General features: G+C 43.6%; 2 protein-coding genes across 4 annotated transcripts; both read right to left on the reverse strand.

Moving 5' to 3' along the window:
• Positions 1-6,205: 6,205 nt before the first annotated feature.
• gapvd1 (GTPase activating protein and VPS9 domains 1) lies at positions 6,206-32,803 on the reverse strand. Of its 3 annotated transcripts, none has more exons than XM_080532518.1 (27): positions 32,700-32,803; positions 27,686-27,900; positions 26,929-27,196; positions 26,211-26,786; positions 25,934-26,017; positions 25,494-25,628; positions 24,824-25,013; positions 22,984-23,138; positions 22,713-22,842; positions 22,308-22,433; positions 21,929-22,102; positions 20,151-20,288; positions 17,738-17,872; positions 16,265-16,375; positions 15,864-15,938; positions 14,739-15,085; positions 14,518-14,605; positions 12,844-12,915; positions 12,580-12,705; positions 12,254-12,377; positions 12,010-12,122; positions 11,443-11,602; positions 10,952-11,139; positions 10,508-10,721; positions 10,223-10,295; positions 9,871-10,068; positions 6,206-9,510 (listed from the first exon to the last, which is right to left on the reverse strand). In XM_080532518.1, the coding sequence occupies exons 2-27, from the start codon at positions 27,868-27,870 to the stop codon at positions 9,370-9,372; spliced, it is 4,326 nt and encodes a 1,441-aa protein (XP_080388644.1). In that variant the 5' UTR covers positions 27,871-27,900; positions 32,700-32,803; the 3' UTR covers positions 6,206-9,369. The 3 variants fall into 3 exon arrangements, with proteins under 3 accessions (XP_080388644.1, XP_080388645.1, XP_080388643.1); XM_080532519.1 differs by having other exon boundaries at positions 12,604-12,705; positions 22,984-23,141; XM_080532517.1 differs by having other exon boundaries at positions 22,984-23,141.
• A 26,507-nt stretch (positions 32,804-59,310) lies between these two features.
• unm_hu7912 (un-named hu7912) lies at positions 59,311-62,538 on the reverse strand (the record flags this gene model as incomplete). Its single annotated transcript, XM_080530869.1, has 1 exon — positions 59,311-62,538. One exon carries the CDS (start codon positions 62,536-62,538, stop codon positions 59,311-59,313), a length of 3,228 nt encoding a protein of 1,075 aa, XP_080386995.1.
• Between the last annotated feature and the right edge of the window lie 9,551 nt (positions 62,539-72,089).

Raw genomic sequence — 72,089 nt, forward strand, 5'->3', positions numbered from 1 at the left:
AGAGAGAGGGGGAGAGAAAACTAGGGCATCTTAAAAGGTATACGAATAGGAAGCTACTATATGACTCTGGATTTTGCAGGCACCAAAAAAGTAGTGATAGTTAAATTTAGACTTTAGTAGGCCTCGGAGAGGGACCTCTATATTATTTAGTGACATTTGGCTGAGGTTCACCGCCACAATTTTTATTTTATTTCCATTCCCCATCTATGTTTCAGTCTTCGCATACTAGGAATTTACGGCGACCATGCAGCCCTAAATTGATAGCAAACCCAAAGACATATCTTCCAACAAGTATTTACTAAACGGCATATAAGGTTACACTGTGGCTTATTTAGATAAGTGTCTTACTTAACATACTTTCTGCCACTAAATTACTGTTGCCCACTCAGGAATAATTATATTGCCATACCCTTCAGGATCATAAGCTTAATAGGATGGGTACAGTAGTTAACTCTCAACAGCTCTCAGCTGCCTCTCTCTCTCTGCTGCTGAAAGAAATCTCACCTCCCCATAGCCTCCTATTGCCCCCTGGATGCCTTGTAACCTGAATACTAGAAGGCTGGCCTGCAGTTCATGCAGATCCCTAACAGTGTTTGGCTTCTCTCTGAACCCTGCACAGACATGGCTAGTAAAACTTTAATACATGTGTGTAGTACCATGTCTATGAGAGAGAGAGAGAGAGAGAGAGAGAGAGAGAGAGAGAGAGAGAGAGAGAGAGAGAGAGAGAGAGAGAGAGAGAGAGAGAGAGAGAGAGAGAGAGAGGGAGGGAGAGGGGCGGGGTAATATACACTGTGACATGTTGCAATGTTACTGTATTTTTGTATTTCTGTTATTGTATCATATTATTCATTCATACATTTAGAGCTATTGACTGTGTCAATGTCTGAGTATCCACATAATATGTGCATAGAAGTGGAGTGCAGCTTTCAAATAGATGAGATATGAAGTTTGAAATGCAATTAGAGATCACTTAATATAATGTTTATCAAGATCTTGATAACGCCACAACAGGGTTATTTTTCCAGATATGCCTGAGAGGCAGAGTGATCTGAGGATACACTTATCTTCACAGGCTCTCTCCAATGACAGAACGCTCGATCCCTCCTGAAATGTGGATTGAACTCTTACAAGATGAAGACATGACATGACATCTTCAGCTCACTTGATGTCAATGATAGGACAGCTCACTTCGAGGATCGGGCATGTTGCCAGCCAGCTCTCCCTGGGTCCTGAGAGCCAGTGGCTGTCACAGAACAGAGGCCAGTGACACAGAAGACGTCCAGGGACACCCATCACCTGTTGCAGAACCAATGCAGGTCACACAAGGACAGAGCCATTGCAGAGTCAGTCCACCTCAGTGTGTGTGGGTGAGATGTTCATCTCACCAATTTGATGCTCCCAGTCAAGTCTATGCCCCAGTTCAGAGCTGATCCCTGATATCGTCCCTGACACAGATCAACATAATCAGCATCACAATCACATGCTTCATCTATGCTCACTATGAGGGCCAGACATTCATACTACAGTCATATTGGATCATATACAGTATATTTGCAGCTGATACGTATTTGAAGAAATCAGTGAGTTGAGAGTAGTCTGTGGTTGTCAGTCTGTGGATGCCAAAAAGTATCACTTTGAATTGGTTTATTAAAAAAAACATGATGATGAGAATACGTATCATTACGAAAGACTTAGGCCATACAGGTGCATACAGTATGTCACCTGTGCGTATATCTCACCTAAAAGTAAGTAGTCCTATGATTCCATTTTGTAGATTGATGTGATTTTGTTCTTCAGTCAGCACACATGGAGGAAGGAATAAAGGTAACATGTCCATGTGTGTCATTGTGAGCAAATTTAGGGATTTATCAAATAAATTAACAAGACTGGCTTTCTCAATATATATTATTAACAAACAGTAGGTCTACATACAAAAAAAAAGATTTTAAAAAGCAACATTGGCTTTATTTTTAAAAGCATCAGAGAGACATGAATAGTACAGTTATAGTGAAGACATTGTGGCCTTGCTCCCCAGGGGACCTTTCATTACATTCCAGAATAGAAGTCTCTCTAACAATGCTGCTTAATTGCCAAGGCAAAGGGAAATACAATAATACTAATGGCTGATGGTTGCCGTTAATCGGCATGCTATAATAAACTATTACGGCGAAATGAGGGATTTTTGCACCTGTACTTGTCAAGGTACTGAAGTGCACCAGGTAATTGCTTTGTTGATTGTTTCCATTCACATATGACGGCTAAGTGCATCTAATTCTTGTTATATTTCCATTTGCATGGTTCAATTTGATGTCACCACCCACACTTCCACCCGTAGATGATTAGACATGCATAGAGAATTGTTCTTTTCTAATGATATAAGTGCAATTTGACAAAGGTACGGTTACCACAGAAGCACTGTAATTGATACCTATGTCTACTTATTACTATTTGTTTTGAACAATAAGGGAACACAACATTTAATATCCTATATTCTATTTCAGAGCTAAAGCAGTATTATTTAGTGGTGAGAGTGAAATTATTTCGAGGCCTAAATGTAATACTTATATATCTGCCTTTTTCTCATAAGGATCTCAGTCTAACAAACAAAGGGGATCTGAAACCACATCAATTGCACTGTTCAGTCAAATATAAATAATTTTTCCAATCATGTTGGATGGGCGCAAGTATAATAAGATGAACATTTATAATATGTTGTATCAATATCGGAATAGGGCCTCTCATTAGTTAGTAGAATTGAAATGCATGAGAATTGACATGAGAGAGGGAGCTGTTTTGAGCTATCGTAGTATACTATTGGGAGATTATGTTTCCTAGTCTCTGTAGTTTGGGTTGGAATCATCAGAGAGGGCTGAGTTCCATTATGTACGTCTCTTATCACCGCAGGCAGAGAGACTTTGTATCCTCCTGAGTTTTAATCTGCTCGTCTCCCAGCATCCTCGGGGCTATTTCATTTAGGTTTTAATATGTGTATTTGACATTTTGTTCATTTAGCCTCCCACTTTAATTTAATTGACGTGTTGCTGCCTTGTGTTGTTTGTTTTCTCCTCAGTGAAGAGATTTCTTACAATCGCCTGCCTACTTCTCATAGTGGGTCCATCGCTTATTCAACTTCTCATCACGAGATCTCCATGGAGTGGCTGGATGGACCGTTATAAGAAGAGGAGAGGGAGGGGAAATCATGCATATGGAGCTTTGAACATCATTACTACATGTATATTGACCCTTGGCCTTGAACGAACACACACACACACACACACACGCACGCACATGCACACACACACGCACGAACACACACATGCACACACGCACATAATAGTATTTGATTAAGTATTTAGGCTTAGTAGTGATAATAATGTGTTCAATGTTTCACAAAGACCTTCGTTATGAAAGAATAATAACTGTCGACCACTGTAAAAAAAAAAAAAAAGTGTTGCCTATGCAAATATGTATTGATTTTGTCAATCCAGACAGTTATTTGAATATACTGCTCCATGATGGTAATGTGCATTCATTCGAAAATAGCTTTGACTGTGCCGATTTGCGTGAGAGTGCCACGCTAATGGTTCGAACTGCCCAAATTAATGGGGACGCACACCTTTCATTATTACTATTAGATTAGGTGGCGCCGATTGATGGATTCACTTGTGGCCAAACTAAAAGCATTACCGCGGTTCGCATTAATTTGGTTTAAGAGCAAATACAGGTCTTAATGTTATGGACACTTGCTAAGTAGCCTTTTGTCTTTGTCAGTCGTCCATTAATTCTAATGATAAGTTTACTTTTACCCTCAGGGACTTTGGCACAATCTTGAAAAGACCTAAAACAATCAAACTTGAAGGACTGATATGAACATGTACGAGGAAGCCTTGCGGCACGTCATGGGCCGACCTCGAATTCATAATAATAATAACAATTATGATTATGATTATTATTATTATTATTATTATTATTATTATTATTATTATTATGATAATAACAATAACTATGATATTAATACTAATAATAACCATAATAATAACAATAATCTTAGCATTCATAATGTAGCCTAATCATAATGATAAGCATTGCAGTATTTCGTGTATACAAATTATAGCAAATGAGAAAGAAGAAAACGAAACCAAAATCCTGTTTCCATAGACTTTTAATGCAATAACGGTTCACACGTCCCTGGTGTTCTTTGTCGAAGCTCAACTCAGGAGACCGTCGTCGGGAATGGTGCGTCTGCCATCTGCAGGAGGACGACGGCACACAAGCTGTGTGACCCAACACACATACTGTACCATAACACATACTGTACCATAACACATACTGTACCACAACACATACTGTACCACAACACATACTGTACCATAACACATACTGTACCATAACACATACTGTACCATAACACCTACTGGACCATAACACATACTGTACCATAACACATACTGTACCACAACACATACTGTACCATAACACATACTGTACCACAACACATACTGTACCATAACACATACTGTACCACAACACATACTGTACCATAACACATACTGTACCACAACACATACTGTACCATAACACATACTGTACCACAACACATACTGTACCATAACACATACTGTACCACAACACATACTGTACCATAACACATACTGTACCACAACACATACTGTACCATAACACATACTGTACCACAACACATACTGTACCATAACACATACTGTACCACAACACATACTGTACCATAACACATACTGTACCATAACACATACTGTACCATAACACTACTGTACCATAACACATACTGTACCATGCAGTCCACATGAATACTGTACCCCACCGTCGGCGTCACCTAATAGTAAGTGCATTTCTTGAGACATGAGCATACAACGTGTCTACGTGGAAGTCGGGTCTGCCTCTCTTGAGAATCTGAGTTCACTTTATTAAAGGCATCTTTTGCGATAGTGGGTGAAACAAGAGCTTTCTGAGTTCATCAATGGTAGGCCTACGTCAGAAATACATGACCAACATAATCCAGTTAACCAAACCCTTTTGAATAATCCAAGGGAATTTAAAGCACGGATGCCAGACTACAGTATGTCCTGTTGGCTGTCATGTGTTGCATTTAGGACCAATATAGCTTATACTAGGGCCTACCCACAATGTTTACAGTGTACACACACCTGTAATACAGAGTACTATTCATGAGGTCATAATAATGAAGGAGAGCAATGGTCCTCCATCCCTAGAGTCAGGAAGTGTTTGGTGCAGACCAGTGTGTGAAGTCATGCACAAGCCCCGCTGGACTGATCATCTGTTATTCCAGTGCCATCTGGGCCAGGCCTCAGGGCTGTTTATATCCTCATGCAACAATCTGACATCAATATGAAACACAGTTGCGTCAGAGGCTCAGTCCACATTTTCTCCACTTGATTCCTCAACCAAGACATACATGTTATTTCTATGAAATGTACAGTGTGAATTGGGAAGGATGTTGCCAGGTTTAATAATGACATGTATGTAATGCAGGATATGATTAAGAATAAAGTACAGTAGGGTGGATTGTACTATTTTGGGAAACAAAGACTTCCTCCACGTCTCTTAGATCAACCAAGATCATAAACAAAAGATCTCATCTTCAAACCAGGCCAATTTAGCCACTGGCTTAATAATACAACTAATTAACTTCACAGACAAAATTTGAATTTAAATTAACAATCGGGAGATATCATCAGGAGATGCAAGGCACCCCACCAAGCAGTTTTTGGATGAAAAAGATTACTTCTAGAAAAGCAATGGGTGAAGTGAGGAGAGCGTGTATATGGGGGGGGGGATCTCCAATTACAAATCCGCCATACACTTGTCAGCAGTAATTAAATGTTTGATGGGAGGTTGCTATTTGTGTCGCTGAGATAGGATGATCTTGCTCTGTTGCCCTATTAACAATTATGTCCATGCATAAATTTGGTCAACATGTATCTTCTGTAATGCAGCACAATCCTCTGAATTTCACTGAACTGAAATCTGAACAGTTACTAAAGTGCAATATCTCCCTGCATGAGAAGCAATAAAACAATTAACAGTGTTAAAATTACTGTGTACACACCCCTAAACCCACACATACCTGTCAATGCACAAAGAATACGACACACAAAGAACAAGACACAGGGAGTCACAGAGAAACTTCTGTTCTTTTATTGTTTTAAAGAATTATATAATACATTAATCACATTAAAGACAGAACGCCTTCCCCCGCATATGTCGTAATTGTGCAAGCTTACAAATGTAAAATTGATTATTTTCTGCTCCTTCTGCCAACCCTGTTTAGGAAGCAGAGTACAGGGAGGATTGTAAAGCTTTTAAGAGCAGATTTCCACAGTCAATCTCCTTTAGTCCAACATTTCAGCAACTGTCCACTAGTTTGCATACAATCGATGCTAAATCAAACTATAGTACAGATTTCATCTCACTGTTATGGTGTATTCTCCCACTGTGTATGAACAGTATGACTCAGGTCAGACACTATTGTCAATGTAGTCAGTCCTATCTGTCACTGATATGTAAGGGAACATTAAAACACAAGCCAGGTCCAGATTGTTTCATCACATTTGGTTGGCATATAACTCTAAAGTGACATCACACAAACACATATAGATATAATCTGCATTTTGTGATCTATCAGTACATGGGTTTGTTTTCACACTGGTTAGACAGCAGTATCATCTATCTTGCAGAGGTGTATTCAAAAACAGAATATACTGTACATACATATTCATCCCAAACAGGGAGCAGGATGGGGAAATAACGCTTGAACATTTCACAATTTTCGAAATTGCTTATAAATATGAGTGTCCTTATGACTGATGTTCACAGACAAAGTGTAACAGTCAGACCTTAAGCTTAACTACCCATATAATTATCTCAATTACAGCATCCTTTTAATGTCAGAGGCTTTAGTTAAAATTTGTGAAAGTAATTTCTTAAAACTAGGACAGTAGAACCATTTGAAATGTTCTACATGTCAAACTAAGGGAGAGAACGTCAGTAACTTTGTACAAAAAAGTAATTGAGCTCTGTACTTTATGACAGAGACAAAAAGTCATGACATCAGGGACACCAACTCAAGAAAACCCAGAATCATTCATTTCAACTCTTATAACTGGCCTGAGTTAAAACTAACCCTAAAGGTGTTGTATTGGTTTTCATCAGAGAGGACGAACCTGCTTTTGAGTAGTCGTAAGTAGTAAGTAGTCCAATCAATGACATCATGCAAGAGGCAGCAGGTCAACCTCACACACATACTGGTTACACAGTCCAATCTCTCACACACAATGTACAAACCTCTCAACGCTAGAGACCACTTTATCACACTGCCTTTCCACAATGGTCAGTAACATGTCAGATAGTGCTGATTATTTGCTATTTTGTCTTTTGTGTTGTGCTGTCTATTTGTGTAATGTGAAAAGTAGTGCGTGATCACAAAAAACATCCACTTGGCACATTAGTGCACAAACAGAGGGAGGGGTGAAGTGATCCTGCTTCTTCTTATAGCTGCAACATAAACAGAAGATGAGTTTTGGTGACTTTGGCTGTAAGCGATTAGAAACATGCTTGATCTGTCAGTGGCAGTATATTATGAAACTGGAATATCCCTGAAACGGGAATATCCCTGCAATCTAAAATGAAAAAAGAAAGAAATACAAGTGAGTCCCTTTCTTGAACGTGCGAGGAGGTAGAGAGAGCTAATCCAATCACTAGTCTTCCTATGCTGATACTTTTACATGCAGTATCACAGTGTGAACTACAGAATATTTATCTTAGTTCCTTTGCAAATTCTGTACTACCTTGTTATAGCAATCATTGCTTTTGACCAGTCTAAGAGATGACAAAACATGAAAACAGTTCATTAAGGGGCTTTAATCAGGATCCATTGGGGACACTGATGCTAAAGAAGTCCCTTGTACAGCGAGTACCTGAACCGCTATTGTGTTGCCAATCAAAGTGAAAATGTGGTGCACAAAACTGAACTGTCAGGCGTATTGGTTTTAACTCTGAGGTAGGAGTTTGAATATTGATGGGGAGAATGATAATAGGGAGACAATAGAAGTGCATTAAAAAGGAATTTAAAAAAACAAAAACAACCAGTGGAGATTGTAAAGCCTGTTCTGAGGTCACTCTCAAACAGAGGTTCTCTATGAGACATGCCGTGTGGCTCAATGGTAATATTGGGGGGGGGGGGGGTAATAATGCCTGTGCTTCCTGCAAAACCCAGCGCAGAACCATCATTCTCAAGAAAACACAGAAATAACAGAATTACACAAAGTGCCTCTCCTCAAGGCACTAATTTCAGTATTTCCCAAAAATACCAACACTACTGATTCTGTCCAGGAGATGATCAGTGGTGACCCTGTATCTCAGCTGCAGCTAACCTACATTAACTCCTGTGGGTTCTTTACCCTCTTAAATCCATTTTAATCTCTCGATCCACTTTCCCCTCTTACACTTACCTAAAATCTCCTAAATGGGCATGACATGTGATTTCATTCATAAAATAAAATAAACAAAGCATTAAATAGAATGAAAGAAATAAATAAATTTTATTTCATATAAATATAATGTGGGCCCTTATTTCCAAATTGCCACTGAGAGAGAAGTATTTAGGAAAGGATGAACCGAATAATGACAACATTAGTTTACATTTAACAATAAAAAAAACTGCCCTACTATTGATGTGCTAGCATTAAGAATAGCAAATATTAGCATGATTATGGTGGATGATCAAGGATCTGATACACAGTCAGTATCTATTGAGTTGTGTGATTACCCAGATTACAATGCATCAGAAGATAACGTATGTTCAAGGGGAGAGACTGCACAAATAAACTAAGAAGCCCTTTCCCACTTTGGAAGTCCCCTTCTGCAAAATGTACAATGTGATCTCAAGGAAGCATGGTCCCTTTTTAATCAGATTAGACATTTTCATAAATTTAACGTTATAATGATAACTTTCGATATAAAATTTCAAATACAGACCCAACACCTCACCATGACTAAAGAGACAAAGAAATGAAAGGAAAAAAAATGCAAATTAATTTGCGTTCAAAGTTAACATCTGCCTCGTTTTTTTTTTCTTTTCTTTTCTTTTCTTTTTTTAAGGCCTTTTCTCCATGGTAAAAACCTGGATTTGTCCACATAATCATATATACTTTGTAATCTTTCATTGTCTCTGACTCTATGTACAGCTATACAAACAGAGAGCAGGGTGTGGGCCTGGTTCTGTGGGCTGTGCAGAGGGAGCAGTTGGTGGGGAAGTTTCCCAGTCTCCCGGCTCCTTCCCCGCGGTCTGCCCATACAGGTGGCTGTTCTGCTTCACTTGCGATCGTCGATGGTCTTAATGAATTCCACTGCCGCGGTGAACTGCATCCACCAATAGCACTCCTCCCCACTCAGCCGGCTGGCGTAGAAATTATTGATGTACTGAATGGTGGACAGCAGGCAGGGCGGGTTTGCCTGGAGGGGGGGAGAGGCGGGGGTGGGCCCACATTAACCACAGAGAGAGCCGCACGCAAGGCCATGTATAATACATACCGTATGTAAATATGTCCATACAGGTTATCATCAGACAGCAAGATCTACTACTACTACTACTTCTACTACTATGCTTTTACTATTCTGCCATGTAGGAGAGAAAGGATTATCAGAATGTGTGCTGAAGATATTTTTGTATCATTGAAATAACATTCCACAAACTTGTCAGCTCAGATGTATATATATGAAACCCTGGCAGCTACTGTAAAATCAAATGTTTTTTGTAAAATTGCAGATACAGTATGGTTTAGGAAGAGATGTCCATTCTTGGTGGATGCTCACCTTTATGAGGACAAAGACAAGCACAGGGACAAAGTCGTCAGCTCCGGGGACAGAGTCCTCGTTCGCCAGACTCAGCAGGTTCATGATGGTGGAGCACATGCGTAGTATACACTGGACCTTGTCTCGGGGAGTCTTGTAGGCGCTGATGGTCCTGATCTCTGACTGCGCAGACGGCCAAGGAGCCTCCTTCAGATAAACCTGCAGACACACCAAGCCACACCAGTTACACTTCGGGCATTGTACAACTACTAGATGGACATCTCCTAGGGCTTCTCGTATAATGTTATTTTCATGAATCTGATGGGACTATAAAAGGGAAAAGAGCTTCTAAGGAGACTAAATGAATGATTACCTCGGGGACTTGAAGAGCTCTGTGGTTGGCTGTGACAACTTTCGAAAGACGCTGGATATGTTCCTGAAGGAGCCTAGATGAGAAGTGAACATAGATTTAGTGAGTAACAGATGAACTTGAAACAACCCACATCAATCCAGTGTTTGGCTTATTTCAATCTGTAAGGGCTTGCTGGAGGAAGGGGCGGCTGAGGAAACCCCGGTCGTTTCTGGGTGAGGCGGGCGGCAGCCGCAACAGGACTGCTGTTCGTGTGACCCGGGGGTGACGGCGGTCACGGTTACTCACTGGTCTCTCATGCTGTCCCCGTCCTGGTTGGGGTAGAAGGCCAGTTTGAAGATGCGGTTCATGACGCTGCGCTCGATGGCCATCTGGGCGTCCTGCAGCTGGTCTTCGCTGGCGTACTGCCAGATGGCATCGTGGGCCATCGCCCCGTACAGGTAACGCAGGAAGTCCTCCACCGCCGCCGTCTTGTCGTCAGACGCGGTGCACCCCTGGAAGGCTGGGGGGGGCAGAGGAACAGACATGAGGACTGACACAGGGACTGACACAGGGCACCGACGCTTGTTTCATAGATGTTACAGATCACAGACTCAACACTGACAAATGGGATATTGGTTAGAGTTCCAGTGTGTATTTAGAATGGTGTCCAAAAGGACCAATCAGAGAACACACACGGCGATGTCATCAGTGGATCACTCAATAGATAAGCAGCAATACTGTAATGGATACCTATGATGAAGTCCAGCATCTTGGCCTCCATGTGCTCCAGTAGGAGGCGAACACACACGGTGGTGAAGTAGCGGTTGGCCACCTCCTTGTCTCTCAGCACCCTCTGCAGCAGCCGCTCCAGGTGGGCCTGTGACGTCTGCAGGCCCTGCCGACACCTGGTCAGATACGCGATGTACGGTGCCCGCTTTCTACCAGGGGGAGGGTGGGTGAGAGGACACACACACACACGCACATGTAGGCATTATGAATTGTGGTCAAGTTGTGTTCAGTGTCACTGATCCAAAAGGGTCATTGGACTTGGTTTGAGATATTACCACTCAGATGAAGCACTGATGTAGAGCAACAAACAGTGTTTGATTTTAATCCTGTCAAATGTATTTTTTATTCTCTCTCTCTCTGTGTCTGTCTCCCTCTCTCTCTCTCTCTCCATCCACAACTACCTATAATCCTCTGACCTCTCCCACTCTCTCTCTCTCTCTATCCACAGCTACCTGTAATCCTCTGCGATGACGGCCAGCAGCTTCCTGCAGGTGCGAGCGTCGAAGCGGCTGACGCAGCGCGTGGTCTCCTGGATCTGGGCCATCTGGTTCTTATCCTGCAGGTTGATGGCCTCCGCCAGCTGGACCTTCAGGAAGCAGACGATCTCATTGTCTGGGAAGGAGACGGGAGACGGCGGTCAGACGCCCTGGCCCCCCTCGCAGGGAGAGGGGACACTGCTGTAATCGGATCAGCCTGCCGCCCTGACAGGTGGACGTGACAGATGACTACAGAGATGGGGTGTTATGGATTTAAATCTAACCATCTCCGAGAATGTCACTTTCTATTCTGTGTGGCCGTGTCCTGCTGGTAACAACGTAATGGGGCTTGCACCTACAGCAGCGACCCTGCCAGGAATGAAGCAGTGTGCACAGGGCTGAAATCATCATTGTTGTTAAAGACATATCCCGGGAGTGATGACCTGTATTCAGCGCGATAAATGAACCATGTTAATCCTGCATGGTAATATCAGGGCTAGGACACATACTGCGATGCACATACAGCAGTCTGGTGTATGGTACCTTCAAAGTCTGTGTGGTCAGGCAGCCCGTTGCGCGTGGTGGCATGGACCATGAGAGGGAAAGCGACAGAGTCTGCCAAGCACAAGGCCAGTCTCAACTTCTTCTTTGCGTCACTGAAAAACAGAAAATAAAAAAAATGTTTAAAAAAATTACGCTATTTAAAGAAGTTTAAAAGGTTGCTATAAAAATATATTGTTGATGGTTTATGATGTATTGCAGTTTTGTGAGGGGAAGGTAGACTGACCTGAATGAGAACTTGGAGTCGTGAGGCGGGGCTGACTGGCTAGCAGAGTCGGGCAGGTCGTCGTTGGAGATGTTCTGCAGTGCCTCGTCTCTAGGTGAGTCGTGTACACTCTCCTCCCCACACTCTGTGTACATTCACATACAGAACCATGAAGCAGCAGAAACATACATTATAATGCATTGTACTTTGGCGTGTGTTGTAGTTATAGTAGTGAGAGAGAGAGAGAGAGAGAGAGAGAGAGAGAGAGAGAGAGAGAGAGAGAGAGAGAGAGAGAGAGAGCGAGAGAGAGAGAGAGAGAGAGAGAGCACAGGTGACTAACAACAGACCTCCTGTGGTCTCATAGGCTGCACCTGTGGCTCCCTCACTGGGACTGGTCCTCTTGATGTTCCTGTACTTGTCCAGGATGTCTTCTGCAGCCTGGGCCTGGGAGTTCTGTCTGGGCAGAGGGTCATCTGACACACACACACAAACACACAGACAGACACAGTCAGGACACATGTGGATTAAACCCACTATGAGGGGGGGGACAAGCCCACATTTTCTCCCTGATTCAGCAAATCTGAGCGCAATAACAATAAATCAGGACAGACCTTGTGGGACGCGCTCAGGGCCCATATCGTCTTTCTCCTGCTTGTCCCTTTTCCGGAAGGCTGCTATCGGAGCTGTGGAGGAGAGGGCGTAATGAGTGAGCTGAGAGAAGTAAGGCTACGCGTATCATGAGTCACTTCGTGACAGCGGACCACAAATGTGTTGTGTTTTTTTATTTTGCAAATATGGGTCTCTTTAATCCTTTTTTTTTTTTTTTTTTTACAATGATTAACATTTCAATGAAGGGTGCATGGCATCAGATCACTAAACGAAATGAAAGAGATTTCTCAGTGCTTGTGCAAAGAAAAGAACTGGTAAATAAAACTTGACAGCAAATGCCAGACCACAATGGAAAAAGAATATCACTTATACATATACACATGACAGAAAACATATATAAGTGTGTATATCCGTGCAAATAAGCAGGTGAAGCTCGTCTTATCAACACAGGAACATTACCAGGACTAAACAAGGGTCTGAGATTTCACTAGGATGGGCATAGTCCCTACGGACATGTCATTTACACACAGGAACAGAAAGGGGAGGAGGGGTTGGCTACATTATAATTGGTTGATATTCCGTGCTGCCAACGAACATTGACTCCCAATGTCGTATCGCTGTGTGTGAGTGTGTGTGTGTGTGGGGGGGGGGGGGGGAAAGAGAAGATAAATGGTGACAAACAGAAACAAATGCATGGATGAGGCGCTGGGACATAAAAGTCAGGCTACACCAGGATGTCACATCACAGCTCTATCTATCACAAAGGGGCCACGTCTACGGTACAAGCGTTCATGGCCTACAGCACTCAGCCACTGCCTTCAGCGCCACAGCTCAATGTGGAATGACAGTGTGGAAGTGTTACCTGGGACTTCACTCTCGGCCGTCCAATACAGCACTGTGTGAGGAACACAACAGACAGGGGGTTGGCCTTTCACACTCAGTCTGCCACTCTGGAGGGGGCGCCTAGGCCACACATCACCATTCAGAGCGGCAGGGGCAAACACAACGGGCTTTATTATGTGGTTATGTGGACGTCACGGCTCTCTGCCCCACTCTGTGTGCATGTCTCCGTTTATTAATACCACTTTAATGTTTACTAAAGGAACATCATTATCTAAAAGAGTAATAAGCAGTCATCTCTTGTAGGCTCAAGCTCATTATTTTCCAGACAGATGTATGAGAGATGGTTTTCGAGTTGAACTGCAACAAGAGATGTGTAATCTATCAGTGGTGATGACAGAGAGGTCTATCTAATGGCCATTAGGCAGTGGGTGACAGGACTGCTGGGAGGGCTACAACCACACAATCTACACAGCTAAAGCCCCTCGGATGACTGATTAGTTTTAGGAACTAAAAATAAATCTTCCACAAGTGAGAAGTGAGAAAAGGCCGTCCATTTGCTCGGGGTGTAACTTTCGACAACAAGGAGAGATTTCACACTAGAACATCGGCGACGGTGTGGAGATCATCGTTCTCTTTTTTCCTCACATGACAAATTGTTTCAAGTACGCGTCTTAAGTTTACATTAGAGAACATTGAGAAATTGAAAGTAAGAGTACATGGTAACCGTGCCGTTCTCAAACAACGGTCACCCATTTCAATCCACTACAAAGCATTTGCGACATGACAAAAGAGGATGTGCCAACGTAACAGCGAGAGAGAAAAGGGGTAGTTACCTTTGGGGATGGCGGACACAAAGCGTTTCTTCCACCACGGTCTGTTACGATCAGACTTCTCATCATCACTGTCTTTCCTCTCCTCAACCTTTGGACAACAGGTGATCAAGTATGTGTTAGGCTCCATACTGACATGGTGTAAATAATCACTGTTTGTTGGTGTGTTTTTGACTTTAGGATAACTGGGCATGGAGAGCTGGGCGACACACGTCGATGCTTACCTCTCCTTTCAGAGAGTCCTTGCTGGGGGAGGAGGACGGGCCCGTGGAGAAGAGGCCGGCAGGGTCACGCTCTTCCACTGCAGCCCGCCGGTTAAGGCCGGGGTCGCTGGTGGGCCGGCGGCCGGGGCACACAATGTCAGAGCTGCGGCTCCGCACCAGCCTGTCTGGGTAGGAGTGGCGCTGCTTCTGGTGCTCCAGCTCAGCCTGGGCCAGGCAGTGGGGCGTGAAGAGGGAGTGGCGCGGCTCCTGCCCCAGGGCGCAGGCCTCGGGGATGGGAGGGTCAGGGGGAGGGTGAAGGGGTCTGGCATAGTGCACTTTGGGCCTCACGATGGTACCAGTGGAGGAGCCTGCGGTAACAAAAAGGCATGTTAACCCTAACCCTAACCCATGGGCTAGACTGGCTTCAGAACTTAAAACAGGCAGTATATAACATATAGGTTTATATGGATTACCTCAACAATTATCTCATCATAAGTGACAAACACACTAAATTCTCCACACTCTCGCACAAGAACAGCAGTAAAATACTGAGGAAGTGTGTGTGGGGGGGGGGGTGCTAGAGAATGCGGCTGGTGGGAGACGAGCCATAGGTGTAGGTAGGCCACCTGTTCCAAGGGTAGATTCTCTCTCCTGAAAGGCTTCCAATGGCAGCCTGGCGCCATGAGCACAGTGGGACCAGAGGACTGTGCCAAAGAGCCTGGGGTGAGGTCTCTCAACCTGTCATCCCCTCACCTTGCCACACAGACACACAGCCCTGCCACTGCCATAGCTCTCTCTCCCTCTCCCCATCACTGGTCACAGTAACTCTGAGCAACGGCCCACACATTTACCCAACCCAGCGCAGAAAGAATGAGAGCCCCAAATGCAAAGGGAAATACGATAAACCTAAACGAGCTAATTGAAATGACATTCTCACGCAGCCGATGTTACCGCCGCGCTAATGTTTTGTCCAGTAATTGGGGCGGGACTCGGGGCGAGGGGCACAGGCGCCTCTTTTGGTTCATTTCTCAGAGCTCAAGCTGTTCTGTGAGTCCACGCCATTAGACGGGACTTAATGACGCTCGTTTCCCCGTCTGATTGGACGCTCGCACAAAGACCCCGGCGCGTTTTGCGAGCAGAAATTACCTTCACAGGACAGGGGATCGAACATGGCCAGCAGGGAGTCTGCCTGCGAGGCAGGGGAGGTCAAGTGGTGCGCTCCTGAAACATCGAGAGAGAGAGAAAACGGCGTTAAAAAATCCACTTTCTGATACACACGGTCATGTAACTGAAAAGGTTATTCTGTTCTTCACTTTATATGAGAGAGCCGTCACGTATTTGTTGTATTTGATCTAAAAAACTAATAAGTGGAAAACAACAACAAAAACTTTTTTGACATGGTCAGCAGTGTCTTAGTGGGAGTGGAGGGGTGGTGGCGGTGGTGGCAGCTGGAGAGGTGACAGGGATTGATAGGTTTTGCTGCTGTGGAATGAAGCTTTAAACAGGCCAGGGGGGGATAAGTGACATGACTCTCCCCTCTCTCCTACCGTGGGCTGACTCCTCCCCATCTGGACTGGTCACAGAGTCCTTCCCTCCAAAGTCCGAGCTGCACTCCGAACGTAGGTCCTCGGTCTTGTTGGGGATGTCTTCTGACGTCGCTGCGAAAAAACACACCGAAATCTCTGCTCACATAAAAGAGATGACAATTCAGATACGGAGTGGTTGGTTGGTTGGTTGGAGTGGTTCGGTTTTGGACGATTTTAGAATGGTTTAGACTACGTGAGCTTCCATTCTGTCCTAAGCAGCCTGAGTGTGTGTACAATGCTGAGAGGGTGAGTGTGTGACTGTTCTAAGCAGCCCGGGCGTGTGTACAATGCTGAGAGGGTGAGTGTGTGACTGTTCTAAGCAGCCCGGGCGTGTGTACAATGCTGAGAGGGTGAGTGTGTGACTGTTCTAAGCAGCCCGGGCGTGTGTACAATGCTGAGAGGGTGAGTGTGTGACTGTTCTAAGCAGCCCGGGCGTGTGTACAATGCTGAGAGGGTGAGTGTGTGACTGTTCTAAGCAGCCCGGGCGTGTGTACAATGCTGAGAGGGTGAGTGTGTGACTGTTCTAAGCAGCCCGGGCGTGTGTACAATGCTGAGAGGGTGAGTGTGTGACTGTTCTAAGCAGCCCGGGCGTGTGTACAATGCTGAGAGGGTGAGTGTGTGACTGTTCTAAGCAGCCCGGGCGTGTGTACAATGCTGAGAGGGTGAGTGTGTGACTGTTCTAAGCAGCCCGGGCGTGTGTACAATGCTGAGAGGGTGAGTGTGTGACTGTTCTAAGCAGCCCGGGCGTGTGTACAATGCTGAGAGGGTGAGTGTGTGACTGTTCTAAGCAGCCTGGGCGTGTGTACAATGCTGAGAGGGTGAGTGTGTGACTGTTCGAAGCAGCCTGGGCGTGTGTACAATGCTGAGAGGGTGAGTGTGTGACTGTTCTAAGCAGTCTGAGCGTGTGTACAATGTTGAGAGGGTATGCTGAATGGTCCCTCTCAGCGACGCACCCACTGGGAGCTCTAAATTGGTCGCGGGGGCTCCCATGGGTGAGGAGAGACGTGCACACACCAACAGTAAGAGTGATAATCAGACGGAGACTATCCATCGGCCCGAGCCCTCAGGGACATATTCCTATGAGCTCAACCATGGGCACTGGCCCAGGCCTCTTAATCTGGGATGCTACGTCAAGCATGTCAACACAGCCTGTTCACCTGAGCTCACAGTAAAGAGGGCTAGTGTTAACCCCCGTGTCCTAGCCAAAACCTCCAACTGACCCCGTTGTCTTGGCTATCGAACAAAACCAACAGTAGCGTCCGACTGGTCTCCAGCTAGCAAGGACAAACCCCAATATGGCTCCACACTAAGCTTAGAATGGGCTTGACGTAATGCTTTTATCTTTGTATGTGTGTCGGTGTAGTAAGCTGACAGGTGATGGGGGGGGGGTCCTCTATCCGGTCTCTGAGGGGGGGAGAGAGAGAGGCAGTGTACCTGAGACCACGCTGAGTCCTGGGGTGCTGGGCCGGGAACTGACTTCTCTGACCTCTGTGTCATCTGAGGTGCTGCCTACCCCCGAGCAGCTCTCCAACTCCTGCAGACGTTCCTCCTGCTTCAGGTCTGGAGCTTCTGGTGGGAGCGCCAGGGCAAAAGACACACACACACACACACACACACACACACACACACACAAACACACACAATTACAAACAGAAAGAGAACAATGAGCTTTCTGCTTGAGCTCACATAAGACATGTGCCCCCAGAAGTGGCCTGTGAAAGCAAATGTACACCCAGCACCATGTTGCACGTTGGGCCTCTGACTATCGTCCCACTTCTGAGGGAGGACAAAGGCGCCGCTAAGTAAGACTCAGAGGCATGAAGGCAGACAAAGCCCACATATAAGTGACTATAGAAACCAGTAGACGCCAGTCCAGGCCGTTCTGCTGCTGCCCGACGGAGCCATTCAGTTTAACCCAGAGGCTCAATACTAACGGCAGTACTCATTTGCATGCTCGTTAGTAATAATGTGGTAGTGAAGTGCTCTTTGGAGTGTAGTTTTCTGCTGCCTAGCCATGAAACAAGCGCTCCACTCCAGGCAGGCATCAGATAGCCTTATTACAGAGCAGAACTGGGGCAGCAAATGGAACAGAAAGCAATCAAGACACTCATGCATGTCATTTTAACACTGCACACATATTGCAATGGTGTACTACTTCAATTAACAGAGGGTGGTGGCTTTTCCAAGGGACACTTGTTATGCTGCCATTAGAGCCCTCTATTGATATTCATGAAACACAGATTTTCAAGGGGATTTTAACCACACAATCAAACATTAGGGAGTTTTGGCATATGGTTCATTCCATGTCAAATCAACATGCCATGACACCCACCACTTCAGGTTGTTCAGACATTTTTTTCTGTAGTTAGCAAAACAAACGATAAGTGGCGTAGCACAATAAGGTGCATGCCATATCATGGTCCCTGGGTTGATTTCATCCATCGACATATCTTGTCATCCCCACTTTTCCTTACCCATTCTTCCTGTCAATCTCTACTGTCTCCCAATAAAGCAGAAATGCCCCCCAAAACATATATTTTAGTAGTATATTATATATATCTCTTATGAAGTATTCCTGTAACATTATTTTGGAGAAATATTACTTTCATCTCTAATAACGAAACAAATAAATAGACAAATTGATTGTACCCAAATTGTCCATTTTCATTTTCTGGTATTCATGAAATACCCATTCAATAGAATGTAAACCACAAATCCGATTTGGACCGAAGTCCTACCCGATAAAGATTAAGACATTGGGGAATCCAAAACTATAGCCAAAAGTCAAAGCCCATGAGCTCTCCAAAGCTGTTCATTTGGAGATATTATCAGCCAGTATGTAATATCAGTTCTCTATGGCTGAAAAGTATTATGAAGCAGAGATTTTTCCATAGCTTCCACTTTTCAAACATAGAGAACTGATATTGCATACTGGCCGATAAAATCTTAAATTGAACGGGTTTGGAGGGCTCATGGGGTGACTTTTGGCTATAGTTTTGGAGATGGTGGGTGTCGAAATCCTCTTTTGTCCATTGATTTGACAAATGCCCATATGCTATACCCATCATCAATGGCAATACCTTCTTATTTTAACTAAAGATCAGACGTCTCCTATGTGTTTCATATACAATAACGTGAAAGTTTGATAGTGTCGCAATGGGACCACACTCAGTGTGTAGAACTTCTTAGCTCAACATCTGCATCACTATCTGCAACGTGCTGTAAAGCATACCGATTTTTCTAAAGGATTTTGCCAGCTAAAAGGTTGACATGTAAATAGACTGAAGACAGCTGCTGTCCTTGTGCATTTCCTCAACACTGCTCCTCCACCACAGGTGGAAACACACCTGGAGCTTCCTCTAGGGGAAACCCAGAACTGCCTTTTACTGGCACGGGCAGATCTGCCCTGAAAGACAGGCAAGTGCACACAAACACAATGACAGATGCACCCACATCCTTGAAAGGGAAGCAAGAGCTGCCACACCTGGCATGTCCACCCCCACACACACAGACAGATATGCATGCACACTCACACGCACACACACGCACACACACACACACACGCACACACACACACACACACACACACACACACACACACACACACACACACACACACACACACACACACACACACACACACACACACACACACACACACACACACATAGTGGAGAGAATGCCAAGTAGACACAGTACATGCAGCCAGACAATACCCCACAAAGCAAATGACATCTACATAAAACTGTATGGAGTAGGTGTGCAGCCAAGAGACCCAACTAGCAAGAAACAAGAGACTCAATTTAGCCCCACACACCTCCAGAGCTCTAAACCCGTGTGAACCCACCTGAGTCGCTGGGCAGGACCTCCACACTCCAGGCCTCACTGGTGGTCTCTGAGATGGTGGATCCGTAGGGGTCAAGCAGAACCGAGCCGGTGCCGGGCAAACACAGCAGGCTGCCCAGCATGTTCTCCACAGCCGCCCCTGAGCACAGCACACAGAGAGAGAGAGAAGAGAGAGAGTTAGAGAGCCCGAGGTCACGGGCATTTCACGCTGGGCCCACAGGCACACAGACGACTGTGCCAAAGGTCGAAGGTTAATGGTAATATCTCACCCCACCCCAGCCTCCTGAGCCATGACTTTGAGCTGTTGATTAAGCCGGGCATTACTCACAACCAAATTACCCCTCACCCACCCTCCCACAAAGCCCTCCACACGACGTCCCTCCATTTCCATTTGGGATGCTGCGGGTTAACAAGGCGGAAGAATGCGGAGGAGGGGAAGAGAGCAAGCAGGTGTGAGTGGGAGTATGGTGGCCGAGGTGCAGATCAGGAGTCGACCCGTGGTACCCGCACCCCCAGGTATGCAGCGTTTCCACTTCACAGCACACACGCGCACACACACACACACACACACACACACACACACACACACACACACACACACACACACACCATGGGTATGCGTGCGTGCCAGCGCCCAGGCAACAGTCTGCGGGTGCAGGCGGGGGTAGGGCTCTCTCTGGCGGCAGGAGAGCTCTACCCTGCTGTCCATGTTTACAGTCTTCGAGGTAGAGGCGCAGAGCACTTGTCTTTCAGGTAGATGATTAAATGAGTGGCACAACAAGAAGTGAAACAATTAGAATTTCTGCCTCATTATCATGGTAATCTTATCAGTGGGATAATGAGGTATTAATGGATATTTAATGTGCATCTCATAACCCAATCCCTTGGAGAAAACACATAAGGAAATCGCTGTAAATTCACTTAATGATGGAAAAGTCCCCCAACGCCATATTCCGAAGAATGAAAAATGGTGGATGCAAATGAGAAGGAACCAAGGTCAATAAGACTGCAGGGACTGAGTGAATGTCAGAGAGAGAGTGAGACAGAGTGAGTGAGCAACCAAGAGAGAGAGGGAAGGAGAGAGAGAGATGGAAAAGGGGAGGAAAAAGGCAGAGGGAAGGAAGCTTGCACTGAACCAGATGAACGAGTCTGATTATTATGTCTAAAAGAACACTGGAAAATAAGAACATTGAAAAAATAACATTGATAAAAAAACTAAATGGCTCCAGACAAGTGCATGTTGCCTGAGTTTGTACTGCATCTATTTGAGTAATACACGAGTTTAAAATTCCTTACTAACACAACTACATTACACTAGATGACAAAAAGATGTCTCTCCAATATCAGATTTTGTAAAGCATTGATAATAGGCCGAATCCTGTTATGCATTACACAGACTCTTCTAAACATCCGGCATTGGTGTCTAAAGGTATATGATTTGATGTAGGCCATCAGAACAATTACTGTATGTCCATGGTAATTATAAGCAACCATTTGGGTTTTTTATGTAGAGAATCTACTCAAAATGTACTCAAGGATGAACCAAAACCTAAAAATAAAGTGTAAAGTAATGACTGAATAATGTATACTCAATCAGTGATGTATGACTTCATAACCTTGCCAACGGGCAATGCCTATAGTGTCTGGCGGAAGTATTTACGAGGGATCTCCCCATGCTGTTCCAGCCACACACCACAAGGGGGCAGCATTATGCCAATGTTCCCTGACCTGTGTGGTCATCGAATGCAGTTGGATGCTCCTGGCCACTGGACATCCTACCTGCCATTTCCTGCAGCCGATCCTCGTCCATGTTGGGATCAAAGTCGCTGCCCAGCACGTCTGTGCTCCATGTCTCGCTCACAGTCTCAGAGATGTCACGGTCGTCCGTCAGACCCATCATGTCTCGGATCTCAAACTTACGCAGTTTGTCATCTAGGTTGTCTTGTGTGGTGGCTGGATGGGACAGAGACATTGACAATGTTAGCATTGTTGAACTGAATTCATCATGAAGCTGATATAGTTGACAATAATATTTCACAACACCCCCTCTCTCTCTCTCTCTCTCTTTCTTCACAACATTTCCATAGCACCCACCGACACACACACCCACACACACACACACACCCCCACTCACCCACACACCCACACACCCACACACCATGTTCATGCTCCAGCAGCTGTAGAGCCTCCACCCCGTTGCTCCCTGAAGGCCCAGCTCCCAGCTCAGACACAGACTCTCCCTCCAGGTCCAGGGATGACACAGAGTTTGACCGGTTGGACGGACCTGTTCAAGGAAATCAGATGTTTTCTATTTTCTAGGGTTTTCTAAACACCATCTGTAACTAATAATGTACGCAGATCCTCTTTTTGTGGTAGGCCTACATTCTAGACAGTGATATACAAGAAAGGAGAATAATTCATAAATATGAAACTGAAACTGTGTTTAATTTCTACATTCATAATCAAAAAACTATTGAAAACCTTTAGGCTGAGAGTACCATGTACTTCTGTAGTGGCCACTGTGACTGAGTGTGACCTACAGGGCTGTTAGGAGAACACCCACCCTCTGATATGCCCTCCAGGTTGTCACTGCAGAGGGAGAAGCGCAGGGTTTTGTCTGGTTTGCCATGAAGCTTGGTGTCATCTGCCGGAGCGTCCCCTTGTGCCCCGTCGGCCAGCTGCATGGTCAACACCTGGAAGAACAGCGCTGGTTACAGCCTCGGAAACTCTGAACGGTTCATACCGCAACCTTACAGCATGTTCTCACTATTTGTGTGTCAGTGATGATGGACGTGTGATACAATATAGGTTGCTGAAGAGAGAGAGGCCATTACCTCATTCTCTGACATCATGCCAGGGATGGTCATGGGGCTGGTTCCAAGTGAGATCACCAGCACCTCTTCTGGCATCACCTCCTGCAGGGACTCTTGGGAGCTGGCCTCTATCTCCCCCTCCTGGGCGATGTTGGGACGGCTGCGACTGCGGGAAGCTGCTAGAGGAGCAGGGGAATCAAGGCCAGAACAGCCGTTACTCTCTCACACCAATAGTTATATGAATGTGCTGCAGCAGACTGGGATCAGCTTCAACGATTGCAATAAAAGCACAAAATACATACTAAATTGCAATCATATAGTGCACAAGCTCACTTGGCCATATTCACAAAACTGCTGAATACAGAGCGCTCTCCTTATTGGGTTTTTCATTTCTGTTTCCACAGATTAGCGACAATTACGACAAGCCAAACAATCGATGTTTTACACTGTGAAATAGGTAGCCTTTTCCCTTGGATTTTTAGAGATGAAAGATTGGACTATCCTAAACCGTTCTCTGTATGACCCAACAGACTATGCAGCGCTAGATTCTGCTCAAAGGTAATCTGTGCAGTGTGATGCAGGTGAATGAGGACACTGGTGTGTTTATATCCAAGGTGTTTCACAGAGCACAAGTGCATGCCAGATGTAGTGAAGTACACTCCACATCACAAGCCGTGCATGATGGCATGCAATCCATTCTAATGACTGATCGGGTGGATTTCCACTGTACGCCAACCTGTTCTTACATTATGCTCCAAGCGCTTACGATGCAATAATGTAAGCTCCTACGGTTAATTTGATTGAAGCGACACAAGACAAAAGTCTGCGTCTTCATTGCTTTCATTTGACAGAAGAAGTCCATTTCTAACAGTATTTGTCATCAGAGTGAAAATGAACCACAGACAGACTTAGAAATGAGTAGAGCGATAAAAATAAAAAAAAGAATATAATAAAGGAAAGGCATGCCAGCCTACAGCAAAGCAGGCATGACTAGCGAAAGCATATTGAGGAGAGTATCACAGCGAGCACTGGTGAGAACACTGCAGCTGGGCACATGGCTTATACTGTATGTGCATGGCTGTACATGACTGGGAGACACAAACACACGTTTTAATTCTGTACAGCCTAATGGGGCCAACAAGCTACCCACCAAAAGGGGTAACTAATGGAATGTGAGCAGATAGGGCGGTGGTAGTGGAGTCCCAGGACGTTATGGCTGCTATTTGTTGTCCTGGTCATTGGCAGCAAAGGAGGAAAGGAGGAAGAAGTGAAAGAGAGAATACAGAGCATGCCTCGAAAAGAAAGTGTATAATAAGCCAGACTTAAAAGGTTCACATCATGGCCTAAAAGGTTCACATCTAAGAAGCCATCGAGGTAGTTTGTATTTAATTGAGGAGGTGTTGCCAACCTATTCATCTTCAAACAGCAAATTAGGGTCTACATCTCTCCATCCATACCAATTAAAGGGAGTTCATTTATATTTGGCGATTTAATTGGTTGTCATTTCTGTAATAGAGCCCCAATCCAGGAGCTGCTAATTACCTCCATAACAGGCAGAGAACCTCATTAGCAGCTTACATAACAATGGATTTCTTTTTTTTGTAGCCATGACTACAACTCAACTTATTTATTCATCAGTTAGAATGAAACAATGTGAAGCTTGTATATACATTTAGTCTGGTTTATACTTTCAAACTGGAACAGAAGAATACACTTTTGGAAAGACTAAATAAGATGGGAGTAACAGAGAGCTGAACCATTAGCATATCATTAATCTGTAATTCTGTCTGAGAGCCAGTGTTGCTCAGAGGTGGTGGCTGCAGGTGTAGAGTAACAACAGCCCCAGGCTGGGAGATGGTACCTAGGTTCCTGTTCTTCTTGTTGGCGGGGGTGGTGGCTGGGGAGAGCTGCGGCGTGTTGGAGGGGGTGAGCTCCAGACTGTTGCTCTTCACCGGGCGGGACTGTGGGACGTTGGCCAGCAGGGTCTCTAAGGCCATGTGGTCCTCCTCTCGGAGGTGGTCCCCTGCCGTCACACTGCGCACAAAGTCCACCTGAGGAAGGAATGAGAGGGAGAAGGACAGCTTCCATTACATAACATGCCTCCCTTAATTAGGAATCCAATTATGAAATGTCGAATAATGTATGTATCGCCATGTTACGAGAGCAGTATGCAGAGACAACTGTCTAGAGGGCTCTTAATAATCATAAAACTAAAACGTTGTGCTTAGACTTCCCAGTGTGCAAAATAAAGCAATATCAACAGTGGGTGATGGACGATAAAGAGGTACAACATGATAGGGGAAACCTTTGCATTGGACAGTATTTACAACATGAAGTGAACATGCTTAAATGCACGAGTCTGGCACGTACCGTTGTGCTAAACATCTCACTCAACCAGACAGGAGTGTGTGAAATGACTCCCTTCCTGGTCTGACAAGTTTGGGCTTGTCAGGTAAATTTTCTGTAACAGGAATCTCAACTGTTGCCTGCCTAAAATGTGGGTGTAGCCTATATAGATCCTCACATCTTACCAGGGCGAGCAGCTGATTATGTGTCATGTAGACCACAGTCCTGCTGAGGCCTTCTAATAGGTTCATGGAAGACTGGGGCGGGGTCTCCACAGCTCTCCCTCCAATTACAACATCCAGGAAAGCAGCTACACAACTCTGAGGTGAAAGAACCAGACTGTCAACTTCAATATAAGGCAAGAGGCACAACATATATTAGAATGTAATTACGTTATTAAGTCAAGCCAATAGAAAAAACTGGTTTTGGAATGTACTGCAATATACTTTACTGTACGTGAGGTGAGAGATCATGTACAGCTCTGTTTAATCATTTCTTTATTCTAGTCAAACATTACATTCTTTTTAGTTTTAGTTTTACCAATGTAAACGTATGTTTCCCTTGCCAACAAAGCCCTTTAAATTGAATTGAATCAAAACTGAATGGAAAATTGAATTGATCTTACCTTATCAAACTTTGACAAACTGCTTTTCCGCCTGGGGTCTCCATCATCATCAGCCATTGCTAACTGCTGCAAAAGCTGTCCAACCTACAAAGACAATGACAACGTGCAATTACATTATCTGACAAAAGGAAGGTTAGTTAACATTATATCTAGTCTGCAAACGTACAGTCTGTACTGATACACATCAGATTGTATAGGTAAAAACAGGCCTCCATTGTGCATGCATGTCCATCCACAGGAGTATGAAAGCATGCGATGATGCTCGTCTCTCACTAACCTGCATGAGATTGAAGCGGGCCACCTCGTTGATGGGGGCGTCGGAGATGATGCCGTACTGCTCGGGGTTGACTATGGCTGGGCAGATGAAACAGGTGAGCAGCAGGTCTGTGCACATGGTGCGCACCTCGCCCACCTCCAGACGCTCCACGCACGACAGCGTCTTGTACATCTGGCACATGATCCAGCGCAGGCTGTGGGGGAAGCAGTAGGTGTTCTGCTTCAAGTAGCCGATGAACTTGTTGACCAGGGTGACCAGCTTGGCCTCGTTGGCCTCCACGACAGCCTGCACCTTCTGCCTGTAGGCGTCGGAGCCCTTCTCCCCGAACAGGCGCTCCTGCTGGGCCGGCGTGAAACGCTCCGTCACCTTGGCCGGGTCCGTCTCCAGGTGGTCCTCGTCCTCCACCAGCAGCTGCATGATGGGCTCGTGGAGGGTGGCGGTGAGGAAGAGCTTGGCCGAGTACAGCCCCTCGGAGAAGAGCTTGAAGAGGATGCTGAAGGCACAGGTGCCCCGCCGCAGGAGCCTCCGTGGGTTGTCACTCTCCTTCAGCTCAAACTCGACCAAGTAACGAAGGACCTGGAATGGAGAGAATGGTAGCATTGAATCAGTGGTACACATAACATGTGTAGATAGATTATGGCATTATTATAGCATGTGGCTACTGCCATTAGTGTAATTATGAGCGTGTGTATCATCTGAAGTGGCAAGGGCTCCTCACCTGCAGCAGATAGCTCTCGTCCTCTTGCATTATGCAGTTGCCATAGAGGGAGGTGAAGACCGTGTGAATGATCCCCTGTGTGTGCTCCTGGTTCAGCCTCTCTCCGGCCACCAGGCAGGACGCCACCAGTCGGGGGTTCTCCCTCACCCTGCTCAGGAACTCCCCGTAGATGCTCTCCTGGAAGCCTAGAGTCTTGTAGCCGTCCATAAACTGGGTGTCCTCCAGCACTTTGGCATGCTGGCAGCATTCGGCCGGGGAGGCCTCCGCACTGTAGAACAGGGAGAATTCATTATTACAAGAGCGTAAGGCTCCATAAAGCACTTGCCGGAATTGACCCACCGAGAGGCATAAACTCCAGCCGGAGAGGTCTGTTGATTAGTCGTTGGGGTGACACGTAATTGTATGACATGCTTGCCGACAGTTCTCCTCTGATCTCTTGCAATTTCCCTTTTGGCCCACTAATCTAAATTGTACTCCACTGGCTCTGGCATGGAACCCTGTTTGTCTTTGGCAGGACTTTCCACAAACAAGATTATCACATCAGGCAAATAGGCCAGTTTAAATACTGCACAATGTTACTTTTGGACCTCTCCCCTCCTGTTACAACAGTTACTACAGACACTCTAGGGGGGTCACAGACTGCTGTGCTGAGTGTTCAATTCAAGACAGGTGTTTTATTACAGCCTAACACTAAAACCCATAGACCGATTTAGGTCGGTCGAATGCACTGGAGTCACGGTGATGAAGGGTCTCACACCTGGTGAGTATGAGGCGGTCGAGGTTGATTCTCTGCTGTTTGGCGATCCAGGCGGCGCGGTACAGCCTCTCTGCGGTCTTCAGCACGTCCCCATTGAGCCGCTGGATCAGCTGCTTCTCAGAAGCCACATACAGGCGCTCCTGCTTCAGGTGGTGGGCCAGAGTGTGGATGTCTGGCTTCACCATCTTCACCAGCCCAAGCAGAGAGGCAAAGGACTGTAGGATGGGGGAGACAGGAATATCAGTAAGACATGGATAGTTGACATGGTTCAGGAAAATGCGAGCTGATTGACATTGGAACAGAGCAGAGCAGCGGAGTGTAGATTTCTAAGCTAGATCCTACACGGTTGAAATGGTTCAGAAAGGAATACGGAGGGAGTGTAGGAAGACCGTTTCCTGTGAAGGCCTAGCAGAATCCTAGCTCACACGCTGAAAGGGGAAGTGAGTATCAGTATTCAGGGACACTAGATCCACTGGCTCTGTAATGGACTGGGATTGACAGCATAGAGAGAGAATGGAAGCCTGACGCCATCTTCAGCTGCAGGCCCTATAGCCCCACACATAGCAGCATTTAAATAATTGCAAGCCCCCCTCTCCCACCCAAACGTCTGATAGCATTATTCACAGCAAGGGAGAATATGCAAATCACATTAGTCTCCCTTTCCTTTCCCACACACACACAGACAGACACAGACAGACAAACACACACAAACACAGACACATACAACGGAAATGCATGACATTTAAATTATTTCCTGGAAAATTCTATAATATAACATTCTATAACAAAAGGCTCTTTATGGTAGGCTGCTACCACAGAAAAGGGACTAGATTGTAGGAATGGGAGGCCTGTGAGAGCGACCCCGAGAACCCTGCTTTAGTGAGCTTGGCTGACAGAGGGCGCACAGCCTGCTAGCTAACATACAACCGGAACAGGTTGATACTACAAAGCATAATTCACATGAGGTTTGAGATAAGTGTGTGGTCATTTATTTTCTTAACTAGGCCTAGATCCTTACAGATAAAGCAATTGTATCGTCATGGGTAATAAGTAACTGTCAGCGACACACTTTTACTGTACTGGGTTTACTGCCATCTACAAAAGTGCTCATGTCTTAGCTTTTATAAAAATACAATTAAAAAGTGTTCATGTCTTGTCCATAGAAACAACAATACACCAAGGTGAGACTTTTAGCAATGGCTAGGGTATACTATTCAACAGCTAGGCCAAATTGATACATGAAAGTATACCAGCCCATTTGCATGCATGCACCCACATGTTCTTGAAACAGGGAAACACATTCCTCACAGGCTGGATGTGAAAGGGTGATGTGAAAAGGGTATGTGAAAGGGTGTCCAAAATAGAGATCAGGCCACTCAAGTATACCTGGTGGTGAGTAAGAAATAGAAAAGGAAGGAGAACTCTAAAGCGGAAGAAAAACCAATAGAGGGTGGGGGGGGTAAAGCATAGTGTGAGAGTAATTAGAGAGACTGAGTAGAATTGCATCCAGACATGACTGAATCCTCATGTCTCCCATGGCCCATGTCGACCTGACGTAAGCAATAACATAAAAAATAGCTACAGATTTGCTACAAATCACGCATTGTATCGTGGACTTGGAGCTACTGAATTATAGCACAGCCCACAGTCTAAAGCAGCTGCTTTTTATAGACATTCAGAAAGGAATCACTTTCTAAAAGCACTGGGATCTCTGTGACTAAGTCCTCTTTTTACTTCCCCTCCACATGAGATCAAACACCATGCAGGCCATCTATTGAGTATAGCAGAATCTGTATGCCTTTCCAATACCGGACTATTATGTGTCACCTGAAGTCATTGCCTCCAAGGAGCTTGTTCCGAGTGAGGTGGTACAAATCCCACCACATGGGGGTCTGAGAAATTATTCATCGCCTAGGCCTAGGTGTGTGACAGTGGCACAGGTGTTGAGCGTTGGGCAGTAGTCTCTTTCATTTGTGAGTTCCCCATCAGTGTTAGGTGTCACATCACCTCACCATCCTAAAACTGTGCAATGCCTCCTCCATGACCCTCCTCTAATGTGTCTGACATAACACTCTGAATAACTGAGGTATCTGATCTCAGCGTTGGCAAATTAAAAACAGGAAATACTGCTCTCTCTTCTACAAGCAGAGGCATAATGTAGGTGAAATCAGGGCAGATGTGTGGACAATGACCCATGAGGACCAAAAGGTGAAATTCATCACAGCATATCAAATTGTGTGTCATATGAAAGCAAAGAGTCTATTTGGGGGGAATTTACATCAGAAATACGTTTCTCAACCATCTTCCAGCATAAGAATATGGATAAGCAAAGGTCCGGTCAAATATAATGTAGCCTAAAGCATCTCAAAATGATTTCAAAGTGTTTTGAAAAACATGAAACCTCATTAACATTAAGTCTAGACCCCGATCATCTAATATCAGCACTAATATTAATAACCTAGCAACTGAACAATGCAACCTAGCAATTCAATAAGACACCGGACGAACAGATTGTGGAAAGTTCAACTCCTTCTAATCTTTTTATCCATATAAAACTGCCAAAACGTATGAAACGAACAAGCCCTTGTCATCATTGTTGTCGTCAATGGAAGACTCCCATTGGCTCAATCCGTAATTAATGGATAGCAGTTTGGTGTTGCCAGTGCCCATCTCTGAGACAAAAACACTGAAAACCACAAATGTCATTGATTTAAATCCCATTAAATAAAGAGTTTCAAGGGCAGATTTATGTTTTTTTAATCACTTTCCCTTGTTAATGTTATAACTTATAGGCTAAGTAGATGAATAAATACATTGTATAGATTTGAATATTTCTACCTTTGTTTCCCTGATTTAGCTATATCATCACCTACATAATGACATTTAAATCTAGAAATTATGCATTTCTGTAGGGGACCAGAAAATCATATAGGCCTAGCTAACACAACACACTCTTTCTGCAGACATACTGTAGGCTATGGGCGTACTAAATCTGAATTTGGAGCAGATATGTGGGAAAACATGGTTAGATTAAAAACCCAGGGATAGTGTGGGTGTAATTCTGTTGTCACACTTTGAATTTGCACAGTTCTTAAAGTAGGCTAAATGTGTTTTGTTTTTTTTTCACTGGGAATTAGCCTAGTCATTGTGGATAGTTGTATAGTTTGTTAAACTTCACCATCAAGAGATCTTTTCGGTCTACATTTGAAAGTGAAAACTCTAGTTCCAGCAACATTCGTGAAAGCAACATTTAGGCTAGACCAACAAGTAAGCATACAGAAAGAAGACTTTCATACGCCTTGCTACATCAGTATTCAGCTCCAAGTGTTATTTCATTAAATATGGGCCAAACACTGGCAGGAAGATCACCTCTGACAGTGTATCCGCATCCTCTGGAGTGATCAACTTCCTAATTCCTGACCTTGCCAAAACAGAGTGTTTAACATTGCCTCCAAATAAGAGGTAGAGGCAGATGTCTCTTACTTCCCTGTCACAAAACAGTATTCAGAAAGAGAAGATGAGCATACCTTCAGTAATCAAAATAAAAACACAGGTTTGTGCCTGTGTCCATCCCATTATTATGTAACTCTAACCCTAATTTAGAAAAGCAACATAAAACATTAGTGTTTTTTTTGTTAATTTGTAACATTGACATTGTGTAATCCATTAACCCAAGTACAAAGTTCCTGAAGACCATACATCAAACAAGACAAGTACTGTATGGCATGGACTGGATTAAAAGGGTGAGGGTTGGCTGAGAGAACTCGTGTGGGGCTCTACTCGACACTTAATTGAGGTATCAAGTGGGAAAGGAAAAGAGATAATCCTGGCCCAGTGGCCCTGCCAGCCATGCAGCTGTCTGAAGAGAGATCCCAGGACTTGGCATGGTGAGGAGCCCGGGGTGGGTGAGGAGACCGGGGTGGGTGAGCCTGCAGCTGCCCTTCACCAGCCAGTCCCTTACTCGCCCCGCAGCCCCTGAGCAGAACTCAACCATTTGTAAACATTCACCAACGAATGATCTGTAGTTGACATCTCAAGCGGCTAACTTAAGCTGGCTTCTTCTTTGTTCTACTGTTTTGCAACAAAAAAAAAAGACCAATCGTACCTGGCCAAGTTCGAGTGATATAATACTACAGCTGGCAAAACTCAACAGCCATACGATATCCAGGCCCTCTACTCTGCTGCAACAGTGGACATCTTGCGGATTTCGACTACTTAGCTAGCTAGCTGGCTAACTAACGTGTAAACATCTATGTACATCGTTAGCTACAGGCTAACTAACGTGTAAACATCTATGTATAACGTTAGCTACAGGATGACTGGCTAACTAACGTGTAAACATCTATGTATAACGTTAGCTACAGGATGGCTAGCGTGTAAACATCTATGTATAACGTTAGCTACAGGATGGCTAACTAACGTGTAAACATCTATGTATAACGTTAGCTACAGGATGGCTAGCGTGTAAACATCTATGTATAACGTTAGCTACAGGATGGCTAACTAACGTGTAAACATCTATGTATAACGTTAGCTACAGGATGACAAGCTAACTAACGTGTAAACATCTATGTATATCGTTAGCTACAGGATGACTGGCTAACTAACGTGTAAACATCTATGTATATCGTTAGCTACAGGATGGCTAACTAACGTGTAAACATCTATGTATATCGTTAGCTACAGGATGCTGGTGGACATAACAATCAGAAGCTATCTAGCTCATCTAGCCTAGCTATCTAGTTGGCCAAGTGACCCTAACGACACTGCCATTAGTTAGCCAACGTTGCTGACAATAACACCGGGGATCCAGCTAGTAGTCAGCTAGGCCAAGACAGCTGTGGCGCAGAGTGCCAGTCCAGAGCGAAGCTAGCAAGCTAATGTAGCAACAATCAGAAACCAAAGCAAACATCCAGAAGTAGCCGACGTCTGCTAGCTTAGATAGCTCGATGTGAAGGCCAGTGACGAAACATGCTAAACATATCTTAACAGTATGACAAATGCGTTGACTTACCAAACAAGTCGTTTATAGTCTACCGTTTTTTCCTGTTTTGTTTTTATATTCACTGTAATCATGCAAATATGTCAGCGAGCAAGTTGACTGGTTGGATCACTTTGGTCTACTCAACACCGTCCTCTCTGACAGCCTCGCTAGCAGCCCGCTACTGTCATCCGCTGTCATCACGAGGAGACGGACCTCGCACGCATGCGCACTGTCTGCTGGTGGAGACTCATGGCTGTTGTAGTCATGTATTGTCAAATGAGCAAACAGCAAAGTCACTATTGGTGCTTTTCCACTACAGGGCGGCTGGCCTGCTTCTTTGGCGCTTTTCCATTTGTCGGCCCGGCTCGGCTCGGGTCGGGTCGGCTCGGGTCGGCTCGGTTCTTTAGCTACCCTTCGCGAGCAGGAACAATAGGGCCGAAGGGTACCTTTTTGCCAGGCTGCGTGTGACGTGTGACGCTGCACACTGTTAATTGGTCAATGGAAATCGTCATCCCATGTTCATAGATTTCTTCGCTAACCGCCATCTTTAAATACCACAACAGATTTCGCTCTTGGAAAAATGTCACTTACTGTTTCTGTAATATCTTATTAATAAAGATTAGAAAAATTATGCTAACCATCGTATTATCTTAGTTTAATGTCATTTCAATGCATCACAGAACTTTTATTTACAACAAGCATAACAAAAAAATCGCTATTATGGCGATGTCCTGTGCCTATGCTGTTCCTCAGTCCAGCGGCAGTCAAATGCCGGTAGATTCGCGTCTTGCTCCCTTTAACACATGTCAGCGTTTCGTCGCCTAGTTGCGAGATCTAAACTACTAGAACTGAAAGCGGCAGGTAACAGGCACGCAACATCCATATGCTATATATATAAATAAATATATTTGACTACCAGCAAGACACCGGAGCACTCGTATCTATAACCATCGCAGAGATTGTATGAGCCCTGCGTCAGTCAGCCTTTCCGTAGAAATACATCGCTCCGTTCAATGGAGGAAGCATGATACTCGCGAGTTCATCTCGCTTTTCCCCCGTTGATGTATTAAACAATCTAAGCAATCTAATCAGAGCAGTTGTTATTATGTAATGATGGATGTGCCATTTTTGATGGAGAGCAGTGAGCAGATGACTGGATGTGAGCATGTATTTGACTAATGCCGATAGATTCGCGTCTTACAGCAAACTATCGTAATTCATGAACTATATGCCCAATCTAAAAAATTAAAACTGTTTCTGAAAGCAGAGAAGTTGCACTTTTTGAACAGTTGAACTTTTTTAGGCTTATTACGGTAGCCTAGTTCACCAACAAAAAAAGCACAGTGCTCAACGTGTCAGGAGAAATAAAAATACACTGTAAAAAATATCCGTGAATAATACGGTGGAAAACTGTTAAATCGCAACAGTAAAACACCGTAAAATGAAAAACAGTATATCACAGTTACAATTACAGGGAATTACTGTAATGATAGATAAGAGGATGAATATTATTTTTTACAGCAAAACAATCTAAAAAGGACATTCTTTTGTTGTTAAAAATATAAATTTGTGGTATAAATAACAGTTAAAGACCATTATATGGCAAACAACAATTTACCGTAAAAATTGCATTACCAAGCTGTTTAAAGTATGTTTTTGCTGATGTCAAGGATATAATTAACGGTAAAACACAGTTGAACGGTAAACCAATATATACCTTCATTTTTACAGGAACAAGCAGTTAAAAATATATATATATATTTCCCCTTATTTTTACAGCAACAATTTGTAAAAACGTACATTCTTTTGTTGTTAATGATATACACTTGCCATATAAATAATGGTTAAAGACCATTATAAGGAAAACCACAATTTACCATACAAATTACATTACCAAGCTGTTTAAAATATTGTTTTTGCTTATGTCAAGTGTAGAATTAACGGTAAAACACAGTTCAATGGTAAACTAAAATATACCTTAATTTTTACAGGAACAAACAGTTAGAAAAACATTACCAAGCTTTTTAAAATATTGTTTTTGCTGATATCAAGTGTAGAATTAACGGTAAAACAGTAGAATGGTAAACCAAAATATACCTTAATTTTTACAGCAACAATCTGTAAAATGAACGCAGGTGAATGAGGTTTGTATTAACGCCCTGGGATAGCGGCTCAATTATAGCGGCTGAATTAAGCCAAGTGCCATAATATAGGGTAGGCGTTTGTCTGGAAGCGGGAGAGGGCAGAGAAGGGTGGCTTCTCTGTAAGTTGCATTTGTAACGTTTGATCATGACAACTGGAATATATTATATATTATGGTCTGGCGAGAACGTTCGTTGCGCGGAAATTGACTGATTGGGTGAAATGTATATTTTTTTGCCGTTCTGTCGGGCGTTTGACTGACCATTTATATGCAACGTTTGCAGGAAAAGTGCTACACAAATAAAAAGTTATTATTATAGGCAACTATGGGCGTCAAAAGGGGTGGGACAAGACGCTCGTTACCGTGCGCAACATTTTAGAGTTGATTGTGATTCATAAATGGAAGCAGGCGTGGGACTTGCAAATGCCACTGGCGTGCGCACCGTTTTATTAATCCGAATGTTGGTGTGCGTAATGTTCTTGCTTTGCGTAGGTGCGCAAGCCGTTTACGCCAGTTATACGCAAAGCTTTATAAATGAGGCTGGTCCCATAGGCTACATGAAGTCAACAATGAGCTCAGGAACACAACACTGAGAAATATGTAGAGAAAGATAGACAGTTTAATGTATACATCTTCCACTGTATCCAAAATATCCCAAATATAATGCTTAATGATATAATGCTTAATATGTCCGGGAGCCATGGGGTTGAACCAGCTTTTCAGCTGTTTCTTGTTGCATCAGCCATGACTGCAGCATCCTCACTCAAATGAGAGCTTTTTTTTTCCGGGGTGGTCTCTGTGGAATATTATTCCGGCGTTTCATGACCAGGTTCATAAACAATGATACCTTCCTCCTGAGGAGAGCTGCTGGCTGCTCGCTGACGGGAACCTGAAGGGTGAAGGGAACCTGCTGGCTGAAGGGAACCTCCCTGATGACCTGGTTGGTGGAGGGAACCTCCCTGATTGGCTGGTTGGTGGAGGGAACCTCCCTGATGATCTGGTTGGTGGAGGGAACCTCCCTGATGATCTGGTTGGTGGACGGGACCTCCCTGATTGGCTGGTTGGTGGAGGGAACCTCCCTGATGACATGGTTGGTGGACGGGACCTCCCTGATGATCTGGTTGGTGGACGGGACCTCCCTGATTGGCTGGTTGGTGGAGGGAACCTCCCTGATGACATGGTTGGCGGAGGGAACCTCCCTGATTGGCTGGTTGGTGGAGGGAACCTCCTTGATGACATGTTTGGTGGAGGGTACCTCCCTGATTGGCTGGTTCGTGGAGGGAATCTCCCTGATTGGCTGACCGGCTGCATAGTAGGACTGGACCACCAGGCGGGGGAAGTCAGACAGTTTGACCTCCAGACACTTCCTCCTCAGGCTCATGTCCAGCCTGGGCTCTTGCTGCTCCTGCAAAGCCCTCTGGGAAGGGTTAGTGTCACCAGTACTAGCCGGCTGGGGCAGGATGACCGTTCTCAGGTTAGGCTTTGTGTTCAGGTTGGGGTTAACCTGTGGTCTGCTCTTGTCCCTCAGCCGGCTGTCCCACAGAGAGAACACCACAGAGCCGGTCACATGGCCCATGACCCTGCTGTCTCCCGTGGCCAGCGAGGGCACCAGAAGAGGTGTCAGGTCTCCCACGTACCTGGTGACCCGCTGGGGGAAGCCCCAGAGACGATGGCTGAGTTTGCCTCGGACGTGCGACTCCAACTTCTCTCTGGTCTCCTGAGAGATGAAGGGGACGGAGGCGCCCCGCAGGAACATCATGATGGGCTTGCCCTCCGTTACCTTGGTGACAGGCTGGCACGGAGATTTGGCCCGTGGGCAGGAGGCACTCGTGCCGGACTCCAGGGGGCGTCTGGGGCGGCACTGGGCCTCCGGGGGTCCACGCCTCCACTGCGCGACCAGCCCGCCCGGTCTGGGGGTAGGGCTCTGGTTGAGAGTGGCGTGGGTAGTACTCTGCTCGGGGCTCTGGTTGAGAGTGGCGTGGGGGTTAGTGGTCAGGTCTTGTTTGTGCTGGTTGTGATGGAGGTCCGGGTCAGAGTCTTGAAAATCCAGAGACAGCAGGAGGTCACGGGTCGTGTTCTCAGAGGAACTGTGACAGGCACTGGAGTCTTGCTGGCAGGCAGAACTTTTTGACTGGAAGAAGTCTGGCACGCCTGGACACCTGTCCCCCCCCCCTCTTCTGTTCCTATGGCGACACGTTCTACAGGGCCTCTGAGAGCAGCAGCTGGACGACTGAGCCGAGGAGGAGGGCCAATTGGAGCAGGAGGCGGAGTCAGAGGAGGAGTCAGAGCCCAGGTGAGTATCCAGCTTAAACTCCAGGATGTCCAGCATCTTCTCCAATCGCTTTTTTTTTATTTGGTCTGTGAACTCCTTCGACAGCTTTCTGCAGGAGGACAACAAACAGGGCTCTCATTCTGGCTAACACAGCAGGCATTTAGGCTGTTCATGTTATCATCAAACCACTTTAGTTTAACAAAGAATTATGACAAATCCTAATTAATGGAACTTACATTGTTTGGTCAATTGTTGGTGTCGAGATTTCCTCCTGTTCAAATACAAAATGGGAATGTAAGTATTAGCCTTTTAAATACACAAGCCCTAGCACACAGCCCTAAGACACAGCCCTGACACACAGCATTAAAACACACAGCCCTGACACACAACCCTAATCATAACACACAGCACTAGCCCAACGGTGCTTTACGCTAATTCATATTAATATTGACGCGCAGTTTACCTCGCTTGCCGGGAGCGCGGTGCCACCTTTCCCCCGGTTAATCATCCAGCTCAGGAGCCAGAGCAAGGAGAGGATACACACCATGAGCTGCAATCCAATGACCGCATCGAAACCAAGCTCCAAACTTGGGACCAACCTTGGAACCGAGCTTGGAACCGAGCTTGCAGACGACTGCAAGGGCACGCGGAAGCGCACGAATGTGGTTGAAGTGGCTGACATGTTAACGGTCCGGTAACATCGCCGTGGCTGATAAGTAAGCGCAACAGTAAGCGCAGTCTGTCGCAATATGTGTACTCTCTGATAGATACAGCGTTTCTGAATGTTGTTGATGATTGTTATTGGCTATATATCAAAGTATGATGACGTTATGTTATTATGACGTCATGGCGTCACCAGGACAACACTGTCTGTACTGATAAAATGTATTGTTGATTGTTGCAGCTGTTGCTAGGTCCGAGAAAATCGATTTTAATAGCGTTGTTAATTTGTTGTTGGCACCGCCAACTCCTGCTTGAGCTGTAGCCTCAAGTAGAATTTTGTGTTGAATTTGGATTTTTACAAAAAACTTGTAATATTAGTTTCATTGAAATACTTAAACAGTTATTGTGTAATTTGTTTATTGCAAACAGCTGATAAATAGTTCGCCAATAAACCTAATGTGCAATGGGGGTTGAATAATTTTGATTGCAACTGTACAAGACAGGTTGCTAGTCTCGATTCATTGGTTGTGAGCTGTGTGCTTTAGAGACGAGGAACAACCGCAGAACAAACATTTATAAATACTTTTATTAAGAATTCAGCAAGCCAAACATTCCACATAACTTATGTTAAACTAATGTTTGCTAACTATTTATTTTACAAAAATATTACATACCAGTCCAATAACATTTTAACAACGTATGCTCTTCAATGGTAACGCATGTAAGGAAGGAGACAAAGGATATTTACTTGGAATGAACCAACATTTTGGCACACAGTGCGCTTGAAGTGTTCCATCAATCTTAATCAAGGTTATACAAAGCAAAACTGACAGCAACAATTATTTGTGTAAAACACAATAGCAAGTACAATAGATTTACGTACAACAACAACAACAACATACAGGGTTTAACTTTAACTATATCACATCGATAATATCAGACTATACCTGACCTCTTCCCCCTCACTGGTTCCCTCTCAGCCTTACACCTAGTCTATAGGGCTTGGGGGACAGAGTAACTCCAAACACAGGAGTGTAGTCAGGTTCCCCTGCGTCCTCAGGCCAGACAAACTGGAAGCGTGGCAGAAGCGTCACCATAATCAAGAAAAGCTCCATGCGAGCTCGTCCTTCCCCAAGACACATACGAGGCCCTGAAACATTAACAACAACAACAAGAAAAAAAGCTCAATCAGCCATTTATTTCCATCATCAACATTTCGAGACGTTAGAATTATAAGGTTCTATCTCCATTTTTGGTCAAAATTTAGTTTTTTACATAATCTGATCCATTAGGTGTTTATTAATGCCTGTGTGGTGTTGTTTTTAAAATGTTGACCTTTTTTAGTTAGTAATTAATAAATTACAAAGGTTCCATCTCACAAAACATAATGGAATGTAAAAACTTTGACGCTCAATCTCTGAACTACCCTAAACGGAGATGGAACCTTATAATTCTAAGGTCACGATTTATCTATAGCGATGTACTTTTGTTTTGCGCTATATACCTGCAGAGAAGGGCAGGAAGGCCTCAGGCTTCTCAAACTCTCCCTGCTCATTCAGGAAGTTGGAAGGGTTGAACTCATGGGGGAACTTCCACTGACCCTCCTCGTGCAGCGCAGAAGTGAGGTTGGGAATGATGAGAGTGCCCTGGATAGAGAAATTAACAGAGAAATAAGAAGATGGAACAACAAAGTGGATTTGTTGAAGAGAGAAGACGAGAGAAAAAGAGAGAGATGAGGGGGTACAGAGGGAGATATGAATACAGTGTACAGATGAGACTAATGATTAAGCATCACTGATATATTTATCCTTGATTCTTCTTACCTTTGGGATGCTGTAGCCCATCACCTGAGTGTCTCTGGTGGTGCTGTGGAACACACTGAGGGGGACAGTACTGGCAATCCGCTGGGACTCATCACTGCCTGCATGTAGGGCATATTGTGCCCTTCCAGAACCAAGTCAATCTCCTGCTGACACCTCTCTGAGAGGATTAAAGGGTATGGGAAACAATTAGGTGTTTTACATCTGTGTAGTATAGATGCTATAATCTAATCACATTGTATTTCTACTGTATATATTGTCAAATGTTACATTATACTAATTATAATGGAGTGACACATTATTCCCAAAATCTATAGATCTAGAGAATAGAGCCAATAAATGAATTTGAAGGCATATACTATATATATGTATATATGAATGAATGAATGAATGGTCTTTATTGTCATTGCTATAGTACAGGTACCAAACAACGAAATTTAGGAGGGGTGGCTCCCCTGGTGTTAGGAAAGAAAAAAAAGGGGAAAAAAACACAAGAAGAGAAGGAGCTGGTTTACATAAATAAAGGCTATGTACACTATCCACTATACTATACTGTACAGATAGACGACTAGGGTTGTCATATTGCACATAGTGTTATTGCACATTCATTTAAAGTGTCGCAGTTTGCAGGCTTGAAATGTACATATTTGTGCCTCAGCACTACACCTGATTTTTTCAGTCCAGCAGCTGCCATCAATCCGTCCAGACTGTCCAGGGCCCAGAACCTAGGTCTTTGCTGTGTTCAGGGCCTGGATGGCCCTGGGGTAGAAGCTGTTCTTCAGTCTGTTTGTCCTTGCGGCCATGGTCCTGTACCGCCTTTTCTAGGGCAGCCGGGTAAAGTGTACGTACCCAGGGTGGGTTGGGTCTCTGGAGATCTTGGAGGCCTTCCTGAGACAGCGTGTGTTGTACAGCTCTTCCAGAGAGGGGAGGGGGGCGCCGGTGATATATGCCATATAGTAAGCAGATAAAGTTTAAAGACAGACCCTGAATCTCTGGATGGGTCATAAGGTAGAGGAAGGCAGTGAGCAGTGTGTTTGAGGTGGTGTCTGTTCCTGCAAAGTGCAGGTCCAGAACATACATGATGAGCTGGTCCTCTGAAAAAGACGATCCATCGTCTCCTCTCTAAAAGGGAGAACACAGCAGTGTTAGTGTTGATTTAATGTTGAGGTTTTATCTTCTGCCAATCCACCTATCGGTCACTCTTTAATAATAATAATAATGCATTTTATTTATAGGCGCCTTTCAGAGCACTCAAGGACACCTTACAAAACATGATTTAAAAACAAGCAACAGATTCCAACAGGTTCAAACAGTGATTCAAACAAACAAAACAAAAGACAAAAGAACAACCACCAGTTGTATCCAGCGGATATCTTGTGGGAGAGAGTTCCAGAGACGGGGGCAGAGTGACTGAACGCTCAAGACCCCATAGTGGTCAGGCGGGCAGAAGGTATAATGAGTTGAAAGGCAGCGGAGGAACGGAGAGTGCGAGAGCGAGTGAATCTGGGCTTTAACACATGTCAGCATTGATCTAAACTAGTCTACTAGAACTGAAAGCGACAAGTAACAGGCACTTAACGTTACATGTTGTAAGGCTGATCTGTGCACGATAGTGCTGCATTTTGACATAATTCTTATCGCATTTCCCCCCACTGATCTGTATAGCGGGGGGAATCTTATGACACGTACCTCCTCCTACAGTCCCGGGTCTTTCCTGTATAGTGGAAAACGTCTCGTACCCAGAACTGTTCAAAAGCGTGCTGAGGCGAGCCGTGCCGTGCCGACCCGGGCAATGTAGTGGAAAAGCGCCATATTTTGCCAAAGTGGTGCGGAGGGATTTAATGAATCTCTTTGAGAACAGACAATACTTTTTGAAAAAAAGATGAACTGTTTCTTTAGTCAGAATTGTCATAAATTAGTAGACATTTATGAAGAACTATGTGTATAGGCTTATAACCACTATCTTAAAGCCACCTTTACAATGTTTATAATACTCCAGGGAGATTGGTTTTCTTATTTCTGGTTTCATTCTCATCCCTTTAATTTTCTTCTTCAGTACGTCTTTGATAAGATCATGGATAAATGGGTGGACACAAGCGAGGTATTCACTTTTAACTGTCTAAAGCAGTAGTGACATGTGTATGTTGTGTTCATTCATACTGTGAGAGCATTTATGTTAATCCAATCTTTGCTTGTTCAGCGCTATGAGCTGAGTGTTTTCCAAGACAGACCCTCTCATATTTACAAATAGTTTTCACGTTTTGTTGATAATTTTCAGAGCAAGCCAATTCCACCACCTCCTCCTATGGCTCCACCAACAACGGCTATTCCAAGAACAAAGACCCCGAAGATAGTGTAGAATATGTAGTGAGTAATGACAGAAGCTCACTACACTGCTACATGGCAAAAAAAGTAGTTAACTACTGACAACGCTATCACGATTTGAATTTAGTTTAACTACCACCAAGCTACAGCAAAATGTAGTGAAACTAATAGTTGAGCAACACATTGTGGAACTATTCCCTATTCATGATGCATCAGCCAATCATGACTGTGATGATGATGATGATGATGATGATGATGATGATGTGATCTTGTTTTCCCTCCTAACAGCATGTCCAGGTGGTCAGTATCCCACCCTGCTCTACCCCTGTGTGAGGACTTTGACAACTCCAAGCCAGGGACCTGGACCAGTGCTGGGCTCAATGGACCTGGACTCCTGAACTCAGATGGCACCCAACCCAAACCCATTGCCTATTGGGGATTAGTATTGATTTCAACTATTAGTGTCCTCTCTTTACTCTACTACAAATCTGATGTGCTGATGATCTGAGAAAAATGTATACTGTACCTGTCAGTGCCCCCTTATGAGTGTCACATTAGGCTTGTTAGCAGACTTCTTGACAGGATAACTTCTTATACTGCCTTAACCATTCATAACTGTGTGTTGATCTCCTTTTAACACACCCTATGATGCTATTTCCTTTGGACCACATATCAATGATGACACCCAGCTCAGTGCCATTCCCATTGGAGAGTCAGTATTCATTTGAATAATAGGTTTTCTCTCTTCTCTTCTACAAGCCTGATAGGCTGGTGATCTAATGCATCTCCATGTAATGCTGGAAATCAGATTCCTATTAATGTTATGCTGGTCAATGCCCCGTCCTCTTATGAATCTGACAATAGTTTGGCAGCAGGCCTCTTGACATCATTCTACGACCCTAAAGCCCCTGCAGACTTCAAATTATTTAAGTTTCTGCTGAATTACAGTATGGTCATAGGTTAGCTATGGCTGTTTTGACAGTGGTGTTTTGTTCTTTCCTATGTAGCTCCTGAGGAATATAAGGAACTCGAGGAGAGGTTCGTCTGTGGTCCTCTGGGAGCAATGCAAAGCAAAGGTCAATGGTGGTTGAGGTCGTGAATTGGAATCACAGGGAATTAATCTTGATTCAGTGCTATCACCCCTCATCACAATACTATTACATGGTAAATTACAGATTTCAATATGTCTTCTCCTTCATTCATCCTCAGCTTCCTCGCTGACGTCACAGCCCTTCCTACTGAGGTGTGTCTCTCTTCCTACTGAGGTGTCTCTCTCTTCCTACTGAGGTGTCTCTCTCTTCCTACTGAGGTGTCTCTCTTCCTACTGAGGTGTCTCTCTCTTCCTACTGAGGTGAGTCTCTCTTCCTACTGAGGTGTCTCTCTTCCTACTGAGGTGTCTCTCTTCCTACTGAGGTGTCTCTCTCTTCCTACTGAGGTGTCTCTCTCTTCCTACTGAGGTGTCTCTCTTCCTACTGAGGTGTCTCTCTCTTCCTACTGCAGGTGTCTCTCTTCCTACTGAGGTGTCTCTCTCTTCCTGCTGAGGTGTTTAAAGTATGTTTTTGCTGATGTCAAGGATATAATTAACGGTAAAACACAGTTGAACGGTAAACCAATATATACCTTCATTTTTACAGGAACAAGCAGTTAAAAATATATATATATATTTCCCCTTATTTTTACAGCAACAATTTGTAAAACGTACATTCTTTTGTTGTTAATGATATACACTTGCCGTATAAATAATGGTTAAAGACCATTATAAGGAAAACCACAATTTACCATACAAATTACATTACCAAGCTGTTTAAAATATTGTTTTTGCTTATGTCAAGTGTAGAATTAACGGTAAAACACAGTTCAATGGTAAACTAAAAGATACCTTAATTTTTACAGGAACAAACAGTTAGAAAAACATTACCAAGCGTTTTAAAATATTGTTTTTGCTGATATCAAGTGTAGAATTAACGGTAAAACAGTAGAATGGTAAACCAAAATATACCTTAATTTTTACAGCAACAATCTGTAAAATGAACGCAGGTGAATGAGGTTTGTATTAACGCCCTGTGATAGCGGCTCAATTATAGCGGCTGAATTAAGCCAAGTGCCATAATATAGGGTAGGCGTTTGTCTGGAAGCGGGAGAGGGCAGAGAAGGGTGGCTTCTCTGTAAGTTGCATTTGTAACGTTTGATCATGACAACTGGAATATATTATATATTATGGTCTGGCGAGAACGTTCGTTGCGCGGAAATTGACTGATTGGGTGAAATGTATTTTTTTTTTGCCGTTCTGTCGGGCGTTTGACTGACCATTTATATGCAACGTTAGCAGGAAAAGTGCTACACAAATAAAAAGTTATTATTATAGGCAACTATGGGCGTCAAAAGGGGTGGGACAAGACGCTCGTTACCGTGCGCAACATTTTAGAGTTGATTGTGATTCATAAATGGAAGCAGGCGTGGGACTTGCAAATGCCACTGGCGTGCGCACCGTTTTATTAATCCGAATGTTGGTGTGCGTAATGTTCTTGCTTTGCGTAGGTACGCAAGCCGTTTACGCCAGTTATACGCAAAGCTTTATAAATGAGGCTGGTCCCATAGCTACATGAAGTCAACAATGAGCTCAGGAACACAACACTGAGAAATATGTAGAGAAAGATAGACAGTTTAATGTATACATCTTCCACTGTATCCAAAATATCCCAAATATAATGCTTAATGATATAATGCTTAATATGTCCGGGAGCCATGGGGTTGAACCAGCTTTTCAGCTGTTTCTTGTTGCATCAGCCATGACTGCAGCAGCCTCACTCAAATGAGAGCTTTTTTTTCCGGGGTGGTCTCTGTGGAATATTATTCCGGCGTTTCATGACCAGGTTCATAAACAACGATACCTTCCTCCTGAGGAGAGCTGCTGGCTGCTCGCTGACGGGAACCTGAAGGGTGAAGGGAACCTGCTGGCTGAAGGGAACCTCCCTGATGACCTGGTTGGTGGAGGGAACCTCCCTGATTGGCTGGTTGGTGGAGGGAACCTCCCTGATGATCTGGTTGGTGGAGGGAACCTCCCTGATGATCTGGTTGGTGGATGGGACCTCCCTGATTGGCTGGTTGGTGGAGGGAACCTCCCTGATGACATGGTTGGTGGACGGGACCTCCCTGATGATCTGGTTGGTGGACGGTACCTCCCTGATTGGCTGGTTGGTGGAGGGAACCTCCCTGATGACATGGTTGGTGGAGGGAACCTCCCTGATTGGCTGGTTGGTGGAGGGAACCTCCTTGATGACATGTTTGGTGGAGGGTACCTCCCTGATTGGCTGGTTCGTGGAGGGAATCTCCCTGATTGGCTGACCGGCTGCATAGTAGGACTGGACCACCAGGCGGGGGAAGTCAGACAGTTTGACCTCCAGACACTTCCTCCTCAGGCTCATGTCCAGCCTGGGCTCTTGCTGCTCCTGCAAAGCCCTCTGGGAAGGGTTGGTGTCACCAGTACTAGCCGGCTGGGGCAGGATGACCGTTCTCAGGTTAGGCTTTGTGTTCAGGTTGGGGTTAACCTGTGGTCTGCTCTTGTCCCTCAGCCGGCTGTCCCACAGAGAGAACACCACAGAGCCGGTCACATGGCCCATGACCCTGCTGTCTCCCGTGGCCAGCGAGGGCACCAGAAGAGGTGTCAGGTCTCCCACGTACCTGGTGACCCGCTGGGGGAAGCCCCAGAGACGATGGCTGAGTTTGCCTCGGACGTGCGACTCCAACTTCTCTCTGGTCTCCTGAGAGATGAAGGGGACGGAGGCGCCCCGCAGGAACATCATGATGGGCTTGCCCTCCGTTACCGTGGTGACAGGCTGGCACGGAGATTTGGCCCGTGGGCAGGAGGCACTCGTGCCGGACTCCAGGGGGCGTCTGGGGCGGCACTGGGCCTCCGGGGGTCCACGCCTCCACTGCGCGACCAGCCCGCCCGGTCTGGGGGTAGGGCTCTGGTTGAGAGTGGCGTGGGTAGTACTCTGCTCGGGGCTCTGGTTGAGAGTGGCGTGGGGGTTAGTGGTCAGGTCTTGTTTGTGCTGGTTGTGATGGAGGTCCGGGTCAGAGTCTTGAAAATCCAGAGACAGCAGGAGGTCACGGGTCGTGTTCTCAGAGGAACTGTGACAGGCACTGGAGTCTTGCTGGCAGGCAGAACTTTTTGACTGGAAGAAGTCTGGCACGCCTGGACACCTGTCCCCCCCCCCTCTTCTGTTCCTATGGCGACACGTTCTACAGGGCCTCTGAGAGCAGCAGCTGGACGACTGAGCCGAGGAGGAGGGCCAATTGGAGCAGGAGGCGGAGTCAGAGGAGGAGTCAGAGCCCAGGTGAGTATCCAGCTTAAACTCCAGGATGTCCAGCATCTTCTCCAATCGCTTTTTTTTTATTTGGTCTGTGAACTCCTTCGACAGCTTTCTGCAGGAGGACAACAAACAGGGCTCTCATTCTGGCTAACACAGCAGGCATTTAGGCTGTTCATGTTATCATCAAACCACTTTAGTTTAACAAAGAATTATGACAAATCCTAATTAATGGAACTTACATTGTTTGGTCAATTGTTGGTGTCGAGATTTCCTCCTGTTCAAATACAAAATGGGAATGTAAGTATTAGCCTTTTAAATACACAAGCCCTAGCACACAGCCCTAAGACACAGCCCTGACACACAGCATTAAAACACACAGCCCTGACACACAACCCTAATCATAACACACAGCACTAGCCCAACGGTGCTTTACGCTAATTCATATTAATATTGACGCGCAGTTTACCTCGCTTGCCGGGAGCGCGGTGCCACCTTTCCCCCGGTTAATCATCCAGCTCAGGAGCCAGAGCAAGGAGAGGATACACACCATGAGCTGCAATCCAATGACCGCATCGAAACCAAGCTCCAAACTTGGGACCAACCTTGGAACCGAGCTTGGAACCGAGCTTGCAGACGACTGCAAGGGCACGCGGAAGCGCACGAATGTGGTTGAAGTGGCTGACATGTTAACGGTCCGGTAACATCGCCGTGGCTATAGATAAGTAAGCGCAACAGTAAGCGCAGTCTGTCGCAATATGTGTACTCTCTGATAGATACAGCGTTTCTGAATGTTGTTGATGATTGTTATTGGCCATATATCAATGTATGATGACGTTATGTTATTATGACGTCATGGCGTCACCAGGACAACAGGCTGTACTGTTAAAATGTATTGTTGATTGTTGCATCATTGTTTGCCCAAAAGCACTTCATTACGCTGTGTCTTATTACTCTTGCATATTGTGTTTAAATGACCAATACAATTTTATTTCATAATGTATTGCACTGCCAAATATCTCTGCTACTCCTTCCATAGTAATATCCTTTCAGTCTGATATGCATTGTTGCTAAACCGTATACTCCATATGCGAGAGTTCACTGTTGCTAGGTCCGAGAAAATCGATTTTAATAGCGATGTTAATCTGTTGTTGGCACCGCATCTTTCTCACATTTTCAACTCCTGCTTGAGCTGTAGCCTACTCAAGTAGAATTTTGTGTTGAATTTGGATCTTTTTTTTTTTTACTTGTAATATTAGTTTCATTGAACTACTTAAACAGTTATTGTGTAATTTGTTTATTGCAAACAGCTGATAAATAGTTCGCCAATAAACCTAATGTGCAATTGGGGGTTGAATAATTTTGATTGCAACTGTACATGACAGGTTGCTTGTCTCGATTCATTGGTTGTGAGCTGTGAGCTTTAGAGACGAGGAACAACCGCAGAACAAACATTTATAAATACTTTTATTAAGAATTCAGCAAGCCAAACATTCCACATAACTTATGTTAAACTAATGTTTGCTAACTATTTATTTTACAAAAATATTACATACCAGTCCAATAACATTTTAACAACGTATGCTCTTCAATGGTAACGCATGTAAGGAAGGAGACAAAGGAGGAAGAAATATTTACTTGGAATGAACCAACATTTTGGCACACAGTGCGCTTGAAGTGTTCCATCAATCTTAATCAAGGTTATACAAAGCAAAATTGACAGCAACAATTATTTGTGTAAAACACAATAGCAAGTACAATAGATTTACGTACAACAACAACAACATACAGGGTTTAACTTTAACTATATCACATCGATAATATCAGACTATACCTGACCTCTTCCCCCTCACTGGTTCCCTCTCAGCCTTACACCTAGTCTATAGGGCTTGGGGGACAGAGTAACTCCAAACACAGGAGTGTAGTCAGGTTCCCCTGCGTCCTCAGGCCAGACAAACTGGAAGCGTCGCAGAAGCGTCACCATAATCAAGAAAAGCTCCATGTGAGCTAGTCCTTCCCCAAGACACTTACTAGGCCCTGAAACATTAACAACAACAACAAGAAAAAAAGCTAAATCAGCCATTTATTTCCATCATCAATATTTCGTGACATTAGAATTATAAGGTTCTATCTCCATTTTGGGTCAAAATTTAGTTTTTTACATAATCTGATCCATTAGGTGTTTATTAATGCCTGTGTGGTGTTATTTTTAAAATGTTGACCTTTTTTAGTTAGTAATTAATAAATTACAAAGGTTCCATCTCACAAAACATAATGGAATGTAAAAACGTTGACGCTCAATATCTCTGAACTACCCTAAACGGAGATGGAACCTTATAATTCTAAGGTCACGATTTATCTATAGCGATGTACTTTTGTTTTGCGCTATATACCTGCAGAGAAGGGCAGGACGGCCTCAGGCTTCTCAAACTCTCCCTGCTCATTCAGGAAGTTGGAAGGGTTGAACTCATGGGGGAACTTCCACTGACCCTCCTCGTGCAGCGCAGAAGTGAGGTTGGGAATGATGAGAGTGCCCTGGATAGAGAAATTAACATAGAGAAATAAGAAGATGGAACAACAATGTGGATTTGTTGAAGAGAGAAGACGAGAGAAAAAGAGAGAGATGAGGGGGTACAGAGGGAGATATGAATACAGTGTACAGATGAGACTAATGATTAAGCATCACTGATATATTTATCCATGATTCTTCTTACCTTTGGGATTCTGTTGCCCACCCCGTGTGCCTGGTCTGTTCCGCCGCCGGGCACCTGCTTGGCCGCCCTTGTGCGGGGCCCCTTGGGTCTGTGCTTGCTTGACTGGGCCGGGTGTGTTGGTGGTGGGGCGGGCTGGGTGCGTGGGGTGGCGGGGGCTCCCTGGGGGGGGGGGGGGGGGGGCCCACCGCTGGGTACTGGTAGGCAAACTGGCTAGTAGTCGCTCTATTGGTAGAGGGCTGCAAGGGAATTTTTCCTGGCTACATAGTGTACAGGTTTTTACTTTTGCCTGCTCGCGGCTCTGTCAGCATTGATTGATTGATTGACTGATTGACTGAACATTTTCATTGTGTGAAGCGCATTGAGTTGCATCTTGTAAGAAATGCGCTATACAAAAAAAAAATAATGATTTGAATTTGATCACCTGAGTGTCTCTGGTGGTGCTGTGGAACACACTGAGGGGGACAGTACTGGCAATCCGCTGGGACTCATCACTGCCTGCATGTAGGGCATATTGTGTCTGTCCTCAAATGAAGCATGCTCCTTCCCTTCCAGAACCAAGTCAATCTCCTGCTGACACCTCTCTGAGAGGATTAAAGGGTATGGGAAACAATTAGGTCTTTTACATCTGTGTAGTATAGATGCTATAATCTAATCACATTGTATTTCTACTGTATATATTGTCAAATGTTACATTATACTAATTATAATGGAGTGACACATTATTCTCAAAATCTATAGATCTAGAGAATAGAGCCAATAAATGAATTTGAAGGCATATACTATATACAGCCTGTTCCAAATTATTATGCAAATGATATTTTTCTCCGATTTTCCTAAATAGTCGATGCAAATGACAATCAGTATAATTTTCAAGTCATCAACCGTTAGAGTATAATTCAAATTTTATTGAACAAACCTCCCAATGATAACAGTATTTTATTTATTATGCACAACAGAGTTTCAAAACATTTTATAGGTTGTAAAGAACTACAAATGGTAATTTGATGAATTTAGGGTTAGGAGGTCATATTAGGAGGTCATATTTACTGAAATCAAAAGCTATTTCAAACAAAAACATCTTAACAGGTCAAGTTACATGTTAACATAGGACCCCTTCTTTGATATCACCTTCACAATTCTTGCATCCATTGAACTTGTGAGTTTTTGGACAGTTTCTGCTTGAATTTCTTTGCAGGATGCCAGAATAGCATCCCAGAGCTGCTGTTTTGATGTGAACTGCCTCCCACCCTCATATATATTTTGCTTGAGGATGCTCCAAAGGTTCTCAATAGGGTTGAGGTCAGGGGAAGATGGGGGCCACACCATGAGTTTCTCTCCTTTTATGCCTATAGCAGCCAATGACACAGAGGTATTCTTTGCAGCATGACATCGTGCATTGTCATGCATGAAGATGATTTTGCTACGGAAGGCACGGTTCTACTTTTTGTACCACGGAAGAAAGTGGTCAGTCAGAAACTCTACATACTTTGGCGAGGTCATTTTCACACCTTCAGGGACCTTAAAAGGGCCTACCAGCTCTCTCCCCATGATTCCGGCCCAAAACATGACTCCGCCACCTCCTTGCTGACGTCACAGCCTTGTTGGGACATGGTGGCCATCCACCAACCATCCACTACTCCATCCATCTGGACCATCCAGGGTTGCACGGCACTCATCAGTAAACAAGACTGTTTGGAAATTAGTCTTCATGTATTTCTGAGCCCACTGTCATGCTGCAAAGAATACCTCTGTGTCATTGGCTGCTATAGGCATAAAAGGAGAGAAACTCATGGTGTGGCCCCCATCTTCCCTTGACCTCAACCCTATTGAGAACCTTTGGAGCATCCTCAATTAAAATATATATGAGGGTGGGAGGCAGTTCACATCAAAACAGCAGCTCTGGGAGGCTATTCTGGCATCCTGCAAAGAAATTCAAGCAGAAACTGTCCAAAAACTCACAAGTTCAATGGATGCAAGAATTGTGAAGGTGATATCAAAGAAGGGGTCCTATGTTAACATGTAACTTGACCTGTTAAGATGTTTTTGTTTGAAATAGCTTTTGATTTCAGTAAATATGACCTCCTAATATGACCCCCTAACCCTAAATTCATCAAATTACCATTTTAGTTCTTTACAACCTATAAAATGTTTTGAAACTCTGTTGTGCATAATAATCTGGAACAGTGGATTTTGAGTTTTTTATTTTTTAAAATAAAAATACTGTTATCATTGGGAGGTTTGTTCAATAAAATGTGAATTATACTCTAACGGTTGATGACTTGAAAATTATACTGATTGTCATTTGCATCGACTATTTAGGAAAATCTGAGAAAAATATCATTTGCATAATAATTTGGAACGGGTAAGCAGATAACGTTTAAAGACAGACCCTGAATCTCTGGATGGGTCATAAGGTAGAGGAAGGCAGTGAGCAGTGTGTTTGAGGTGGTGTCTGTTCCTGCAAAGTGCAGGTCCAGAACATACATGATGAGCTGGTCCTCTGAAAAAGACGATCCATCGTCTCCTCTCTAAAAGGGAGAACACAGCAGTGTTAGTGTTGATTTAATGTTTAGGCGTTATCTTCTGCCAATCCACCTATCGGTCACTCTTTAATAATAATAATAATAATGCATTTTATTTATAGGCGCCTTTCAGAGCACTCAAGGACACCTTACAAAACATGATTTAAAAACAAGCAACAGATTCCAACAGGTTCAAACAGTGATTCAAACAAACAAAACAAAAGACAAAAGAACAACCACCAGTTGTATCCAGCGGATATCTTGTGGGAGAGAGTTCCAGAGACGGGGGCAGAGTGACTGAACGCTCTAGACCCCATAGTGGTCAGGCGGGCAGAAGGTATAATGAGTTGAAAGGCAGCGGAGGAACGGAGAGTGCGAGAGCGAGTGAATCGGGGCTTTAACACATGTCAGTATTGATCTAAACTAGTCTACTAGAACTGAAAGCGGCAAGTAACAGGCACTTAACGTTACATGTTGTAAGGCTGATCTGTGCACGATAGTGCTGCATTTTGACATAATTCTTATCGCATTTCCCCCCGCTGATCTGTATAGCGGGGGGAATCTTATGACACGTAACTCCTCCTACAGTCCCGGGTCTTTCCTGTATAGTGGAAAACGTCTCGTACCCAGAACTGTTCAAAAGCGTGCTGAGGCGAGCCGTGCCGTGCCGACCCGGGCAGTGTAGTGGAAAAGCGCCATATTTTGCCAAAGTGGTGCGGCGGGATTTAATGAATCTCTTTGAGAACAGACAATACTTTTTGAAAAACAGATGAACTGTTTCTTTAGTCAGAATTGTCATAAATTAGTAGACATTTATGAAGAACTATGTGTATAGGCTTATAACCACTATCTTAAAGCCACCTTTACAATGTTTATAATACTCCAGGGAGATTGGTTTTCTTATTTCTGGTTTCATTCTCATCCCTTTAATTTTCTTCTTCAGTACGTCTTTGATAAGATCTTGGATAAATGGGTGGACACAAGCGAGGTATTCACTTTTAACTGTCTAAAGCAGTAGTGACATGTGTATGTTGTGTTCATTCATACTGTGAGAGCATTTATGTTAATCCAATCTTTGCTTGTTCAGCGCTATGAGCTGAGTGTTTTCCAAGACAGACCCTCTCATATTTACAAATAGTTTTCACGTTTTGTTGATAATTTTCAGAGCAAGCCAATTCCACCACCTCCTCCTATGGCTCCACCAACAACGGCTATTCCAAGAACAAAGACCCCGAAGATAGTGTAGAATATGTAGTGAGTAATGACAGAAGCTCACTACACTGCTACATGGCAAAAAAAGTAGTTAACTACTGAAAACGCTATCAAGATTTGAATTTAGTTTAACTACCACCAAGCTACAGCAAAATGTAGTGAAACTAATAGTTGAGCAACATATTGTGGAACTATTCCCTATTCATGATGCATCAGCCAATCATGACTGTGATGATGATGATGATGTGATCTTGTTTTCCCTCCTCACAGCATGTCCAGGTGGTCAGTATCCCACCCTGCTCTACCCCTGTGTGAGGACTTTGACAACTCCAAGCCAGGGACCTGGACCAGTGCTGGGCTCAATGGACCTGGACTCCTGAACTCAGATGGCACCCAACCCAAACCCATTGCCTATTGGGGATTAGTATTGATTTCAACTATTAGTGTCCTCTCTTTACTCTACTACAAATCTGATGTGCTGATGATCTGAGAAAAATGTATACCTGTCAGTGCCCCCTTATGAGTGTCACATTAGGCTTGTTAGCAGACTTCTTGACAGGATAACTTCTTATACTGCCTTAACCATTCATAACTGTGTGATGATCTCCTTTTAACACACCCAGGTATGATGCTATTTCCTTTGGACCACATATCAATGATGACACCCAGCTCAGTGCCATTCCCATTGGAGAGTCAGTATTCATTTGAATAATAGGTTTTCTCTCTTCTCTTCTACAAGCCTGATAGGCTGGTGATCTAATGCATCTCCATGTAATGCTGGAAATCAGATTCCTATTAATTTTATGCTGGTCAATGCCCCGTCCTCTTATGAATCTGACAATAGTTTGGCAGCAGGCCTCTTGACATCATTCTACGACCCTAAAGCCCCTGCAGACTTCAAATTATTTAAGTTTCTGCTGAATTACAGTATGGTCATAGGTTAGCTATGGCTGTTTTGACAGTGGTGTTTTGTTCTTTCCTATGTAGCTCCTGAGGAATATAAGGAACCCGAGGAGAGGTTCGTCTGTGGTCCTCTGGGAGCAATGCAAAGCAAAGGTCAATGGTGGTTGAGGTCGTGAATTGGAATCAGGGGGAATTAATCTTGATTCAGTGCTATCACCCCTCATCACAATACTATTACATGGTAAATTACAGATTTCAATATGTCTTCTCCTTCATTCATCCTCAGCTTCCTCGCTGACGTCACAGCCCTTCCTACTGAGGTGTCTCTCTCTTCCTACTGAGGTGTCTCTCTCTTCCTACTGAGGTGTCTCTCTTCCTACTGAGGTGTCTCTCTTCCTACTGAGGTGTCTCTCTTCCTACTGAGGTGTCTCTCTTCCTACTGAGGTGTCTCTCTCTCTTCCTACTGAGGTGTCTCTCTCTTCCTACTGAGGTGTCTCTCTTTCTACTGAGGTGTCTCTCTCTTCCTACTGAGGTCTCTCTCTTCCTACTGAGGTGTCTCTCTTCCTACTGAGGTGTCTCTCTTCCTACTGAGGTGTGTCTCTCTTCCTACTGAGGTGTCTCTCTCTTCCTACTGAGGTGTCTCTCTCTTCCTACTGAGGTGTCTCTCTTCCTACTGAGGTGTCTCTCTTCCTACTGAGGTGTCTCTCTCTTCCTACTGAGGTGTCTCTCTTCCTACTGAGGTGTCTCTCTCTTCCTACTGAGGTGTCTCTCTCTTCCTACTGAGGTGTCTCTCTTCCTACTGAGGTGTGTCTCTCTTCCTACTGAGGTGTCTCTCTCTTCCTACTGAGGTGTCTCTCTCTTCCTACTGAGGTGTCTCTCTTCCTACTGAGGTGTCTCTCTCTTCCTACTGAGGTGTGTCTCTCTTCCTACTGAGGTGTCTCTCTCTTCCTACTGTCACGATCCAACTGTTCCTAGTTGTCATGGTAAGCTCAGGGGGTTGTTGATTGGTTACCCAGGGTACATGGGGGAGTGGCTTGCCTGTTGGCGGGTCTCTCGAAAGGTATATGACAGGTGCTCATTAGCTACCTGGGAAGTCGAGAGAGTGGAGAGGGGAGAAGAGTAATACTGATTGAGACGCCTTACCTAGAAGAGAACCCCTTGGACAATTATCATCAAGACTATTACCATGTGGAATAGTGGATTACCCCCGAGGTCGTGTTGTGTCGTGTCCGGTTTTGTTTGTTTTGTTATATGTCAATACTGAACGGGAAGGAAGACCCCACTGAACGAACGTGCGGGCTGTTCAGTATCCCCGCGGACCACGCCACGATACATCGGAGCCAGGTAAGCCATTTTCCCTTAAACATCTACCTGAGTGCTGTCAGCTAACCCTGAGCTAATCTACCTGTGTCCGGCCTCGGCACTGTGTGGGAACGAGCCCATTGACTATCAATGTACGCACATTGCTCTTGGGTCGTGACACTACTGAGGTGTCTCTCTCTTCCTACTGAGGTGTCTCTCTCTTCCTACTGAGGTGTCTCTCTTCCTACTGAGGTGTCTCTCTCTTCCTACTGAGGTGTCTCTCTCTTCCTACTGAGGTGTCTCTCTCTTCCTACTGAGGTGTCTCTCTCTTCCTACTGAGGTGTCTCTCTTCCTACTGAGGTGTCTCTCTTCCTACTGAGGTGTCTCTCTTCCTACTGAGGTGTGTCTCTCTTCCTACTGAGGTGTCTCTCTCTTCCTACTGAGGTGTCTCTCTTCCTACTGAGGTGTCTCTCTCTTCCTACTGAGGTGTGTCTCTCTTCCTGCTGAGGTGTCTCTCTCTTCCTGCTGAGGTGTGTCTCTTCCTACTGAGGTGTCTCTCTTCCTACTGAGGTGTCTCTCTTCCTACTGAGATGTCTCTCTTCCTACTGAGGTGTCTCTCTCTTCCTACTGAGGTGTCTCTCTTCCTACTGAGGTGTCTCTCTTCCTACTGAGGTGTCTCTCTTCCTACTGAGGTGTCTCTCTCTTCCTACTGAGGTGTCTCTCTTCCTACTGAGGTGTCTCTCTTCCTACTGAGGTGTCTCTCTTCCTACTGAGGCGTCTCTCTTCCCACTGAGGTGTCTCTCTCTTCCTACTGAGGTGTCTCTCTCTTCCTACTGAGGTGTCTCTCTTCCTACTGAGGTGTCTCTCTCTTCCTACTGAGGAGTCTCTCTTCCTACTGAGGTGTGTCTCTTCCTACTGAGGTGTCTCTCTCTTCCTACTGAGGTGTCTCTCTCTTCCTACTGAGGTGTCTCTCTCTCTTCCTACTGAGGTGTCTCTCTCTTCCTACTGAGGTGTCTCTCTCTTCCTACTGAGGTGTCTCTCTTCCTACTGAGGTGTGTCTCTTCCTACTGAGGTGTGTCTCTTCCTACTGAGGTGTCTCTCTTCCTACTGAGGTGTCTCTCTCTTCCTACTGTGTCTCTCAGGATAATCCTTCCCAGTTCACCTTTACCTGTCTTGCTGCTTTCTGTGAATGCACAACAATTGTAATCCATTAAGATACATTTCTTAACTTTTTTTATTTACAGTAACATATAGTGTTGAACAACTACTTTTACTTTCTATCACAGGTCATCAAAGAGGCTTCAACTATCAACAAAAAATAAACATGTCACCATAAAGAAAATATTTAATATATATATATATATATATATTTGCCTTCCAAAAACAAAAAATTGCCTTCCACAGTCTCATTTGACAAGCCTCTCTCTGTACCATCAGTCTGTACCATCAGTCTGTACCATCAGTCTGTGCTGCTGATAAAATCCGATAGAGGGCGCTGCTAATATGTTCTGTCACTATGACTAAGGAGGCGGATGATTATGCTGTGTTCATGACCAGTTGGAAACACACATGCATTCCCTATAACGTGCATGCAATAACGACAGTACAAGGCCTCCATTAAATTTCATCTGCACAAAGGGTAAAAAAGGCTATTAAAAAAAAAACATGCCTTTAGACATTAACTTTGAGTGGTTAAGTTAAGGGATCGGTATCCTCTCCTTATGAATGTGTGCAGCTATTTATGTTTATGTGCACACTTTTTATGTGTGTGTATTAGTGTGACTACACCCTGTTGCACTCACATCACTCATGAAATGATTTGAGAGGCTGGTTCAATCACACATTAACTCATCACTCCCTGCCACTCTGGATCCTCTTCAGTTTGCATACCACCCCAATAAATGCATAGATGATACTGCCATATCCCGCCTGGATAAGACGGCATTCAACACCATTGTCCCCTCCTAGCTTGCCAGTAAGTTCAGGAACCTGGGTCTCAACACCTCTCTGTGCAACTGATGGGTAGACCGCAGGTGGTGAAGGTAGGAACATCACCTTCTCCACTGTGACTCAAGGTACACGAGTACCTTGCACTATTACTGTAAATTAATAATTAAGCTGCTACATACACTTGATATTGTGTTACTATTGTTATTATTATAGTCATTAATGCTGCTACTTACACTACACCTGTATGCACTACTATTGTCGTTGTTTTATTATACCATATTATATTGAATTTTTCATTTGTTGGCTGTTGTTGATCGAGGAGTAACATTCCAAAGCATAAATCTACCAATTCACTTCCCTGATTTGGGTCTTTAGTATGACTAGATTCCATCAATAGGTGGTGCTCAAGTTCTGTATTTAACAGTATGAGTCATCAGAGGGTTTCTTTTCATAGTTTAAAGACAGAAAATGTGTATATATAAAAGCACCAAAGATACAATAGTTTGTATTGCTGTATTGTATTCATATTGTATTTTGTATTTTGATAGATGATTCTCTATATTATTTTGCAGAGTGACGGAATGTACTGTTTCTGATGACTAATTACGAGTGACACATAAAAGATAGCCATAGAATATTGATTAACCATTAAACAAGTCTGTGTTGTCTTTGTCTGCATTATTGGTTGTACATTATTTCTGGCTTGCATTGCGGAGGTTTGTCATTAATGTGTATAATTGAATATACATTATGCAGTGGTTGGAGGAGGCTGTGTGAAGTCAGTGTGTCAGTCATCAACTGTCCAAAGGTCCAGTATGTAACATTCAAGATTTCTAAAAGCTTCCTAATGATTGTACTGTCTATTTGATTATTTATCTCATTATTTATTATAATGTCCAACACTGTCATATTACTGTGAGCTGGAGTTGTGAACCTGATCTATTCACATTGCATGATCACTGTTCATGTCACTGTATACTCCAGAAGAAAAAGACAAACAGATTGGTCAGTCTTTATTTTCCATTTATTATATAGGGTTATAAACATCACAAAATAGAAAACTGGGTGACATCTTGCACGAGGAAACAAATGAAGTAAAAGAGCAACCTTAGATTAATCAGGCTCTGTCAGTGGGGAGCATAACATGCTTGCTTTAGTGCTGTAGATGCATTTGGAGACATTCTTATTTGTCACCCAGTTAGGATAATCTATGTTTTAGTGCAAAATAAGCTCTTTGCAGCTTAAAGCTCCATATTATGCTACATTACCAAAATGTTGCTGTTTAAATGATAAGGTTGCTCTTTTTATTTCTTATCTTTATTGCATATTCATATGTTTGTGTACATTTCCCAGTATTAATTTTCTTCACCAAACGTATCTTTATCATAGATAAATGTAGACATCTCCTCAACTCAAATAATAGTCCTAAATAGATATACTTTAAAACGTATTATACTAACAAGCATTGAATGTCAGTTTATTATTACTATCATTAGTTGTATCATCAGCATAATCAATATTAAAATACCTGAATATAAATAACATGCTTTAAGCAAAATAATTGTTCATTTGCAATTCCAAGTAAATTAACCAGAATCAAGAGTCAAGCCTTACAAAACAAATTCACACATTGCTTGCTGTCAAATGCATTTTCTACTGAAGGCCACTATCAAACAAAGCAAGTTACAGTGCAGAATTTCTCATAAAGTGATGAAAGAGGTTGCAATCGCCTACAGGGAAACCAACAAGGGAAACTGAAAATACAGACATGTGTTTGTCTTTCAAATAAGTAATTTTTAAGTTTAAGTGCTAATCTCATATTTGAATGATTTTAAGGACAAAGGGAGACATAACCAGACAACCATTCCCCAATATATTTAAGCCACTGTGAAAAGCTTCAACATAATGTAGAACATTATGGAGACAACGAAAGACTCTGACATGTTAAAGTTAGTTTACAATAGCAGCACCCTTTTCCAGATAATTCTGAATTATGAGTGCTGGACACTACTCCAGATTGGCTGATTTCTACGAGGATCATATCATATCTCATCATTGTGGAAAAACTGGATAATGACTAATTGTGTCCAATTTACATGCAGATCAATAATATTTGTGCAACAGGATCAAAACCAGGCTAAAGCAACAAAACAACAATGATAAGAGGGTTACAATAGAGTTTGCAGTGTGTGTGTGTGTGTGTGTCTGTGTCTGTGTGTGCGTGCAGAGTAAAACATTGCTTGTAAGTTGCTTCATAAATGTCAGTCAGAACCTTTTCTACACATTATTTCTATGAAGCATTTCTAAATTGTGTCAAATTCTTAAAGATCAATAAGCAAACATTTATGTCTTCCTTTCTGTTGTAAAATACATGTATGTACTGTATCTACACTCATAGATATGTCATGTATGTACTGTATCTACACTCATAGATATGTCAAATCACATGTACTGGATCCATGGACATGTACACATAGGTGACATAAGAGGTGTACAGTAACAATACTATATAATATCATCCAGGAGATGGGGGGTTCTGACCCAGTCCAGTGTTCTTGGTTCAGATGCAGCCATGATCATACACATGAACTGTTTCCCTGTTCTCTTATCTATGGGGTAAATGGTAGTGGGAGTGAATCTCTTGTTGCTCTCCACAAACTCACAAAGCTGATGGTATATTTTTGGATACTCATGACGAAGGAAGACTCCCCTGGTCCTGAGCTCACGTTGGATATTGATAAAGCAGATCTCTCTGGCTTTCCTACCCTCCTCTCCCTCTTTGTCAATGTCAGGTGTGCCTGGAGGTGGGGTGAGAATGAGTGTTTCCATATCACTGTCCTTCTTGAAGACCTTCTTATCTGGGCTGGAGGACGCCAAGGACACCTTTGCATATTTTCGGACTGTTGGTGCTTGGACTTTTGGTGAGGGTCTGTTAGGCACTAGTTCACCAACAGCGATGGATACATTCAATAAGTAACATTCATTGGGGTCATACTCATTGCCAGCTTTCTGCAATTCCTTACAGTATTCCCCTAGGTTGTCCTTGAAGCCATCCAGCTCTCTAAGAGACAAATAGGTGGGAGACATTAGGAGGCTTTCAAGCCCAATCTGCAGGAAGTTGTCAGCTGTCCCTGGGTTAGCGAAACCCAGGAAGAGGACACCTCTACCTCTTGAGAGGTAGCCCGATTTAGCAATGCGGGAGAAGGCTTTATGAATCTCTGAATTCTCTCTGCAGTATTTAAGAATGTGTCTGCACACGCTGCTGATGCGCCCATACAGACAGTTCTCTTTATGGGAGTCCCAGTCGTCACGACGGCAGTTCCGGGAGCAGTAAAAGGTATAGCAGCTGTGACAGGATTTGAAGTAAAGGCAGGCATTGAACAGTGTCTCTGTCCGCTTGCACTTTTTGTTGGCACACATCATGATGTCATCGTCATCTGTGCTGTGGTCTGGGGAGCACTCCTCTACACTCCTCTGTAAAGCATCACAGCCACTGTCTGGGTCTTTGATGGTGTCAGGGCTGGTCTTTGTGGAGTTGAGAGGTGTGTTCTGAGGTCTTAGACTGTCTAGACCTGAACACGCTCTCTTTCCTTTTTCATCATCTTCACCGATTAACTGCTTCAGTTGGTCCAACAAATCTTCACTTTGCCTGCGGCTGGTTGGAGGTTTGTAATCAATGACAAGGTCAGCTAGCAACTCGTCCAATTGCTCGAGACTCTGTTGCAGGGAGTAATTATTATGTTTCCTGTCTTTGGTCATTTCTGATGAGTCAGATGGCTGCTCTTGATGCAGACTACTTGGAGTTGGTGTCTTTTCACAATCCAGTGCATCCCAGCTGGCTGAGTGCATATCTTGCTTTTTGTAGTTGCGTGCACGTATGTCATTGTCTGTTATAGTAATCTCAGGGGTTACAAACCATAGCCCACCCTTACTGCTTCTTCCAGAGTTGTTTGGGCCTTTCTCTAAGGAGTTTTCAGAGAGGGATAGGGCAGCATAGCGCCTTGGTGAACTTGAGAGGTTCAGTATAACTGGCTGTGTTGTTTCCTCAGGGGCCAGAGCATGCCTTCCCTGGTAAAACAGGTTATCATAGCTGCGTCCACGTGAAACTGCTTGCTCCCTGTCATGACGTGGATAAAGAATATTATCCCAAGATTTAGAGTGGTTTCTGACTTCTGCTCCCAATCTGGTTGGCTCCACATAACTGTTTGCAAACCAGGGGGGCATGATGGGCTCTTGTCTAACTCTCTGTGGTGTTAGCTGAGAGGAGTGGTTAGAGTATCCAGATATACTTGAACGATACCAGCCATCTGTATAAGCCTGGGACATTCGGGGGCGTCGATGACCCTCAGTGTTGTACGACCTCAGTGGAATATATTGCTCTGCATGTGGGGTGAGAGGCTTGCTGTAGAACATCCTGGAAGCATTTGATTGACAGGGATATGCTCTGAGATCCTCCCCATAGTATGATGTTGCCTGTGGTGTTGGAGTGAAGTATGGCTCTGCCTCACTTGTGGAGTAAGGTCTGGAGTAGACAGCCTGCATAGGTTCTCTGCTGGTCATGTGTTCTGTGTAATATGGCCGCACAGGAAGGGTGTGAACCCAGCGGGTCCGTGGATCCTGCACATACTGACTATTCAGAGTACTACCTTGGCTGGTGAGACTAGATTGATCATCCTGATAGTACGCTCTAGCATTGGGGTGGACAGAGTACCTAACTGGATCCTCAGTGTAAAAGAACTTTGTGGGTATATTAGGGTTTGAATAAGCCCTTTGCTCCCTTCCCAGATATTCCCTTGGCATTGTAGGGGAGGGCATCCTCTGCATGTCTACAGGCTGAATGTAGCTAGGAGGCATGCAGGCAGTGTACTGATACCCTTGTCTAAAATCCCCACTGTAACATTCACTTGGTGTGGGTGTTTGTGAACGGGCTATCTGTCGTGGTACATATAGCCCTCTGCTACTACTAGAGTGGGAGTATCTCTGCCATGGATGCTCAGTCCTCATGCTGGTAGCCCTCCTGGCTGTGTGCTGCAGAACAGAAGCATCTGGTTTGATATCCACACGGCACCTGACATGAGGAGTGATGGCTGGCTGCTCTTGCTTGCTCTCCTCAAAACAGTCGGAGACATAGAGGGGAGAGTGTGGTTGCAGTTTGATAGGGTGGACCTCATTCAAAAAAGCTCGGTTGGAGGGGTAGGACTCCCGCTGTGTTTCAGATGTTCTTAGAGGGTCTGATACAGCCTGTGGTGTGTCTCTTCCCCTCCTGGTTGCTGGTGGGGAGACTGTGATGGGCACTGGGGTGAGGGTGGTCTTGACTCTGGGGGCACTTTTGGATCTAGTCCTCTTCTTTGTAAGTGACCTTGTGGCCTGGCTGGTTTTGTCTGGGTTGGTATGCTGTGGAGGTTGTCTAGTGTTGAACAGGTCAGGTGAGGAGAAGCGCAGGTGTCCTGGCCGATCGAGGCCATTCCACTCCACATCTTTGTTCACTGTATGATGTTCAGCTCTCTTGTAAGGGTACTCCATTGAGACAGAAAAGGACTGGGGATCGTCCAATGACTCAATGAAGTCAAAGCTACGGCAGTGTCTTTTATTGATGGTTTCCGGTTTATCAATCATTTGTGTGTCACATTGTTGGCGGGAGCTGAGAGAAATGGAGTTCCCAGTGATGGGGTTTAGTTTAATGTTCCGATACAGAGTGGATACCAGTATATCAGGGGGATCTGTGCGTGTCATCTTAGAGGAGCTCCTCCAGCTTCCCCATTCAGATTGATTCAAGATCAATACAACCTGAGGAAAGAAATATATACATTTTAGATCCATAAACACAATACTTTTATGTAAAGGGGTGCCCGTTACAACTGATGCAAAGACTATCAATAAACTAAAAGTAAACTATCTATTAACTTACTATAAACATTTCACAAACCATACAGAGGATACAGTACCTTCGTGTAAAGTGTTACCTGTGAAGGCTTTGTTTTGGTGTTTTGAAATAGAGACCTAAATGTTTTGTATAATAATAGTAAATACTTGAAATCATGGTCAGATGTGATGAAAGTGAGTTGAAGCTGCATGAAAGTTTCACGTCTTCCAAATAATTTAAGTTTGTGGTCTTAATCTGTGAGTGTTTACACAGCTACAATAAAAAAAGGAAAAATAAGTGATGTGCTTTTCTGTAAATGTGTTGCAAACCATCACGGTCTTGATTAGAACATTGAATCCCTGCAAAGGTCCTTCTGAAGAGGAGGGAATTAAGATACTCTGCCTTTCAGTAACACAGTTACTGTACAAGATTGGCAAGATGCTTCTCTAAATCTATCATGTTTCTCCTGCACAAGACCATCGCTTAAGAAACACAATGCTATAAGATACACAAAAGACAGTAGCCCACTTACTGTATAGTGGGATATAAAGGAAGAGAATATTAAAGAGAGCAGAAGTAACTAAATCAGCTGTGGGCCTTTCCCTCAAGCAGAATACTGCAGGTCATAGATAAATTAACCTAATTACTACTGCAATTAACATCTAAAATATCTTTGTAGTAGAACATTGCATACCCCAGTCTAGTAATGCAAACACTGAACAATGGGTTATACAGTGACTGTATAACCCATTGTTCAGTGTTTGCGTTACTATACTGGGGTATGCAATGACTGAGTCATCTGTAATGAATTACTCTGGAAAGACAACCACAAAACACTTGATAGCTAATGTCTGGATTATCTTTTGCAACTTCTCAAAAGTGAATAAGTAAAAACAGTAGGTCCCTTTCAATTGATTACTGTCTATTCTTGCTTTTAAAAAGTTGTATACAATGGTTTGATTGTGAAAAGGCCTTGAGTCTGTGTCTCTTTGTTTCACACAATAACTTGATTTGGAGAGAAAAAACACAATAGATCCAGTACTACATGATGTTATTATTCACTTGTATACAGAGAGAACAAGGGCCTGCAGAACAGACAGGGCATTTCATTGGTTTCCTGCTTGTGCCAATAATTTCTTAATAAAACAGTATCATAAACAAAGAGGTATAATTGCCTCCCGTTCCTCTGAACTACTATGAAGACCCATAGACATACAGTATATCTAAGATGTATATGGGGTATGTGAATAACACTGTTTCAAATGTTACAAACATGTATTAACATTAACCTGCATATTCTTTGAAAATAGAGGCGTTAAACTGTTTCAGACCTGTTTGACATTTAGGGCATATGCTCATGACAGAGAGACAAACAGAGAGGCGTATTGGCTCTCACCCATGAGCTAACCCTGAGATACCATCTGTTCATCCTGACCAACCATCTCCCCTGTCATGTCTCCACAACACGCCTAAATATCAAATCCACACACAACCATTCTAACCATACCAATCTATGGACACAATCACATACTTTAATATAACTATCACTGGTAAATCTTATAAACAATTGTTTTCATAAATGTAATTCAACATTAAATGCATTGGCATACAGCAACTATTCACCATAATAACTGGTAACAACCTGATACCAGATGGCAATGATGCTTGTTTTAAGAAATCCCAAATGGGCCTTTACAGAACAATGATGTTGTGATGTTATTAACATGTTATTAGTTTTCAATTACAGTTTTTAATTACAATTTCCCAGTAAATAAATAACAGACTATAAAATAAAGCAAATACGAATTGTCTTTGACAAGATAAATGTCTTTAATTATGGGTATTTATTTTTTTATTGACTTTGGTCACTGTCCAGATGTCTAATTGATGGTCCTTTCTGAAAATTCTACTGAAGCATGAATATTCTCTAATAAATCTGACAGCTTTGTCAGCCATAGTCCTAAAATATCAAGGTGGGTAGAATTAATTATTAAGACATGGCATTACTCAGAAAATATTGACAGTACTGACAGAGACAAAAGTGATCAAAGTCAACATTAAACTTGAGATGAATATCTTAAAATCGTTGAAATGTAATCACACCTCCATCATATCCTCCATAGTGATGCCATATCCTTGCAACATCATTGCAACATGTGTGTGTGTGTGTGTGTGTGTGTGTGTGTGTGTGTGTGTGTGTGTGTGTGTGTGTGTGTGTGTGTGTGTGTGTGTGTGTGTGTGTGTGTGTGCGTGTGCGTGTGCATGTCATTCCCTCTTTCCTCTATCATACTACCATGACCCCTCCAAACTGTTTTCACAGAGCCAGCATTTTGTGAGCAATGTCAGATGCAAAATGAACAACGCTTGAAATAATTATTGTTGCTTTCTTGACCTTTTTGGGAGCTGTCCCGTATGAATATCCCTACATGCTGTGGCTGTTTGTGGGCCCCGTATGTTTTGTTTGGTTAAGTTATCATCTAGCACCCCATAATGACAAACATTATACTCACAATGTAGAATGTTGTTGAAATACAGATAAGGTTATCTAACACCATAATTAACATTAGGCTGTAAGCCTTCTGTTTCTGCATCATCTGACCTGATGAAGTCCTTCAACAGTTGCCTACAGACTAGAGTATACGACTACATTTGAGAATGCAGAACAATATTGTGTGTCGTTTGTGCAAGTCATTCTAAATACATTAGCGTAGTCTATAGTACACTTTGGTGTTGGGGATAATGAAGCATGATTTTGATGAGATGAAACATGATTTTGCGAAGCCCTAAAGTGCTTCCAAAGAAGAGCCACTTTCACTTTATATTTGTAAATAGCCTGCTCACATGCCACATGCCTGCCTGTCGCCTAGATACAGCACACACTGAAACACTCACACAGTAGTTTTCGATGGGCTATACGCAACAGACAGAGGTATAGCCTACCAGTCTATTATTTATTGCCTATTTTTGATTAATCTCATCTCTCGAAATAATTTAAATTGTTGTTTTACGTAATTCAACCGGAGACAAGATCTGTGAAAATAAAATGTTCATGTGACTGGTCTGATTTGATCAGAAAAGGGCATAACATTATAAAGCAGTTTTATAAAAAAATAAAAAAATAGGGTAGTTTTGACACACTACGAAGAAATCTGAAGCACACTTTGTCCCCGTTTACTGATGCGGCACGGCCCTGCACTAAGCATCCTTCATATCTGACCTAATGTCTTTCAGCAACGATGACATCATAGAAAGAGGTGATCGCAGATTCAAAGATGCTAAACATGTTGTGGCCGTAACCAGAGGAAAATGAAGAGTTAACTTTTGTCAAATGTAATTTCGTTCCATCATTAAACAAAAGTCGATCTTATCTTACCCTTCTTGCTAGTGAATCGGTCCCATCATCTGTGCATGATCAATCCATGGCCTCTGTAGGCTACGGTGCAGGTTTCGTTCACCGCACCTGCTGTTCGGTCATTTTAACTATCAAGGCATCGACACGTCCAGTGCTACATCATGTTGTCCACATCACTCGCCACTGATTCAGTCCGCTCGTTGCTTTCTGAAGCATTCTGAGCAAAAAGGGGGTGTGTCCGAGCCTGCGCTTGTGGGCGTGCAATGTTATCCGCGCGTGCGTGCGTATCTGCGTTCTGGTTGTTCGCGTTTATGAGTGTGTCAGTGCACGTGAGTGGCATATTTCCATCCTGATCCATCCTATCGGTGTTTACAATTCGTGTTCAAACGAAAAATATGCAATAAGTGGCCTACAGACACAAAACATGTATTGCTTATTGCTTAAGTCAAGCGTATTGTTGATATTCATTAGGGGAATAGGCCTAAGGCCTAATCAATAATTGTATTGCTCAGGTACATCATGAATGAAAGCAGGGCATAGGGCCTAGTAACTGATTTGTTCAATTTATTATTACAATTTAGACTACCTGAACTCAAACTACAGACATGGGCTGTTCGGTTTCATGCGCGTGTCAGCATTTTCAAATTCACACCTAAAAAGCTCCCCACTGTTGACACTGTACCAGCACCTCATACTCATTGTATCCCCTACATGTCTCCTGCTCCTAGAGCTTCCTAAGCAATGTTCTCTTTTGCAACCGTCTTTACAGATGATGAAAGATCAAACTGATATCAAAGTAATTTGGGGTGCTTCAGTGAAGTGAATAACAAAGGCAGCACAGGAAATGACCTCTCATCAGCAGGGGGCGGAGGCTGCCCTCCACACAACTGATTCTAAATCTCACCTAGACACCATGTCTGCATTACTTGAATTGATGATGGTGACAGCAGGCAGTGGGCACCAGAGCATGTGACTGCTGCAGTGAAACTGCTTACTAAAGCAGTCTCACAGAGGAGAGAAATCACTACAGACACAGTGCTCATAAGCTGAAGATGATATTCACTTGTGATTGCACCCATTTTGGAAGAGGAGACAAAGAGACTTCTTCTTCTCTGTGCTTGTAACATACAGCACAAGATGTATCTACAATAGCTTTAGAGAGCACTGTATTTGCTGTATACATACTTTTTTCACTTGCATAAAATATCATCTTGTAGGCAGAGCAAAGCAACATTGGTAAGATTGAGTCCTCCATCTGTGTCATCCTACGTGTATCAGATATGAATCACAATGACAGCACTGAGGATCTCACTCTGTGAGGTGTTAGCATCCAGTGGGATCTACATTATATGAGTGTGTGTGACTCACTCTCACCAGCAGAGGCAATAAACTGGCATCAGTTACTGTCAGCTGTTTGTTGGAAGGCATTAGTATCTGTCAGCTGGGTGATAGCAGGTGTCTCAGGCACATCAAAGGCTCTCGAGGGAGGAAATCAATGCCCTTGTGTTGATTAGAAACGCCTTCTCAAAGGGATCAATCAGCCAGATAGTAGCAACATGGAATTGAACACAGAGATTTGACTATGCAGTGTTCATAAACAGTTTCCTTTGGGTTTCGACTTTGCTACTGCTTTCCATACTTCACAGTAGGGTTAGGGTTAGTAAATGATATATTGCCTTCTTTCGGTTGCATGGGCAGCCCTCAATACAGTATGTTCCATAATTCTATGTTTCTGAGATGGTCGTTTCTGTGTCCTCCACAGGGGAAATTATATAAGAGATTGAGTGTGGCTGTCATGTGCTTTCAGACCTATTTCTTACCCTTCTTTCATATCACCAGCCAAGAAGAGCAAAATGTAGCAGCCTCATTAAAAGCAAAATCGTTCACCCTTATGTACAGTACCAAAGAAAAAAGGAAGATACAGTGAACATACATTAGATGGGGATTTCAGGGCAAACCTATGCCAAGCTTATGTGGTTGTGCAAGACAAAATGCAGTTGTAATGTTTCAAGGGAAAACTCTCAAGGGAATCTAAGGATGTTGTCTGAGCTCCCTTTGGTGGTGAATATTTTATGGTACATATCCAGACTTAGACCTCCTGAATATGGTTTTGATATATGGGAGGTTCTAAGAGTTCTTACAGTCCCTGGAAGTTTGTTATAAAATATGCAGACGCTCTGAACCGGTGGGGTTTCAGGCTTAGACACTGAGAATATGAGTCAGTCTTTCCTTAATTCCATTGCTAAAGCTAGATTAAGATGTCAACAACTTTAACATTGAACTAAACCGTTAGGCCCATACTGTATATCTACTTCCATAACCCAAAGATACATTTGCAACCAGCCTGCAATGCGTTGCAAGAAGCAGCCTCTGGGCTCATTTGTCCATGATTATGGTGGGCGGATTTAGACACAGTGGAGAGGAGTCTTTTGCAGGCTCCAAACCAACAGGGAGCTGAAGCCTTCACCCTGGCACACCTCCGCTCAGGCCTGGAAAAGAGTCATGGCAGATTGGGTTGGCTCATGGACAGAGAGGATGGTTGGGCTTTTACACGAGTGAACAACAGTATAAAAAGAGAGGTCCCCTGAGCTTTATCAGAGTTCTTTCTCTCTTCTGTTCTCATCATTCATTTTCACTGGGAATTAAAACGACTGATATTTGTAGGTTATTCTATTTTTTAAAAGGCATTTAGTCAACCAGAGATGGTTTTATTGCTTGCCATTGTTATAGACAACCTGAGTGGTTTTGAATACACAAATGACCCTAAATGTATAATTGAACATTAATACTATTCTTTAATAACACAGGCTTATATGTGTTTTGTTGGAAATATACATACGCCATACCACACTGAGCAGAACATTCATAAACAAATTCATGAAAACACAGTCGGGAGCAGTATCCATGGTAACCCATACTGAGTAGGAGCAAAAAGGGCTGAATTGATTTCAAATGGAATGAAGTAAAGTGCTGATGAGAGCCGTCCAAGAGACCATAAAATCTACTTCATGAGGCTTAGATGAACGAAGCGAAGATTGCTTGTAAATATGTAACAGTCCGTGAGTGCACTGTAGTTGATTACATCCAAGGGATAAAGTATACCAGATCTTTGAGTGCAGTGGGAATTGTTATCTACGTTATCTATTTAGTCCCTGTTATCAAAAGTGATCTGTGATAGGTTTCTATTAGGCAGGATTCTGTGCAGTGAAATTGAGACATATTATTGTTATGCAAACACAAGGTATAAAGGAAACTCCCCCTGGTAGCCCTTTGGTAGTAAGAGGAAAACAGAATGGATAGTGTAGGAGGAACTAGCCTCTGGTGGGCAGATTCTCAAGGCAGTGTTGAGGGCATGTAGGCTACTGTAAGAATAGACATAGCTACTATATGCCACTGCATTCAGCAAACACAAACTATTGTCTCCAAAAGTCTTTTGAGTCTCAGGGAGAGTCCCCAGGGAACATCTTAATGAAATCTGTGCCACAATCTGCAGTCTCCCGTCCTTTATCATCTGTCGTCTTGGCTAGGGAGACTCTCAGTGGGCTTAGACCATGTATGCAAACATGACCCATACATTCATTTGAAGAGCACCACTGGCATTTAACCAGTAACTTTCCGCTCCAGAAATGAGCAATGGGACATTGTGGGTATTTGTAAATGAATATGCAAAAACATTCTCTGATATGAATGCCTGGTTTTGTGCTGTGTGCTTAGAAGCATTTCTGGAGGGGAAAGTTACTGGTTAAATGCCAGTGGTGCTCTTCAAATGAGTGTATGGGTCATGTTTGCATCTTGATGTCAGATCATCTGTGTTGTTTAGTTTTCCATGTCCCAAACTATTGTTGAGAATCCCTCTAATTCCTCTATTATAGTATCAGTGCCCGTCACAGATGCACCACTCAGACGCACCTGTGCTCATGGCATCAGAAACTGGGTCAGCTCTAGAAATACCTCTGCTCAGTAATGAGTCTTCTCCCTGTCTGTGATAAAGCAAAGCTCCTGTTATCAGAGAAATGCTTTATTCATATCCAGCAAGATAATGAGAAATTACCTCATTACGAACATTTCTGCTTGATGCAGGCTAACTATAAGAGCTTTTTCTGTAGACCATTTTGAATAAGTTCGGTGTTATTGCTGATGCTTCATAACAGACGGCTTGAGCTCAAATGTGTATTATTTTGTCACATTGACACATAGCCCTGCAGTATTTGACCTGCAGATAGCATTGAAAACCTCTCATATTATGTCACTGTCCCTCACCATCTGCTATGCATCAATATGTCAGTTTGATACTTGTGTCATGTACTGTCAAGTCGAGAAGCACAGTGCAATGGTAAAGCCATTTGTATGCCTTGAGAGCAGAGACTCATTTCCTGCAAATACTTGTACAACATGAAATCTCCTCATTGCTGTCAAGATGGTCTCTATAAGTCATCAGATACAGTATTTAGTAAGATTTATTGTTGGGTTGAGAACCACAGCTCTCTGGCTAAAGAAATTAAGCCAGATAATTAAAAGAAAAACAGAACAGAACAGTCTGACCATTTAGAATAGGTTAGCTATTTATAAGCTATATAACATCCTGTGCCAATTAGATTTTGCACTTCAGACACTCTTGTATGTAATGAAAACTTTCAAGGGAAACAGAAATTGATCCATTCTGTAATTAAAATAGAACTCTCTCCCTAATCCTACATGCCCCAACTATGGAGTACAGCAGCTTCTGAGGCATCAAAACAGTATGCAAAATATATTATTATTAGTCATATTATCAAAAAACTAATCTGAATCAATTGCAGGCCAAGGGAACCAAATTTGATACGAAGCAATTCCTCTGTCCAATGAAAAGATATCAATGGAGGAGGAAGAGTAACAACCTTATTTGTATCTCTTTGGCTCGATGGGATACAGTATATGCTGTCATTGTATAGTACAAAAGTTTCAGCCCTGCTTTTTCAGCCAATTCTATTTTCTATTGACATCAATGGGATAGTGTCTTCACTTTGCAATTGCAGCTGGCAGTATTCACAAGTCCTCCCATTCTAAAAGACAAATGGAACAAAATACAGTTGTTTCAATCATTTGTTGTACAGCAGAAAAAGGGTTGGTTAACCATGATCAGCTTTATCAAGGATATTCATGCCGGCTCAGTTTTAATTAATAGGATCATTCTAACCGAAGGCTTTGTGTGGGTTTTCAGACTGGCTCTGAGTAATAATTAGGTAATTTACTGGTGTTAAATCCTGCTTTCTATGTCTCACCAGATGCTGTCACTTCATACCACTTTCATGAATGTAAGAAGTTAAATATTCTTTTGTCGTCACTCAGCTATCTACATCTACTATGTGGTTATTCTACAGCCCAAGTTTAGTGCAGCTATGGTGGCACACATCTGTGGTCTCATAATGCACATATCTTCTGAATGTTCAGCGCTATCGAATTAACCATGTTACATTTATGTATGTAATTACATAATAATTCCATGTAAATTACAGTACAATGCTTCAGTGTGTACACTGGCAGGTAGTCTATATAATGGCTACTACCATAATGAACAGTATTCATTATAATAAAACAATAGGGATTGCAATACTATCCGTAACAGTACAGCAGCCTCTAGACCTCCAACTGACTGGTTGGTCAAACTGCAGTCCTGCACCATCTTGTGGCCATGTTGATAGAAATAAACCCTATTGCGTGTGCATCAATACATCAGGTTAGGACACTGGTTTCACCTCATGCTAAAATATTGCCATTAAGACTGATGAGTCAAGACCGATGAGCTGTAGATGAGCTTGAGGGAATGACTGCACCATTGCTGTCAACACTGATAGCAACTACTGTTACAGTTCAATGATACAGTGATTATAATAATTAATAGAAGACAGACATTGGTTTATCATCATCGGTCATAGACTTTATTGAATATGTGTGCATTTTGGTAGCATTGTTGTTTTCACATAATTATTCAGCTACATTGCAAATAACATTAAATATATTCTTCTACATTTAATTTAATACTCCACCATGATTTACAATATATATTTATATATTTCTTTTTTAATCTCA

This window comes from Nansenia antarctica, assembly GCF_963989245.1.
Source record: "Nansenia antarctica genome assembly, chromosome: 5".
Lineage (NCBI taxonomy): Eukaryota > Metazoa > Chordata > Actinopteri > Argentiniformes > Microstomatidae > Nansenia > Nansenia antarctica.

Excerpts from the sequence above, each read along its gene's own strand:
- gapvd1 (XM_080532517.1), bottom strand. The coding sequence starts at position 27,870 with ATGGTGAAGCCAGACATCCACACTCTGGCCCACCACCTGAAGCAGGAG. Across the intron at positions 23,142-24,823 it reads CAAGAAGAACAGGAACCTAG|CAGCTTCCCGCAGTCGCAGC; the intron begins GTACCATCTCCC and ends CTGCTCCTCTAG. Across the intron at positions 15,086-15,863 it reads CGATCCCCTGTCCTGTGAAG|GCTCCTCCACTGGTACCATC; the intron begins GTAATTTCTGCT and ends TTGTTACCGCAG.